The sequence below is a fragment of the Pinus tabuliformis genome, chromosome Q (genome assembly GCF_031772625.1).
Source record: "Pinus tabuliformis cultivar Carrire ecotype Pingquan chromosome Q, CPIR1, whole genome shotgun sequence".
Classification (NCBI taxonomy): Eukaryota; Viridiplantae; Streptophyta; class Pinopsida; order Pinales; family Pinaceae; genus Pinus; species Pinus tabuliformis.
This window is the reverse complement of record NC_142296.1, coordinates 1,075,598,936-1,075,671,024: the sequence shown is the minus strand read 5'-3', so window position 1 is coordinate 1,075,671,024 and position 72,089 is coordinate 1,075,598,936.

Genomic DNA, 72,089 nt, shown 5'->3' with positions numbered 1-72,089 from the left:
TTAAGAAGTATACCTAGTGATTAGCACAACTCAAGGAATAATTTTGATATAGGTCTCCCAAAATAGTGCTAATGCAACAATTTGTCTCTTAATTTTTCTGAGTGCTACTCCTATGGGATTATTTCCCTTGAATAATCATTATTGTGGTGATAAATTCTTCAAATTCCTTATGGATGAAAATATGCAAGAATTTCGTTAGTTCATTGGAGGAAGTTTTCAATGTCCCAAATATAGAGAAGTGTTAGGTGTTGTAGTTGCCTATAAACGTGTATGGTCCAATAGTAGTACTCATCCCAATATCTGAGGAAACTAATTAAGGAGGCTCAAATATCCCCTTAGTCATTTGATCAGACCATCTAAATGTTGGAAGCATGATGTTGGCATTGATGTCAACAATGAGCCAGTTATGTGTTTGCATTGATGTTTGATGAATGAGCCAACTTGTGCATTGGTAGTATCAATGTTAGGTGTTCTGGTGCTAAACATGGTCTAGAGAGGTATTTTAGATATGATGATGCATGTATGAGACTATATGGGTGATGGTATTTCCAAAATTAGCTAGTGAACATATATTGAAAGGGGATAATTTGCGGATGCAACTTGGAAACCTAGATTTCTAGTGGGAAATCCATGGATGCAATTGAGATTAGCAGTGGATAATTAGTGTTTATGTCCTACAGGATCCAAAAGGAAACCACAGGCCTTCCCAGTGTAATTTCCCATGGTATTATTTATGATCAATGTGATTTAATTTGGTATTCAACTACTTGATCTAGTCATTGAAGAGACAAAGTGGAATGATTCTAATGTATTCATTTGGTCACAATTAAACATGTTCATATGGTCATAAGTTAGTGGTTTGATTGGGTATCCAATGGTGTATTGAAATTTCATTAATATTTTTGGTTTGATCTAGTCTCTGGTGTGTAGTGTGGATCAAAGTAATGTTTGCTCCTATACAATATAATCAACAAAAGTGGTAGTCTGTGTAATTGATTTGGTTAGGTAATCATTGAATTAGTTAATGTGTTGATATGATCATTTGATTTTGGTCACAAATTTGTTTTTAGTTTGTCTATTGGTAATCAATGTGCATCTCTCAAGTATCACGTGGATCCAAATTTGTTGTGTAAGAAAACAGTGACACTATGCGTGGGTTTAAAGGTTCATCTCTCTACTGGTGCAATATTTGATCAATCAAAGTTATGGTCTACTATAGTTTGGATCAAATGTTGTATGTTATATATTACTAGTGTATTATGTGCAATATGTTGTGTGTTTTTTGTGGAATGGACAATGGAGAAATAAAGTGGTTGTGCATTGAGAATTGTATGAGTAATGATTCAACAAATAAGTTTTAAAATAACTATGTCATGGACTTATTTGGGTTAGACATTATGTGTCACGCCCCTACAGTGGCGGTACTCTTCCAACTGCACTTTCAATACTTAGTCTATTTTTCAATTTTACCAAGTACATTCATTCATTGTAACACGACGGAAACTTTCTTTAAACATTCATAACCATGAATTAGCATTAACATGAAATGCACAACAGTATAAAGGGAGGGGCAACACCCTGCAATGAGCTTGCTCAATATAATATATCAAGTTACAATCTCTAGGTAAACCCCAGAATTTACACTTAGAATATTTGTCCCCTTCAACACCTCGTTCAGCTTAGCTCATCGGGTTGGACGCGTCCACCTAGCTGCCTGAACGACCTATTGACCAGCTCATCATTTTCCTGCACGTTGACCTGAATGTGTTCAACCATTCACCAACCGGTGTTCACACGTCTCGTTCACCCGACGCCTTCGCATGCCCTCAGGCAACTCCTACATCTCCACTGAACGCTTCGTTCAATTAGGTTCCCTCACATGCCCTACAATTTCACTTGTCGCATGTTTCTGCCTGAATGCTTCATTCACCTAGACACCTTGTCATGCCCTCCATTCAACCGTCATTCACCTGGATGCCTTAACGCGCCCTCACCCGACGTTCGACCAGATGCCCTACTGCACCCTCGCCTGGAGTTTGCCACATCAGTCTCTCAGACGCCCTACCGTGCCCTTGCTGGACATTCCCTCGAACGCCCTACCATTCCCTCACCCAGTGTTTACCCGACAGTTCAGCCAGATGCCCTGCTGTGCCTTCACCCGACTCGTCGTTCGCCCCGATGCCCTACTGTACCCTCACACGATGTTTGACTAAATGCCCTGCCATGCCATCGGCTCATTCAGTAACTCGTGTCTATGTGCATCCACCCATGCCCTTGACCTACACCCTGACTCATTCAGCTGTGCCTTAAACCTACGCCTTGGCTTGCACCTCTCTACTTTGGCGTAAGTGCTTCAGCCCTCGACCACCTGCACTACGCCTTAGACTTCAAACCTCCATCGTTCTCACTTCACATTTTCTCTGTGCTTGGAAGCTTGTTTGTTGGTAGATTGAACGATGAACCTCAATCCACCATCTCCATGTTTATATGCTATCCACCGCCATGTTTTCCCATCGGCTTCGCCCAGCTCAACCACCCTTCAGTTCTTCATTTCATCTCTTCACACATCAGCTCGCCCTTTGGTCGACTTATCATGTCCATCGTTTGGTTTGTCTTCGCCTACCCATTGGCCTGCCAGGATCACACCTACACCTATAACCAAACGAACAAAACTTAGTCGCATTTCTCATCTTGACCTCGTGTTGTTGTAGAGCTATAACTAGGGTCTCTCACACCGCTAATTATTCTACATTAATAAGTCAATCCGGGAACGTTTTGTTATTGCAAGGAGTAGCTCAATCCCAGGCTATTTGTCCGAGTAATGGTTAGTAGTACAGTTTTCAGAAGATTCAAAGGAAAACAGATGCTAAGCTGTAACTAAACTAACCCAAAAGATGGAATCACACAAAACAGTTGATCAGTCAAGGGTACCGAAGCAATAACCCATCCCTCTAGAAACTGATTAAAGAAGGGAAATTAGAGCATGGACTTATAGGTCTGGGAGCTAAGCAGCGTCTTGCTGAGGCTCACTATAGCCTTAGCCCTTCTCTCACACCAAAACAACAAAGGCAGGTAAATAAATCAGCGGAAAGTAAAATGGAACAGCAAAACGGAAATGGAACAGCAGTAAATGGAACAGCAGTAAAATGGAACAACAATAATCAAATGGAACAGCAATCCTTAATGATTTATAGAACAACAACCATCACCTGTATGTACATGTTCTACACTAATATAGCAATCTGAGAATATTGGATGATATAACTATGTTTCTAAACAGAATGACGCTACTCTCAAATCCCACAAATATTGTTTCACATAAATCCAATGACAGTAACATTCATACCAGCACTCTGTTACAGAAATGGCTGAATAAAGATACAATTCGACCCTGTGTGAATCCAATTATACAGTGCAGAGTCCTTACATGGAGAAATCATTCATTCATTGATCATAACAGAGCATAGCGTATCATATAAAGAATTTATCAGATTGCTAAGTAATAAAGATAAACAAACCACACACAAATCACCGTATAATGATACAAAAGCAAGTGTCCTTCAGAGCCGGGCCCTTAGCTGCCAATGGTACACCGCCTTAGATTACTCCAGATGCAGAGACGGAATAAACACCAAGTCTTTTATATTAATCGCATCCACAAAAGTATAACAAAATCAGGTGTCAGTGAGACTCAATGATTAAAGTTTGTTCTGGAACTGTAAAATTACAAAATCAGTCGTCCTCTTGCTTAATGATGCTGTGCCATTATATAAAAGAAATGACGGAGATATCTAGATAATCATAGATAAGTAAAGCAGCGATCCCTCAGGATCGAAGATCCTGAGGGATTCGCTAATCGTTCAATCTTTCTTGCGTTTCCGAGCCGGTACCCCGCATTCTTTTCCTGGACTATTCAATTCCGATTTTTCTTGATCGTGTCTGCATCCGGTTCCCCACTGGAGGAACAACAGTTATTTTTCCTCTGCTTCTCGTTTTTGGACGGGAACTCCTTGCTCGCATGTCTTCCTGCATAGGAAACGTCAATTATTAGCACTTGAGCTTCCTTTGTCTATTTTTGCACATTTTATCAAAATCCTTTATCTTCTTTGAATTCCTAATGAAAAAAAGGTTACAATTATTATTGAAAAACCACTAGATTGCTTGTCAAAAGCATACCTTCCAAGTGCTCCACAGTTGTCTCCATCACATTTCTGCTCCCATGCCTTATTGCCTTCATGCACCCTCGCCGTGCTGCCTGTAACTCATGGGCATTAAATTCTACTCCACTTGAAGTCATTTTCGTCCTCGAAAATCACTCTCCACCCCAGTAACCCTCCGTCACTAATATGTCCATACCGATGCCGCATAATCCATCAGTATGTGCTCCATTCTTGATCCATAGCTTCAACTAGTGTATATATATTGCAAACATCACTGCAACATATATAATACGATAGTTTCCATCATGTGTCGTTCCATCATGTGAACTCCTCTACATAATACTCCAGCCAAAACAACATCCCAGTCAAAACCAAGACATCTATCTAACACAAATCCAATGCACTGCATGCCCCCATGTCATCAAACTGATTGGGTAGCTAATCCAACCATAATGCTCAACCCATGAGAATGTACCTTCTCCATGCCACTGTCAGTTGTTTCTTCAGCATCCTGTCATAATCTCAAACTCAATCAAGAATCTTCTCAAAGCCCATGCTTAGGTCTATGGTATCTCCATCCCATCTGCACCATGTTTTCCATGATGTTAATGTCAATGTGCTACCACGCAGTCACATTCATTATGGCATCTTCCACCTGTCATCATAAAGAAGCCTCCTCTAAGGCCTCTTATCAAGGTGGTGCAGCCCCTTCCAACTAAGGTCCCTGCACCAACCCATCCCAAGGTTGTCTATCAAGAAAGGAGGGCCAGGAAGTTTCCTCCCTATCTCTCATCCACCCATGTATCAGATTGGTACTACGTCCTCAAGTATATATGCATAGCCTCAACCTCCTCACATGTACAACCAAGCTTCTCAAGCTTGTCTTTCATCAACTGAAAGTCATATATGCCCATAGCATACCTGCAAAACTCCACTATTCCAGCGGGATCTCTACCTGCATAATCCTCCCCAACCACTACCACTAAAGAAGTACTCGAACTTGCTTCATCTGCAACTCCATCATGAAGATCTCTGGTAGAAGATGTCTCTGCCAAGTGCTTCAGGATTCGTGAGATTGATCTCCCACTTCCTTCCTTCTTCTTCGCTCTTGCACCAAAGTCAACTAACTTCTCTTCCTTCGTTGTTTGAGTCATACTACCAAGTCCTCTTTGCTTCACATCCTCATGCTTCACATTTGGATCTTTGGGACACAAAGTCATAGAAGCCACCCTTGGCCTATACCCTAAGAAGCTCCTCCTATTCATCGGAACCAAAATGGTTCTCTCTTCAACTGTGATCAAGAGAATGTCCCGGTCCACCATCGGTATGGCTTGTGCAAGCCTCAAAAAAATCTTGCCCTAGCACCATAGAATGATCATCCAAGTTCATGATCCTCAAGTCCAAACCACAAGCCCACTCTCACCTGAGTTTTCTCCATCACACTATTAACAGCTTTCATGGTAGAGTTGACTGCTTTGAAAGAACTCCACTCTCTTTTCATCTTAGCTTTCTTTCCAAAAGACTTTGCTGCTTTCTTACTCAAGAAACTGTGAGTAGCTCCCATGTCCACCAAAGCTACAAATCTCTTGCCATACATGGTTGCCTATACAAAAATCAACTTCAAGGAATTACGATCCTCTTTCGGCCTGAATTTGTACCTTACAAAAACAAGCTTCTTCAACAATTTGACCTCAGAAGATTCCATCGACTTATGCTTTGACCTGACTTCCTTCTTAAGTTACTTCACCTCTTTGCTTGGCTCTTCTAAGAAACTCGATCCTGGTTTGGCTTGACTTCTCTCAAGCTTGTACTCCATCGCATTCTACTCAAGTGCACCAACCAAGCTTCCATTGACCTCTTCCATCGAACTAAGCCTCCGAACATCTACTTGATTGTCTCAGTAGTAGTTCCCAAGTTTGTCAATGTAGTCAAGCTCATCTTGCTCTATTACAATGACCTTCTTACCATGAAAGTCCTTCTTCATCGGATCCTCCATTTGTGTATACTTCCATTCTGTATACTCATATTGGTCCTTGATTTCTTTAAGTTCTTTTATCTTCGCATATCCTTTCTGCATCTGCATGTTCTCAGCTTTCATTGAAGCCCATTTAGAACTCCATTTCCCCATTTGTTCCAATACCTTGTTCCGGAAAGCTTCTCCTGCATTTTAGCTAGATTCACCTGTCATAGGTCCTTCCACCATCTCTGCTATCTGCTTTCTTTGCAAACATGAATCATCTTTCAAATTTAATGATACCAACTTATCATGAAGTGTAGTGGAACTAGCTTCCCTACAAATCCCGCACCTCTGAATCATCAAAGTCCGTGGAACTTCTAAAGCCACCTGTCACCAAGTGTAGTGGGTTCAAATTCTCATCTTTGGGCTCTGATACCACTTCTCATGCCCCTACATTGGTGGTACTCTTCCAACCACACTATAGGAGGTGCGACACCACTGACCCTTTTCTTTTTAACAATACTAACAATTGTGGAATACACCTACTTTTGATACTTAGTCTATTTTCCAATTTTACCAAGTACATTCATTCATTATAACACAACAGAAACTTTCTTTAAACATTCATAACCATGAATTAGCATTAACATGAAATGAAAAATAGTATAAAGGGAGGGGAAACTCCCTGCAATGAGCTTTCCCAATATAATATATCAAGCTGCAATCTCTAGGTAGACCCCATAATTTACACCTAGAATATTTCTCCCCTTTGGAACCTCGTTTAGCTAAGCTCGTCGGGTTGGGCACATCCACCTAGCCACCAGAATGACCCATTGACTAGCTCATCGTTTTCCTGCACATTCACCCAAATGCGTTCAACCATTCACCAGCTAGCATTCACAGGTCTCGTTCACCTGATGCCTTCACATGCCCTCGGGAAACTCCTACATTTCCACTGAATGCTTCGTTCAACCGGGCACCCTTGCACGCCCTACCATTTCACCCGTTGCACGTTTCTGCCCGAACACTTCATTCACCCGGACGCCCTACCATGCCCTTCGTTCAATCGTCGTTCACCTGGATACCCTGCTGTGCCCTTGCCCGACACTCGACCAGATGCCCTACCACACCCTCACCCGATGTTTGCCTCATCGTTCACCCAAACGCCCTACCATGACCTCACTCAACGTTCACCCAGACGCCCTACTGTGCCCTTGCCCGATGTTTTCCTGAATGTTCGGCGAGATGCCCTGCAGTGCCTTCGCCTGACTTGTCATTTGCCCGAACGCCCTGTCGCGCCCTTGCCCAACATTCAACCCAATGCCCTGCAATGCCCTTGGCTTGTTTAGCAACTCGTGTATGTGTGCATCCACCCGTGCCCTCGACTTGAACCCTAACTCGTTCAGCTGCACCTTCAACCTATGCCTTGACTCACACCTTCCTGTTTTGGCGTGAGTGCTTCGACCGTTGACCTCCTACACTATGCCTTAGAATTCAAACATCCAACCTTTACACTTCACCTTTTCTTTGCACTTGGAAGCTTATTTGTTGGTTGACCGAATGATGAACCTCCATCCACCATCTCCACATTTATATGTTGTCCACAGCCATGTTTGCCTGTCGGCTTCACCCAACCGACCCACCCTTCGGTCCTTGGTTTCATCTCTTCACACATTGGCTCGCCCTTTGTTCGAACCATCGTGTCCATCGTTTGGTATGTCTTCACCCGCCCGTCGGCCCGCCGGGGCCACACCTCGACCTATAACCAAACGACCAACACTTAGTCGCATTTCTCATCTCGACCTCACGTTTTCTCCATCGTGCTACTACTCCCATGGCTTGTTGCCTTTGCACGCCCTCGCTGTGTCACCTGTAGCTCATGGGCGTTACATTATGTGAATTGAAGTTTTGTTGCAAGTATAATGTGCGTAGATCATGCGAGTGTGTTTTGCATCAACCTAGATGTGTACAAAATGATGACATGTGTATGGAGTATATGTGATAGTGTGTGTTGGTGGTTGATGGTATTCACCTATATCATAATGCAAATAATTATTAGGGATGTGGCTACCTACATATGAAGTGATGCAATGGATAATGTATGCCTACGTGTTGAACTTTATAGTAGAATGAATATAGTCAAAGATCAATGGCAGCCTGAATGGTGTTCTGTTAATGTGGTTGTTTTTGCAAGGGTTGTATCAAGTGTTCTTTATGTAGTGTATTGTTGGAGTATAATCACATTATAATTGTGTGTGATCTAAAAAATCATTGAAGTCAAAGTGATTAATTGATTGAGTTCTTTTTTCCAAGCCATTGTTGGAACATAGGTTAGACAATGGTGTAGTTAGAGGATGATGAAGACACCTATGCCTAATGAAACATTGATGTGATGAATTGAGATAAAGTGTGATTAGAGACAAAAATGTATACATATATTGTGTGTGACTAACTTGCAGTAGATGTTAATATAGAGTAACCTATTTTTGTATGAATTTCCATTGATGTAATGTTTTTATTGAATGGTGGATCGAGTAGTCTAACCAGCATAGAAGAGATATGGTGTATCTCTGTGATATGTAGTAGAGAAGCTGCAAACCAAAAGTGTAGATTGTATGATGTGTTGCAGTGACGGTTGTAGTTTGATGATGTGTAGGGCAAGTGTCTTTATACAAAATAGAAACAAAGAAGTAGAAGCTTTTCCAAGGGTTTATTATGTGGTTTAGATATTGCTAACATTTTTGTGGCTGTCAGGACAATGTTATGGAGTTGTTGCAAGAGTGTAATAGATTATTGTATGGATGAGTGAGGTTATGACAATTTTTAGATGAGGTTTCAATATTGTATATGCTTTTATTAGTGTGTTATTGTTGGTGCATGTGTTTTTAGGGTTGAGTGAGGCTGCCAACCTAATCATGTATAACTAAGTGTGAGTGATTATATTTGTGAGGTGATATGTTGTTTTTGAGTATGTTTGAGTACTAACCATGTCTACAACAACTTGATATGAGTATGTTGATGTCATATGTTATAGAGAACATATATTTTTGCCATATATCTTGTACTACTACAAATGTATTGTCATAGGGTCTAGTGTTAGGTTTTATTAGTACGATATGTTGGTGATGCACTTGATGCCATGTATAGTTGAGTTGTTGGTCTATTAGGGTTTGATCATATTGATGTAATTAGTATATTTGGTTGTGGAGAAAAGGTTTATATTGCAGAGAGGTTTTATGTTTTTCTGTTTGTATTGAATAGAGATATGTTGTGGATCTAGTATGAAAATGAAAGGAAGTCCAGAAGGGTTTGATGGTTGGGGACTTAAGGGTAAATGGTGGCATTTTGAATAGGGAGTCATGGCTTCCATCAGGTGGTGGTCTAAGAAACTAGCTGTGGGTTGGTGCCTCTAGCAAATGTGTTTCTACATATAGTTGTAGAAATGAGTGCTTCAATCAAGTAGTGGCCTTTTGCAAGTGGGTGCTCACATATTTTGGAAGTCAGTGCTTGCATACTGGTGGGTGCTAATATATGATGTAAAGGAGATTTTATATAAGAATAAGAAGAAGACAAGTGTTCGGTGCTTTTTCTCCCGGAAGGGTTTCCACCTTATATCCAAAGTCCTCATGTATTTATGTGTTTCTCTCATGTTTCATGTTCCTTAATGTTCTATATCCTACTCATGGTTTATGCATTTGTTATCTATTTTCATGTATGTTGTTGATGGTTAATTAATAGTTCATCTAACTATTGTTAATAATTGGTAAAAAATTTAAATCAATGACCCATTGAGAATTATATTGATTCACCCCTCCTTCCCAGCATAGTCAAGCTTCTAATAATTTGTTGAAAAGAGCAACAAGAAATGCTAAAAACAATAAATGCTAAAAGTGGAAATGCTAAAAATAGCATTTCAGGATATATTCCAACTCAGTTGGAAATAACAAAAAATAGAAATGGTAAAAATAACATTGCTATAAATAGAATTTTGGGATAGATTCCAATTTTGATTAGTCCCTAAATTAAAATTGAGAATTAAAATTCAAATTTAGTCTCACCAGCTATTTGAAAAATAATTAATTCATCTTGACTTAATTAGTTGGAGAAAATCAAACATGAAGTCTATGTGAAGACATGCAACAATTATCCCTTTGATTGAGGAAGTTAACCCTTAATTAAGGAGATAAGGATGAGTTGTATTTGAGTTGTAATTAGTTAGCTCAGTTAACTGAGTTAAGTCCAGTTAAATTAATTCCAAATAGTTGGAGGAACAAATTGTGAGTTCAGTAAGTTAATGCATGGGTGCATGCAACTAGTGTTCTCCAGATAACTAAATATTCTCTCATAAATAACTCATGCATGTCAGTTCAGACAGAGAACCATTTGAGATTAAAGGAAGGGACAATGTACTATCAATTGGAGGAATTTTCTTATAAACGAAACTCATCCATGCAGAAGGAATAATCTCCTTTAGGATTGTGTAGTTATTTTAGAGGTCAGTGTTGTGTGTGAGGTGAGAATTCACACAGAAACTACCTAAGGAAATAGGAGGCTTGGAGGACTGAAGGAAGGAATATGTGTTGTCTATTCTATCTATGAGCAGCAATGAGGGATTGTACTAAGATCTGGATAGCTTGAGAGCTAAAGCTTTGTGTAATCCGAAGATATTTCCACCTGTATGATAATACATATAGCGGGGTTTTTAGCTGAGGCATTCCCCAAAGTATTCTTCTGTGTTTCATGTGTGATTGATTTCTTCATATGTTATATTTGTTCTATTTGATCTTGCTCAAATTGATTAAGCTTCTGCAAGTTTGATTGTAGAAGTAGATTAAGTATTTTGCTTTAGTACATTGCATAACTAGATTAATCTATAGTGAGAATTTCTACATGGTATCAGAGCTAGCTGATCTATAAAGAAATTTTTACATGGTATCAGAGCAAAGGTGATAAACATAGAGAACAATATACAAAGAAGGGATAAGTTCAAATTTTGAAGTTCCTGATTGTAGAAATTGAATTCTTATCACATCTCGAAGTTCACCAATGGTGTTCAATGGTTTGAGACTCAAGTATGCCCTAGATGGCAGCTCAAATTATATAGCCTAGAAGGATTGCATGGAAGTAGTATTAGAGGACAATGGTTTGAAGGAATTCATTAATCCAGAAGTCCCCAAGCCAACAGCAGCTAATGCCCAAGAATTGGTGAAATGGAAGAAATGTGTGGCGAGAGCGAGGAGGATTCTTCTGGAGGGAGTTCAAGACCATATTGTCTCAAGTCTCTATGGGAAGGAGACACCATTTTCAATGTGGAAGACGTTGAAGGATCTATATCAGAATGAAAACGATCAGAGGAAGATAGCGCTGAAAGACAAGATTCAGAAAATGAAGTGTGAAAAGGGTGACACGATCTCTACATATCTGAACAAGCTCACCACCTATATGGATGAGCTTGGAAGTGTAGGAATCATGACAGCCAATGATGACATGGTGAGTCTTTCTCTCCTAAGTCTTCCTAAGAGCTGGCATAACTACCAAGACTCAGTGAATGGAAAAGAGAAACTGCCAGATTGGGAACGACTATGGTTAGATCAGATGCAGGAAGAGATCAAGAGAAGCACTAGAGATGGTTCTTCATCTAAGGAGGATGAAGAAAATTGTGCCTTAGCGAGTAAGGCAAGGAAAGGGAAGGAGAAGGATTCTCATCCCAAATCAAGTTCTTCTCATTGAGGGAAGAAGATTGACAAATCTAAAGTGAAATGCTCTAATTTTCATGAGGTGGGCCATTATGCAGCTAATTGTCCATTGAATAAATCCAAGAAGAGATCCTCGGAAGGATTTGAAGGTGAGGCATTGGCCTCTCAGTTCGAATTGGATTTACCCTCATCGCATGCATGGTTTCATCAATGATGGGTTGTGGTTGGTTTCTTGACAGTGGAGCTTCATTCTACATGACTAGCAATAAGAGTTTGTTGAATACCTTGGAGGAGAAAGAGCTCAAGATACTCATAGAGATGGGTAATGATCAAAAGTATAGTGTTTCAGGAGTGGACATTGTTTCTTTTCAGAGGGAGCATGGAGCTCGCATTACCTTGACAGATGTGAAGTATGTGCCAGGACTGAAGAAGAACTTGGTATCGATCACGATGCTGGAGGACAAATGCTATGATGTAGTCTTTAGTAAGGGAAAGGTTTTCCTTAGACACATCACCATGAGACAAGTGAAGTAGATCGGTTCACGAGTTAAGAACCTGTATGCTCTTGAGGTTCAAGATGCATGCAAAGCCTTGAGCAGAAAGGCAACTATTGGAGACTTGGTGGTTGAGAGGGAGAGTACATTACCTCTCAACATGCAGCATCAAAAACAGTCTTAGACAATTATGGAGGAGCCACAATTGGTGAAGCAACTTTAGAAGGTTGTGGAGCAGCCACGACTGGAGAAGCTGAGAGGAGATCAAGTGGAGGCATCCACTCATGCAGAGACATCCAATAGGGGAAATTTTCAAGCCAAGTGGATAGAGGGATCACATGCAGCCATACCTCGAGGTGTGAGGTGGGGTGATGTGAAGTGATAGTCCCAATAAGGCTGAAATAGGGGTAGGATCCTTGAGGTACCCAACCTCTTTGATTAGACCTTGCTATAGGAGCCCCAACAAGGAGTAGCAAGACTGGCTAAGTGGGTAGAGACAGATGTGGATGGAGTGGCAGAGGGAGCTTCAGTATCAGAGGGTGTTTCTAGCCCAATAGGGAGCTCAGTTGGGAGATCAATTACTTACTTCTCAGTAACTCAGTTGTAGTGCAGCAGTGGGCAACACGATGTAACATGATGAGAGGAGGTGCAGTGCGAATGCATGCTGGGAGATAGGACCAACAATAGCATGGATGGAGCAGTAGGAATTAGTTTCATTGGTGCAGTTAGATATCAAAGTGACAGAGGCTAGAGCAGTCAGATAATGAAGTGCACAGAGGTGCAGAGTTTTCAGTCGATAGAGGCAATAACAGTCAGAGACTTTGATGACAGATGCATCATACTAATTCAAGTTGGATATTTTTTGTTTCTGGAGTTGCTAGAGCAACAACACTTGAGAGAAGTGTTGCATGCAAAACATTCCAAAGGTTCAGGATCGGGTTCGAGTTGAATACCTTTCTTGTTGAGAGGGAGTGTTGAAAATAGCAACAAGAAATGATAAAAACAAGAAGTGCTAAAAGTAGAAATGCTAAAAATAGAATTGATATTAATAATAGTTCAAGATATATTCCAACTGAGTTGGAAATAACAAAAAATAGAAATGCTAAAAATAGAATTGCTATAAATATCATTTCGGGATAAATTCCAATTTTAATTAGTCCTTGAATTAAAATTGAGACTTAAAATTTGAATTTAGTCTCACCATCTATTTGAAAAATAATTAATTAATTCATATTCAGTTAACTAGTTGAAGAAAATCAAACATGAAGTCTATGTGAAAACATGCAATAGTTATCCCTCTGATTGAGAAAGTTATCCATTAATTAAGGAGATAAGGATGAGTTGTATTTGAGTTGTAATTAGTTAGCTTAGTTAACTGAGTTAAGTCCAGTTAAATTAGTTCCAAACAGTTGGAGGAACTAATTGTGAGTTCAATTAGTTAATTCATGAATGCATGCAACTAGTGTTCTCCAGATAACTGAATATTCTCTCATAAATAACTCATGCATCTCAGTTCAGATAGAGACCCAGTTGAGATTAAAGGAAGGGACAATATACTATTAGTTGGAGGAATTTTCTTATACAGGAAACTCATCCATGCAGAAGGTATAATCTCCTTCAGGATTGTGCAGTTATTTCAGAGGTCAGTGTTCTGTGTGAGGTGAGAATTCACATAGGTGGCAGCTAGAGGACCAAAGAGAAACTGTGCAAGGAAATACAAGGCTTGGAGGACTGAAGGAAGGCATATGTGTTGTCTAGTTTGTCTATGAATAGTAGTGAGGGATTGTGCTGAGAGTTGGATAGCTTGAGAGCTAAAGCTTTGTGTAATCCAGAGATATTTCCACTTGTATGATAATACAGATAACCGGGTTTTTAGTTGAGGCTTTCCCCATTGTATTCTTCTGTGTTTCATGTGTGATTGATTTCTTCTTCATCTGTTATATGTGTTCTGTTTGATCTTGCTCAAATCGATTAAGCTTCCACAAGTTTGATTGTAGAAGTAGATTATTTATTTTGCTTTAGTACATTGCATAATCAGACTAATCGATAGTGAGAATTTCTACATAATTAGTATCGAAGCATGTGCCTCTAGGTGTATCATGACCACTAGAAGGTAGATATGGTAATTTTTTTTCCTAATGAATTATCGTACTGTGCCTGTGCTTATTGTTGCAAGTAAGTAGGTTCCTTTGCTTCAAGGAGTTGATTATGCACTATGGAATGTGATATTGGAATGGTTTTTATTGACTCTTGATTCAAATATTTTTCTTTTATTAGAGTATGGTATGAAGGATGAATCTAATGAAGAAGCAAGGAAGTTCATTTTTAAAGGTATTTTCGAACCTAAATTTGATAATTTAAGGTATTACATGACAACAAGGAAATGTTGGAAAAGATACAATGAATCTATGTAGAATAAGACTTTCCAGTTCCAAAGATGGTTCAAGGACCCTCCTACACTCATGGTGAGATTGAGAGAATGAATAAGACTACATTTTTAGTAGTAGTAGATGTAGTTTCTTCACAAGAAGAAAGTGCAAAAAATCATGATAGCAATAATGTATCAGTCATTGACATAAAATTTAAAGCTACCAACAATAACATTATAGGAATTCATAATAGGTAGCAAGGAAAGTCAAGGAATAGAAGTGTCCATCATTAGCAATAGTAAAGACAAACAAATCGTAGTCACAAAAGGTAGCAATATTCAAGAGGAGAAAAGAGGTAGCTAAGATCATATGCTTCTCATGGTCTAAGGAACCAAAAGACAAGGTATCAAAGTTTATTTTATAGTTATTATTTTTCTTGCATGGTTTTTGACATAGAGCAATGGAATGCAAGTAGTTTGCAAGAAGATAAAGTTTGTTGGGTAGCGGAAAGACAATTTATGCAATCAAAGGAAACGTTTGTGGTCGTGTTGGATGTTTCAAGTGTCAAAAACATGGCCATAAGGATTTAGCTTGCAGAAGAGGCCCAACCATTGAGAATAAAGAAAGTGTGGAAGAGAAAAGAGGCTCCTATCATATCTTAGCCTACTAAATTTTGGAAAAGAAGAAATGAGTTGAAAAAAACCAATCTTAGTCGACCACCAAAGGATTTCAAGGAAGGGCATCTTGTCCTTAATATTTTAACTAGTGGCTTGCATGAAGACAATCTACCTAATGGGGTTAGATATCTGATCTTAATTTAGTATAAGATGGCTTAAAGAGAAGCCAAATGAGTCAGGTGCAAGCAGTAAAGAACAAAGTATTTAAACTTGTGTATTTGTTTTCTTCAGATTCTAGGAATAAGTTGAATCATCGAAAGAAAGTTCATGGTCTTAGGGCGAGCTTATGACAACATCATGAGTTGCATGAAAAGGTGTTAAACATGAGTTGCAACATTAACATGGTGTGATCAAGATCCTTAAAGTGAGATCATGTCCACAAGATGAACAAGAAGGTTAGATGATACATGAGCTCAGGAGGAGTTCTGCATGGAATTAGGGTTTCAAGGGTTGCACATTTTCTTTTTATGTTCCTTTCACTTTGGTTTTGTTCCAGCTATATATGTAGTAGTCATTAGTGAAAAGAATTTTCTTCGGCCATGTATGTTCTTGTTTTTCAGTGAACAAGTTGGTTAAGTAACCTTTGTTTTGGCTATGCATAGAATGATGTCATTTTTCAACCATGTATGCAATTTTCTATAGCCATATACTTCCTTTATTTAAGGCTTGTATTACCATTGATTAACCATGTACTATCATTACTTTTTAGTGGTATGGTTATTTTTATAGTTTCTTGCATTTTACAAGAAGGCTTGGGGAAGAGAAGAAACAAATTCATTGAAAAAAAACATGAATAATTGATTAATTCCCAAGCACATGTTCAAGGGGAGCATGTAAATCATTTCTTGATTCTATAAGAAGGTCGTTGTTGGTCGTGTTGTCATTAATGTCATATTTTATACAAGAGCTACAAGAATGTGCAACAAAGTTCATTTTAATATATTTTTGTAGGTTTATTGTAGTTTATCATGATCATTGTCAATAGGGTGTTCAAAGAGAGAGTTAAATCAGTTTTGGCCAACCTTTTCCATTGATGTCAAAGGGGGAGAATGAGACTAGCCATCCAATGGAGAGAACAAATTGATGATTTGGTTATGTTGTTTCCATCAATGCCAGAAGGGGCAATTGTTGGAAGCATGGTGTTATAATTGATGTCAAAACTAAGCTAGTTGTGTGTTGGCATTGATCTCCAATGAATGAGACAACTTATGCATTATCATGATGAATGCTAGATTTTCTGGCATTGAAGATGATTTGTAGAGGTGTTGAAGATGTGATGATGTAGACATGAGCATATCTAGGTGAAGAGAATTCAAAAATTAGCTAACAGACAAAGATTAAATGGGGAACACATGTGGACACAACTTTGGCAGCCCAAATTTCTAGTTGTAAATCCACAAATGCAACCCATATTAGCAATGCATAATCAGCTTTTGTGTCCTATAATATGTAAAAGGACAACCACAAGCTTTCACAATGTAATTTTCAAGGGTATTGGTTATAGTGATTTGATTGTTTCCTCAACTAGTTGATCTAGTCCCCAAAGAGATGAAGTGGAGTGATTTTAATGTATTGATTTGGTCATAATTAACCATGTTGATATGCTCAGAAGTTATTGGTTTGATTGGGTCTCCAAAGGCATATTGGAATGTCATTAATATGTTTTATTTGATCTATTCTCTGGTGTGTAATGTGAATTGAAGTAATGTGCACTCATGTTCAATGTAAAGCAAGGAAAGTGGTAGTCTGTGTAATGGATTTGGTCAAGTAATCATTGAATTGGTTAATGCGTTGATTTGGTCACACTTTTGTTTTGATTTGGTTAATTGGTAATCAGTATGCATAGTTTAAGTATAGTGTGGATCCAAATTTGTTGTTTAAGTGAATAATGACCCTGTGGATGTGTTTAAAGGGTGATCGGTTCTATTAGTGCAAGGTTCGAGCAATCAAAGTTATGGTCTACTGTAGTGTGGATAAAATGTTCTATATTATGTATTAGTAGTGTAGTGTATGCACAAATGATGTGATTTTTTTGTGAAGTGGATGATGGAGCAATGAAGTGGTTGTGCATTGAGTATTGTTCAAGTAATTATTAGGAAAATCAATTTTAATATGGTTATGTCATGGACTTATTTTGGTTAGACAATTTTCAACTTGAGGTTCTACTCCATGTATAGTGCCCGATGGTGTGAGTGTGTTATGGAATGATGTATTGACCTGGATGTGTACAAAAACATGACCTATGTATGAAGTATGTGTGACAATGTGTTTTGATGGTTGATGGTATTCACCTGTAGCATAATGAAAGTGGTGTCGCTAGTTCCATATGAAGTGATGCAATGGACCATGTATTCTTATGCGTTGAACTATCTAAAAAAATGAATATAGTTTGAGATTGATGGTAGCATGAATGGTGTTTTCTTGACTTGGTTGTTTTCATAAGGGTTGGATCAAGTGTTCTTTGTGTAGTGTATTGTTGGAGTGAAACCAAATTGTAATTGTGTGTGATCTGGAAAATCGTTCAAGTGAAAGTGGTCAATTGATTGAATTCTTGCTGCAAACCCAAGGTTGGAATAAAGGTTATACGAAAGGGAAATTAGAGGATGATGAAGACACTTGTGCATAATGAAACAATGATATGATGAATTGAGAGAAAATGTGATTAGAGACATAAACATATAAATCTGTTGTGTGTGTCTAACTTGTACCAAATGTTAACACAAAGAAACTTGCTTTGTTTGAACTTGCATCGAGTGAATGTTGTTATTGAATGATGGATCAAGTAATCTAGCCAGCGTGGAAGATATATGATCAACCTGTTTGGTATGTAGTAGATTATGTGTGCTACAAACTCAAAGTGCAACCTGTGTGATGTGTTGTAGTGATGACTGTAGCATGATGAGGCATTGGAGAAGTGTCTTGTTATAGAATAGAGACAAAGGAGCATAAGGTTTTCCAAGGGTTTGTTATGTGGTTTAGATATTGTTAACATTGTTGTGGTTGTAGGGATAATGTTCCAAAGCTATTGCAAGAGTGTGCTAGTATATTATATGGATGAGTGAGGTTATGACAATGTTTAGCTAAGTATGCACGGATACAATGTTTTATATATTGTGCTAGTGTTCCATTGTTGATGCAAGTGTTTGTATGGCTAAGTGAGGCTACCAACCTAATCATGTATAACTAAATGTTAAGTTAATATATTTGTAAGGTGATATGTTTTTTCTGAGTATGTTTGAGTAATGATCATGTCTGCAGGAGCTTCATATGAGTATTTTAATGTCATAAGTTAAAAAGAGAACATATTGTTGCCATGTCTATTTTACTATTGCTAATGTATTGTCATGAGGTCTAGTGCAAGGGTGTAATACCTTCTCCATATACATATATATATTCTTTTCTATAAATATTATTTCCACATTCCCTTATAATGCATGTTCCATTCCTACTTGTTGGCTTCTTTCCCATAGTAACCATGTTCCTTACCTTAGTTTATGCAACACCATGAGGTCTATTTTTTTTCTATGTATACATATAAAATTGACATATAAATTATGGTGTTAATAACCCTCGGGTCCATTTCATCTTTATGTGACATCCTAGCATATGGTTATGAAAACATATAGGTTGTCAACATTTCAATTCCTTTTGTGAATACATTAGATGAATCCATCTCCTAATGTTAAGGCCCATGATCTAGGATATACATAGTGAGGAGTGAATGTTATTATAACTCCCTAATTTTACATGGATATGCTCTATAACGTTACCCTTGGTGCTTCAACCAGTGTATTTGGAAAATAGTATGGTTACCTATCCTGCAATCATAATGTGGTTTATTGGACTTGATTTTCGCATCAAATTGTTTGGTGCCACCTAGCCCGAGCCATGTGATGTTCACATGTCCTATGGTACTCTCCAACCTTCGACTATTGGATCTGAGGTGCTCCCATCTGACGACTACGATGGATCCCTCTTTTATTACCCCAGTGATAGGGATTGTGACATGTCTCATTCATGAACCTTCTTGTCTCACTCCGGGTGTTGGCTCCTATAACTGCATTGCGATGAGGATGGAGGCAGTCACAACTGGGCTTTTCTGTCAAGGTATTGTGGAACTTCGTAGAGTTTTGATGCCTCATTATCCATTAAAAGTAGATAAATTTTCTAGCAAATCTCATTTTTATAGTTATTTAAGTGCCTTGCTCTGTTCTTGGTTTAAAAAGCTCATTGGGTTTTTGTTTTCACCAGGTCCATGCTTAGACAAGGACAGAAATGGGTATTCACTCTCATTTTGCAAAATCAACTAGGATTGGCCCAACTTTTCCTACCAATACTAACTTGATAAATTGTTCTCTTTTTTCTTTTTCCTAGTTAGTCTTATAAGGATCCCCTCCGTAACTTATTAAGTTTGCTCACGGTTACTAGTGGAATCTGTTATCTTCTTCTCCTAAATGTGACAAATATGCCGCCTAATTTTCATTATGCATGAAGAGGGAAACCTTTCTACGCACGCTTCCTGGTGCTGGCTCAATGAACTGATAGTTTGTTGCTTTGGGTAACTATATTCTTCTCAGTTTCGACAGGAATTTTTTGGTAATATTCCTCCGGTGTTTTTAGAGTTATTGTACTCAAAAGAATCTCATTTTTTCTACGATGTACATTCTAGGTAGATGGGGGCTCCTGGAGGTAGACCTTCATTCATCAGGTAAGCTATCTATTTTGAATGGTTTTGATTGTCATATTATGCATATTTATCTTATGATTTCTCTCCAACAGGGTTGACACCACTCCATCCATTCCTCTTTTTTAGGTACGTCTAGCCCTTGCATAATCAAGGGTTTTTCTCTTGCGATTATACACATAGGTTCAATTGCTAGCAATCATTGACTGACTACCCTCACTCTCATGACGTTGGTTATTTCACATCAGCTCTGCTTCTCAACTAAGTATTTCCTGCCTAATGGGAACAACGATGACTTCTCTTCTGTGTGGTGTATAGTATTTTGTGCTAGGGTCATGCATGGTTTATTTTGGTTCTATTTGGCTCGAGCATAAGATTATGTGATGAAACTCTGATTTATTATGGAATTAATTTTTTTTTTTGTTTTCATTTTCTTCCTGTATGTAAAAATTTAAGAGGAATTTACACATCTGGCTAGAACAATACTCGTACTTTCATTGGAAAGTCTTGATGATATTATTTTAAGAGATGTACTCACAAATTTCCTTTCTAGTTTGAATATATGAGTATGAATCTTGAACTATGAGTGTTGTCAATTATTTAGTTTTGTGTAGTCTTGTCATGGGGTTACGTTGTGGTTTCTTGGTTTCAAATTTTGTTTTGGATAACATTTCCAGTGATGGGTTATGGTCATAATTCTATATTTTCATAATTAAGTACGAAATAATGTTACTACTACTATGATGAAATCTATTATTCTCATAAATATGTCCATATATGCACATTTAGATAGTACATTAGACAACTCCATTTTCTATTGTGAGTAAGGAGATGTACCGTCTAGTTTCGGTAGTTGTTTCAGTAAGTAATTTCAAGGATTTATTTGACATATTTATGTTTTTCTGTTATGGGATACGACACTAGGCGATTTAGTTTTACAAATTTTAAGTTCCATAATTTATACTGTGGTTGTCATGAATTTGATTTTATATTAGTACCCTTCACCACCTCATATGGGGTTGATATCGATGCTATACAAGAATAACACCACTGCCTGACTCCATCCTTCTATCACCCCTTTCTTCCTTGGAAGAAAATAATTCAGGATTTACCCCAGAATAATTGGTGTACTCGTTTCTTCCTTTTTTCAGCTTCGTATTGTCTGCCCGAGGCTTATCGAAAGGTATTACTCTTCCAAGTTATTTCAATATATCCCACTCTTCGAAAATTCTTGATCCAGTTAGGTGTTGTCTAAGTCATGTGACATATTTTATTATTGTTTTTTCTTTTTGTTATTTCATCTCCCTCACTGTATAATATTATTTTGTTACAATATTAATTTGATATAGTTTAGGCACACCAATACTGGTTATTTAACATCGTTATCTTCAATTTTTATAGGATTTCAATCCCAACCTCGAAGTTGTCACCATGTCTTACCATGCCAATCGTAAGTCACCTCCGACAAGTTTTCTCATTTGTAATTTGGTTTCTCTTTTTGTGTAGTATATTCTCCTCTGCGTCATGAGTATATTTATGCTAAACTAAGCATCATTCTAGCCTAGGTTCTCACATAATCAATCAACCAATCCAAAACTAAAATTAGATTTATAACTGACTCTACACTTAAGTGAAACACCTTCTTCCCAACCATGAAATGATCCTCCATCCCCTGCCGAGGAGAGACTTTTTTCCAAAATAATCAACAACCTCTTGTGATTTCAAATAAAGTATTTTATCCTTGCTTCCCTAGGAAATATTTCCTTAGTACCATCATGTTTTCTAGGGTCTGCCAACCTAATAGATTAGGATTTTCTATCTTTTTCTTTTTTTTGGAAAAATGCATCTTCTCCTTTTTCTTTAAAGCTCGCCTTTTTCTCCCGTGGCGCTTTATCCACCCTCACTCCATTTGTTTTGCTACACTGAGAGATTTAATAAATTTTCTCTCCAATCGTATTAAATATTATTAGTCAACCCATAGGGATTTTTAGGAGTTATTTAAGGGAATATTGTCTTGATCTTATCCGTCAACCTTGGTTTCCAGATCTTGGCAATAATCTCTTTAACTCCAATGTTTCTTTCCCAAGTAATTTCTAGTTTTTTTCCTTTTCATTAATAAAATTAATTTATTACATCATCATACTTTATTGTTTAATTTATGTCTAATTCACCATGGATTTATAGCCATCATAACTAAAAATAGTTCAATACAAAACAAAAGATATTTAAATAGAAATAGAGGGGTATTACATCTTCCCCCTCTTTTTAAATTAACATCATCCTTGGCGTTTATTGTTTACTTACTTCATTCTTGAACCAAGCTAGATAAGCTTATTTTGTTATATCCTGCCACTCCCAAGTAGCCTCCTCATATGTAAAGTGCCTCGACAAAACTTTAACCGAAGAAACAACTCATTTCCAGAGCAAGATCTCTTTCTGGTCTAGGATGTGGAGTGGGTATCGCAAGAAATCTCCTTCGAGTTTCTCTATCAGATTCCAACCAATAACGTGATAATCACCATCAACATATTTATTTAATAAAGACACATGAAAACATGTCCAACTCTATCCAAGATTTCAAAAGTCCCACAAAACTGTGGTGCCAATTTTGCACATGTCCCAGTTCTTAAGGTGTAGTTTCTTGGTTTAACTCTTAAGTAAAAATGGTCTCCAATATTAAATTCCTTATGACTCCTTTTCTTGCCCACATAGGTTTTTTTCATGTACTGTGCATTTTTAATGTTCTATCTAATCTTTCGTACCACTTTCTCCATTCCTGCAACTCATCTGATCCTAATATCAATCGATCTTCCGGTTGACTCCTATTGAGCGGTGTATGACATTTTATACCATATAAAACTTCAAAAGGACTCATTTTTATTGATGTTTGATAGCTATTATTATATGAAAATTCTGATAAATGCAGAAAATACTCCCACTTAGTAGGCCTTTCCATTACATACATTCACAAAATATCCTCCAAGATCTAATTGGTCTTGTTTGTCTGTCCATTTGTTTGACGATGATATGCAGTGCTCAAATTTAATTGAGTTCCCATGCCCCCAAACAAACCTTTCTAAAACTTGGAGGTAAATTTAGTATCTCTGTTTGACACTACCATCTTCGGTACTCCATGAAGTCATAAAATTTGCTTCATGATATATTAGCAATATGCATGGTCCCAAAAGTAGACTGTACCAATATAAAATGTGTTTCTTTAGTCAAAGTTTCCACTACCACCATGATGGAGTCATGTTGTTGTTTTCTCCTTGGTAATCCTGTAATAAAATCCAATGAAATCACTTCCCACTTCCATTTAGGAATGGGCAGTGGGTTCAGCAATCCAACAGGGTGTTGATGTTCCACCTTTACTTGTTGGCATTCTATACATTTTTCTAAGTATTCCACCACCTCCTTCAATTTTCCTAGCCAAAATAACTTTTTCCTTAATGTTGTTATCATCTTTTGGTATCCAGGATGGCTTGCATATGGATTATTTTGATATTCATCCAGTATCATTTACTTTAGTAGACTGACATTGGGAATATACAATCTATTTTAGTAGGTTAGCAAATTTTTAGAATTTTCAGCATTACGTAGAAGTTCTATTTGATCTAATTTTTGTTCAATTTCTAGATATTTAGGGTCTTGTTGCATTAAATTTTTAATCTATTCCACAAAATCTATACTAATACTACTAACAAATATCCCTGTCAAAGCATGGGCATGCCTACTTAGAGTGTCTGTGATTTTGTTTTCTTTTCCTTTTATTTGTTTTATATCAAATTCAAACTCACTGAGGAAAGCTAGCCACCTTTCTTGTCTAGCATTTAAATCAGGTTGGCTAAAGAAATATTTCAGACTCATGTGATCTCTTACCGGAGTAAATTTTTTCCCTAATAGATAGTGTCTCCACATTTTTAGATCATCTATCACTGTTGTCAACTCTAGATCATACACAACATAATTCTTTTTGTGTGGTTTTAGCTTCCTAGACTCATAGGCTACTACTGCATTTTCCTACATCAACACTCCCCCAAGGCCTTCCAAACATGCATCAGTACAAACAATGAATTAATTAATTGGGTATGCAATTTTTAATATAGGGGTTACTATCATAATTTGTTTTAACTTGTCAAAAGTTTATTAGCATTTGGTTGTTCACTCAAACTTTGTTCCCTTTTTCTATAAGGACATAATGGGATAAGAAAAATTTGAAATTCCTCTTTAAACCATTGATAATATCCTGTGATCCCTATAAATGAGTGAATTTTTGACACATCCTTAGGTATGGGCCAATTCATAATAGCCCTAACCTTTTCAGGATCAACAGATAGTCCCTCCTTGGAAATGACGTGACCTAAATATTATATTATGTCTTTGTAAAACTCACATTTACTGAGTTTTGCATATAGTTGATGTTCTCTTAAAATTTGTAACACCAATTTCAAATGTTGTTTGTGCTCTTCTTCATTTTTAGAATACACTAAAATGTCATCTATGAATACTAGCACAAACCTATCAAGATATTTGTGGAGTACACTATTCATTAAACACATGAAGGTTGTTGGTGCGTTAGTGAGACCAAAGGGTAACACTACAAACTCATAGTGACCATATTTGGTTCTAATTTTTTTCTTATGAATACCTTCATATTTTATTCGCAGTTGTTGATAGCCAGTACTTAAATCAATTTTTGAAAATATAGTTTCTCCCCTCATTTGATCAAGAAAATCATCAATTGGGGGAAAAAGGTATTTATTGTTTACAATTAACTTATTCAATTGATGATAATTGATGCACATTCTAAATGTGCCATCCTTATTCTTGACAAATAATATTCCCCCCCCCCATGGTGAGACATTGGGTCTGATGTAACCTTTGTCCAATAGTTCTTGTAACTGCATTTTTAATTCTAGTAGCTTTAGTATGCTCATTCGGTAAGGAGATCTAGATACGGGGGTGGCACCTGGTACTAAATCGATGGAGAAATCTATGTCTCTATGAGAGCATTAACATGGAATTTCCTATAGAAAAACATCTTCGAACTCGTTGATGACTGGTAAGCCCTCTAAATTTTCCTTTTCTATTTGTTTTTTAATAGTTTCAACATGCACCATTTATACCTTACATCATTTCCTTGCACTCCTTTAGCTTTAAAGCTAAAAAAAATTGGACTGATATTGGTTTTGGTTTACCTCTAATTAACCGAGTTTTCCCATATTGACCCATTCAACTCACTATTTTATCCAAATAGTTTATAACAGATCCCTGTTTCTCTAACCAGTCCATGCCTATTAATAAATCATAGGATCCTAAAGGAAGAATATTTAAATCTGCCTCTATGGGGTAACCATTTAAGTCAATGAGATACTACTTTATTTGACTGGTCACCTTTCTTTTGGTACCAGTCGCTAACTATACCAACCATGCATTCTTGAATTTTTCATATTTTAATTTACATTTTTCCACAATTTTGGGACTAATATAACTTAAACTAGCCCCTATACCAATTAAAACATAAAAAAAATAATTTAGAATGGTAACTTCAATCTCAATCATAGTATATTGATTCTCAACCTATCTATCTTCTAGTACTGCACTAATCCTAGGAATATTTCTAGTAGCATCATTCACCCTCATTGCTTCGTGGATTTCATGAATATTATGAATAGATCGAGAATTATGCAGATAGTCCCTTAATATGTGTGGATCGCCACAACCTAAACATTTATGTGGTTCTCTTTCCTTATCCCATTTCTCTTTTTGTTGTTCAGTTCCATGGGCTTTGATCTAGTGTAAGACTATGCAGGTTGATTTACATTTCCCTTATTGAATTTCTCCCCTAGTGATACTTTCCAAAATTATTAATATAAGGAGGTTTCTGTATTTTTTCACTCATTATAGACTTGGTTTTGTCCTTATTTTTCTATGGTTTTAATCATTTTCCATTATTCTTGAAAAGTTGATAGCACAACTAGGCTTTTCTTACTGCCTTGTCCATTGACTCAGGATTCTCAGACTCAATCCTTTCTTTGTAAGATGTTGGTAAGAAGTTCAAAACTCGATGTACCTTTTCTTTCTCTTGTTTAATATAGGGAGCATACGGTAATAAGTTTGTTAATTCACTACAAACTCATCCATAGTTAGTTGTCTCAACCTTAACTCATGGAATTCCTTATCACAATATCCATAATATCACTCACTCAGGTACCGAGACTTAAAATGTTTCTGAAACTCCTCCCAAGAAACTGTATTCTCTTCCAACAAATTTACACTTTTTACCTCTTCCCACTAGAGAATAGCTTTGCCCTATAGCTGGAAAATAGCCATTTGGGCTTTCAAGTTACTCTTAGACTCTACCTGAAAGTATTTTATGACATTAATAATCCATGCTTCAACATACTCTTCCCTTTCCCCATCAAAATTAGGGGGTTTTATTTCCCTAAAATATCCTTGTAACTCCATTTTCTTCTTTTCTTTCAATGATTTTAGATATGTCCTATCCGATTCACCTCCACTTTCAAAATTCTCTAACTTTTCTTCCACATTTTTCCTCTTAAGCCCTTATGGTTCTATGCTTATATGGCTAGAATTCTTGGTCAACTATCTTATAATTCTCTCATGTTTCTCACTTGCCTTTAGCAGATGTTCATTACTGTTTCTTAGGCAAGTCAACTCTTGTTGTAGGTTTATGATGACATCCATAAACTAAGAATTTTGTGGGGTACTTCCATTACCCAATTCTACATATAGTTCTTCACATACTCTTATGGATGGAGGAGAATTCTCTCTCATTTTGTGGTGGTCTGATTCACTCATGTACCTTATAAAATAATTCAACCTACTATCAGTGTTTCATATTGATATTTCTACACATATTTTGTTTTACTATGATGGTTCCTTGGAAGTCGAGTGCTAAAACTAGGCTTTGATACCTTTCTTAATACCTATATATATATATATATATATATATATATATATATATTTCCTATAAAGAGTCCTCACATTCCCTTATAATGTATGTCCCATTCCTACTTCTTAGTTTCTTTCCCATGGTAACCTTGTTCCTTACCTTAACTTATGCAACATGTCAGTTATTTTTTTCAATATGTTAGATGACTCCTTATCCTAATGTTAAGGCGCACGATCAAGGATATACATAGTGAAAAGTGAATTTTATTATAACTCTTTAAGTTTACATGGATTCACTTTATAACGCCACCCTTGGTGGTTTTACCGATGTATTTGGAAAATATTATGGTTACTTATCCTACAATCATAATGTGGTTTATTAGACTTGATTCTAGTGTTGTATTATTTTTCACCACCTAGCCAGTGCCATGTGATGTTCACATGTCCTATGGTACTCTCCACCCTTCGACGGTTCGATATGAGACACTCCCATCCCATGGCGATGGTGGATCCCTCTTTTCTTACCCTAGCGATAGGGTTTGTGACATGTCTCATTTGCAAGCCTTCCCGTCTCTTTCGAGATGTTGGCACTTGTAACCTTGTTGCGATGATGAACGAGATACTCAAAGTTGTGCTTTTCTACCAAGGTATTGTGGCACTTCCCAGAAATCTGGTGCGCTTCCATTGTCCATTGAAAGGAGGTAAATTTTACAAGGAAGCTCGCTTTCATATTTATTGAAGTGTCGTGATTTGTTCTTGGTTTAAAAATCTCAATTCATTTTTGCTTTCCCCAAGTGCATGCCCAGACAGGGACATAAATGGGTATTCTCTCTCATTTTGTAATATCAAACAAGATAGGCCCAAGTTTTCCTACTGATATTAATTCAGTAAATTGTTCCTTTTTTTTTCTTGGTTCAACTTATAAGGATTCATAATTTATTAAGTTTTCTCTGGGTTACTTGTGCAATCTGTTATTTCTTTTTTCTAAATGTGACAAATATGCCCCCTAATTGTCATTACGTAGGAAGAGGCAAACCTTTTTGGGTGTGCTTCCTAGTGTTAGCTAAGCAGAGTATCATTGATCTCCTTTCGTTAAGTATATTCTTCTCAGTTTCGATAGGAATTTTATAGTAATGTTCCTTAGGTGGTTTTAGATTTATTGTAATCGAAATAGTCCAACATTTTAGGTAGATGTTAGCTCACAATGGTAGGAATTCATTCATCGGGTAAGAAATCTATTTTGAAGGGTTTTGTTCCTCATATTCTGCATATTTATCTTAAGATTATTCTCCAACAGGGTTGACAACACTCCCTCCATTCCTCTTTTGTAGGTACCTCCAACCCCTGCATAACTAACGGTCTTTTTCTTGCAATTCTCAACATAGGTTTGATAGTTGGCAATCATTGAATGACTACCCTCTCGCTAAGTCAGTTATTTCACATCATCTCTTCTTCTCAACAGAGTGTTTCATGCCTAACGAGAACAATGATGAAGTCTCCCTTTTGCGGTGTATAGTCTTTTTTGCTAGGGTTGTGAATGGTTTATTTTGGTTCTTTTCGGCTTGACTACAGCGTTATGAGCTAAAACATTGATTTATTATGGGGTTATTTTTTTTATTTCATCTGCTTCATGTATGTAAATATTTAAGAGGAATTCACACCTCTATCTAGAATAGGACCCATACTTTCACTCGAAAGTATCGACAACATTATCTTAAAATATGTACTCACAACTTTCCTTTCTAGTTTCAATATATGAGTATGAATCCTAAACTGAAAGTATTGTGAATTATTCATTTCTCTGTAGTCTTGTCATGGGGTTAACCTATGATTTCTCAGTTTTCAATTTTGTTTTGTATAACATTTCCAGTGATCGGTTATGGTGATAATTCTATATTTTCCAACTTAAGTATGAAATAATTTTATTACTACTATGATGAAATATATTATTTTCATAATGTCCATATATTCACGTTTGGATAGTACATTACATAGCTCCATTCGATGTAGTTATTAAGGAAAAGCATCATCATGTTTCTAGGTAGTTGTTTCTGTAAGTAATTTCAATGATTTATTTGACATATTTGTGTTTTTCTGTTACGGGATACTGCACTACGAAATTTAGTTTTACCAATTTTAAGTTCTATAATTTATACCAAGGCTATCATGAGTTTGATTTTATATTAGTACCCTTTGCCACCTCATATGGGGTTGATGTCGATGCTATACCAGAATAACTCCACCGCCTCACTCCAATCTTTTATCAACCCTTTCTTCCTCTGAAGAAAAGCATTTGACATTTACCCCAGAAAAAATGGTATACTCGTTTCTTCCTTTTTTAAGCTTTGTGTTGTCTGTCTAAAGCTTTTTGGAAGGTATTCCTCTTCTAAGTTATTTGACTATAACCTACTCTTGGAAAATTCCCGATCTAGTTAGGCTTTGTCCAAGTTAAGTGACATATTTTATTACTGGTTTTTTTTTTTTCATCTCTCTTATTGTATAATATTATTTTGTTACAATATTAGTTTGATATAGTTTAGGCACACCAATACTAGTTATCTAGTATCGTTATCTTCTGTTGTTCTGAGATTTCAAACCCAACCTCAAAGTTGTCATCGTGCCTCACCATGTGAATCCTACCTCACCTGAGCCAATCTTTCTCATCTTCAATTGGTTTCTCTTTTTTTGTACTATAGCCTCTTCTATGCCACAAGGAGATTTAAGCTAAATGAAGCATCATTCTATCCAAGGTGCTCACATATTCCATCTACCAACCCAAAACTAAAATCAGATTTATAGCTGAAACTACACTTGGGTGAAACACCTTCCTTCTACCCATGAAATGATCCTCTAGTCTCCCCCGAGCAGAGATCTGCTGCCAAAAGAGTCAACAACCTCTTGTGATTCTAGATAAATTATTTTATCCTTTCTTCGCTAGAATATTTTTCCTTAGCGACATCCTGCTTTCCAAGGTTTTCCAACCCAATAGCCTAGGATTTTCTATTTTTTTCTTTTTCGAAAAAGGAATCTTCTTATTTTTATTTAAAGCCCACCTTTTTCTCCCATGACACTTTATTCACCCTCACTCGATGTTTTTTCCTACACTGAGTGATTTAATATATTTTCTCTCTAATCATATTAAATCTCATTAGTCAACCCCTAGGGATTTTTAGGAGTGATTTAAGGGAATATTGTCTTCATCCTATCCATCAACTTTGGTTTCTAAATCTTGGAAATAATCTCTTTAACTTGAGCCTTTCTTTCCAAAGTAGTTTCCATTTTTTTTTCCTTTTCATTAATAAAATTAATTTATTACATCATCATACTTTCTTTTTTTAATTGTAATTCACCATGGGTTTCTATCCATCACAACTAAAAATAGTTCAATTCAAAACAGAATATATTTAGATAGAAACGAAGAGGTATTACAAAGGGTTTATTAGTATGATATTTTTGAATGAACTTGATTCCATGTATAGTTGAGTTGATGTGCTTCTAGGGTTTGACAATATTGATGTAGTAAGAAGATTTGGTTATTGAGTAGAAGTTTGTATAGAAAATAGGTTTTATATTTCAATGTTTGCATTGAGCAGAGAGATTTTGTGGATCCAGTATGAAAATCTATGAAAGGAGGTCCTCAAGGGTTTGAAGGTTGAGACCTTTTGAGCATGTGGTGGCTTTTTGATTAGGGAGTAGTGGCCTCAGAAACTATTTGGGGCTTAGTTCCTCTAGGAGATGGGTGTCTCCATATAGTTGCATAAGTGAGTGCATCCATCAGGTAGTGGACTAGAGCGAGTGGATGCTCAAATATCTCATATGTCAGTGTTTGCATAATGGTGGGTGTTAATATATGATGTAAAGAGGATTTTATACTAGAATAAGAAGAAGAATACAAGCATTTGGTGGTTTTTCTCCTCGAAGGATTTTCATCTAATATCGAATGTCCTCATGTGTTTATGTTTTGTTCTCATGTTTCATGTGCCTTGATGTTATATAGGCTACTTATGGTCTATGAATTTGTTATGTACTATGATGTATGTTGTTGATGGTTATTTAATGGCTCAATCGACTATGGTGAAGAATTGTTAAAAGGTTTAAATAGGTGATCCATTGAGTATTATGGTGATTCTGCCGCACCTCTCGGTATAATCAAGCTTGCAACACTAAGTACTGGACAATGACCTCATCGGGTGTTTGTTCTCAATGTAAAATAGCAACAAGATGGTTAAATCAATTGATCTATGGTTGGTTTCAGGTATACTTACGGGGCTTTCGAAAAAGATATGAAAATTATATGGAAGTACGATTCCATATACAAGTAATATTTGATTTGATACTACTCAAAGGGGTACTAATAGTGTTTATAAGGTTTTCCAATAACACGATTTTACATATATTCCCTACATGTATTCTTCCCCAACCATAGTTTTACCCATTGCATGGTAGATCATTGTTTTATTTAAAGAAACTATAACAAATCTCTAGCGGAAAAGAAACTTTTATTGAAATTCAAAGATGTGTTAACTTAGGAAAGATCTTTCATATTGTTTGTAGTATTATTTGATCCTTGAAAATTATCACATACCCATGTATACAAATAATGAAATCGAAAAGTAACTAGAACACATAGACAAAGATAAAATATGTGAAGAGGACTTTCTATGTTAGTAATATGAAGAATAATACAATGTTAACTTGACTCTTATGGTGTGAAGACTTTCCAGTAAGTGAAACTCCAAACAACAACACAAGGAAAGCATTCCATAGTTTTCCATCTCTTTAAATAGTTCTTTGTAGAAAAAGACTAACTACTTATGGTCCCATAATTAATGGGTACCAACCATATAGTGGGCCTTATAAAGTAGACCGTTTTACATTGATAGCTATCAACTACTATCTAATGGGCCTTATTCAAAGATGATGATGTTATGAAACCAGCTCAAGAAAAGATAGAAAAGATAGATCAACGCCTTAGAATTCAGCCTCTTCGAGGGGGCAACCTCCTTTACATTACATAAATGAGCAATTTTTGGATGATACAAATGACAAAACCTCCTTTCTATATATAGGAGTCTAAGGAGTCACAATATAATCCAGCCGACCTAACAATAATAATATAAAGCCACAAAAATAACAATAGAGGGATTCTATGGGCACATTAATAACAATATGGGGGCAATGGGGGCACAACAATATAAATAAGGGGTATAACTACAATAGTAATGGGGTAATCACTAGTATTATAGGGACCCAAGATGCCCCTCTCCTTCAAAAAAGTGTTGTCCTCAACGCTTGAGTAGTTCTGGATACTTCTGCATAAAATTCTCATCCTCCCATGTGGAATCTTCAGTGGATAAGTTCTTCCACTTGATAAGGTACTCTGAAATTGATCGATTTCGTAGCTGTCGAGTTCTTGTTTCTATAACTGCTTTCGGTTCCAATATAATTTTTCCTTCCTCGTCAAGTTCTGGAAATATTGTTTGAACTGGGAGCTTGTCGCCTATAACCTTCTTTAAGCATGAAACATGGAAAACTGGGTGCAATCGAGAAGCTGCAGGAAGCTCCAATTTGTATGCCATAGTACCAATCTTTTGCAACACCTTGTACAGACCATAATACTTTGGTGATAATTTATTATCCTTCTTAGCTTGCTTGAGGGACATTTGCTTATATGGTTGTAGCCGTAGGAATACCCAATCACCTACATCAAAACTTCTTTCACTGCGATGTTGATCTGCCTGTTGTTTCATTCTATTCTGTGCCAACACGAGGTTATCCTTTAAGAGTTGGAGGACTTGTTGTTGATGTTCGATGTGATGTTCCACTACCTGAACCTTAGAATTTTCTCTTAAATATGATGTGATGGATGGTGGTTGATACCCATAAAGTGCCATAAATGGGGTCATTTTTGTTGTTGTATGAAAGGAAGTGTTATACCACCATTCAGCCAGAGGCAAGCATTTGACCCATTGTGTCTGTTTATCAGATACAAAGCAACGAAGATATCCTTCCAAACATTTGTTTACTATCTCAGTTTGCCCATCAGATTGAGGATGATAAGATGAGCTATGAGCTAACTGAGTACCAAGACAAGAAAATAATTTTGTCCAAAAATTTCCAATGAAAATGGGATCTCTGTCACTTACAATAATCTTTAGGTTTCCATGTAGCTTTTGAATTGTTTCCATAAATGCAGTAGAAACTGTACTGGCTTTAATTGGATGTGATAATGCACAAAAGTGTGCATACTTGGTAAGTCTGTCAACTACCACCATGATGACACTCTTTCCCTCAGACTTGGGTAAACCTGTGATAAAATCCATTGATACCTCCTCCCAACGTTGGCTTGGAATGGATAAAGGTTGTAATAGACCCGGTGTCTTAATTGTTTCAACTTTATTTTGTTGGCAAACCAAACATTCTGCCACAAACTTTTGAATATCTGATTTAAGGCCATCCCAAAAAAATTCCTTCTTAACCCTGTGGTAAGTTTTTAAAAATCCTGAGTGCCCTCCTAAGGGAGAAGTGTGCAATTCCATAAGAATCTTTTGTTTTAGCTGGGAATTCTTACAGAGGTATAAGCGATCTTTGTACCATAACGAATCATTTTTCCAGCTAAATGTATCAGACGTACTGGAATCTTGTTGTATCTTTCGAATAAGTGCCCACACTTCTTTGTCATTCTTCCATTCCTCCCTTGCTTCATTTATCCAATCTGGTTGGATGATAGAAATAGCACACAACAATGCTTCCACATCCTCATCCTTCCTTGAGAGTGCATCTGCCACCACATTTTGCTTCCCTTTTTTGTAGATGATTTCAAAGTCATAACCCAACATCTTTGTGACCCACTTTTGTTGCTCTTCAGAGGATAATCTTTTTTCTAAAAAGTATTTAAGGCTATCATGATCCGTTTTTACCTTGAAGTGTCTTCCCATTAGGTAGGGTCGCCATTTCTTAAGTGCATGGAGTATTGCCAACATTTCCTTCTCATAAATAGCTTTGCTTAAAAACTTTCCCTTGATTGGATGACTTTCAAAAGCAATGGGTCTTTCATCTTGCATTAGAACAGCACCAATTCCATTTCCTGAAGCATCACATTCCACAATAAAGGTTTTTGTGAAGTCCGGTGTAGCTAAGACCGGTGCTTGGCACATTGCCTCTTTAAGATGTTCAAAGGCCTTTGTTGCTTCCGGAGTCCATGAAAATGCATCTTTCTTCAATAATGTTGTTAGAGGTGCTGCTATTCTCCCATAATTCTTAACAAACTTGCGATAATACCCTGTCAACCCAAGAAATCCGCGCAAATGCTTTATGGATGTGGGGATTTTCCATTCCTTAATGGCTTTAATTTTGCTAGGGTCTACCTTAACTCCTTCATGAGATACAATATGACCCAAATATTCCACCTCCTGGACTCCAAAGAAACATTTGGATCTTTTGCATATAATTGTTTCTCCTCCAATAGTTGTAGCACCCTGTCAACATGTTCAACATGATCCTTCCAAGACTTGCTGTAGATAAGTATATCATCAAAAAATACTAACAAAATTTTCTAAGGAATGGTTTGAAAATTGAATTCATCAAACCTTGAAATGTTGAAGGTGCATTGGTAAGGCCAAAAGGCATGACCAAAAATTCATAATGACCCTCATGAGTTCTAAATGCCGTTTTCGGAATGTCTTCAATCTTCATTCTGATTTGATGATATCCTGAACGAAGATCCAACTTGGTGAAGTAAATTGATCCATGCAATTCATCCAGTAATTCATCAATGACAGGAATGGGGAACTTATCTTTAATAGTGAGCTTGTTGAGCTCCCTATAATTCGGACACATGCGCCATGATCCATCCTTCTTGTGCACCAATACTACTAGAGCAGAGAAAGAACTTTGACTCGGTTGAATTATACCAGCCTCTAGCATTTCTGCAACCATACGTTCAATTTCACTTTTTTGGACATAGGGATATCTGTACGGCCTGATGTTTGGAGGAACACTTCCTGGAATCAGATGAATAGCATGATCATGATCACGCATAGGTGGGAGACCTTTGGGAGTCTCAAATACCTTGGAATGATTGTCCAGGACTTTTTGGAGATCTGGAGAAATAGATGATTCTAATGTGGAAACATCTAGCGAACATAATTGTGCAATTACACCCCTTTGCTCCTTTTTTAGAAGCTTTGTCATACCATTAGAGCTGATTATCTTTCCTGGTTTCCCTGCAATACCCCTTAATTCAACTTCCTTTCCTTCTGTAGAAAATTTGATGAAAAGTTCTTGAAAATTAAAAGCTATTGTACCCAAGGATTGTAGCCATTGGACTCCTAGTACAACATCAGCACCTCCCATTGGAATGGAAAGCATTGGGCTAGTCAATACATATTCTCCCATGGATAGCTTGATATTATGGCACTTTCCAGAGCAATTTATTGTTCCTCCATTTGCAATCATCACTTGACACTCTGGTGCTAGATATAGGAAGCAATTCAATTCTTTTGCTACCCTACAATGAATAAAATTGTGGGTGCTTCCTGAATCAATCAACACTATTACCTTTTTCTTCTTGATTTGTCCTTCTATCTTGATGGTTTGAGGAGTGGTAATTCCTACCAATGCATTACAAAATATGGTCGGATTTATTTGTTCTTCATCTAGGCTTTGTTCCTGGAGCATATCCTGTTCTTTTGACCTTTCTTGCTCCTTTTCTTCTTCCTCTTCACAATCTATGTAGAATAATTTCTTCTCAGCACACTTATAACCTTCAGTGTATTTGCTATCACAACTATAACAAAGCCCTTTTGCTCTTTTTTCTTCCAATTGTTGTGGTGTCAACCTTATAGGTTGTGGAAGACTAGGGGCAACTGCACTTCCGTCTTTATAGTTGTGAGTGGTATGCTTCCTGGTTGCCATAATTTTGCTTTCCATTTTTCTTGCTAACCTGAATGCCTTCTCTAATGAATCAGGTTCCCAAAGTCGAACATCATGTTGGATATTATCTTTTAAAGACCCTATGAACACATCAATCCTATGCTGCTCTGGAATATCTTTTACCCTTATGTTCAATTTTTGGAACTCCTCAATGTGCTCCATTATTGAACCCTTTTGTTTGAGACTTATCAATTGGCTAAAAAAAGTGTTGCCTTTTGTATCCTCATAATGTGCTATCAATTCTTCTGTAAAAATTGCCCAAGTGATAAATTGTTTACGAGAGCAAAGCCATTGATACCATACAAACCGATTTGGTTCCAAATATAAAGTTGCCATAAGTACCTTTTGTGTGTTTTGCACATTATTAAGATCGAAGAACTCCTCCATCTGTAATATCCATGTGGCGGGATCCTTGCCATCAAACTTCCTCATATCGATTTTTGGAATATGGTGGGTCTTCGATCCAACATTAGAGTCTATGGAATCATGATTAACATTTCTTTTGTTCACATCATGAGTTTCCTTTACAACCTTTTCACCATTAGTAAGTATTTCTTGTAGAAAATTTGTCAAATCTGTCTTCAAATCTGCCATGTCTGTCTTCAAATCTGTCCTCAAATATGTCTTCCGATCATCCATCTTAGCTTCCATGCCCATTATCTTAGATTCCACGCCATTTATCTTAGCATCCGTTAGCTTTTGTGAGCGTGACATTTGTTGCACTTGTTCTTGTAATTTTGATATATCATGTAGCATTTCTTCCTCTTCTTCATGAGTCATGCTAGAGCTTTCAGGTTCCTTACTAGGTGTTTGCATTTTCTTTCCTCGGGGCATCGGTTACCGATAATAATGCTTTACTATGCCCTTTGAATTCCTTCAAACCAAGCTTATGCAAAAATTTAAAAAAAAAAACTACACACCTTTTTTACTTTGTAGAAGCCTGATATTGAATCTGATGTATCTCTGTAATTTCGAATTATCTAGTTCTTAAATTGTGACCTGTAGTAGCCTTCTATTTCCTCTTTCCAATGCCACTAGTCTGATCCAAATTGGATTCTCCAAGAAATAGTTATGCACAATCTCCCGCAGTGACCTGATTATAGACTAGTTCAGTAGAGAGAACTTGTATGAAGTGCCACGTGTCACTGTTTCAACCTTTGACTCTGAAAAATATACAAAAGCAAAGTACAATCCGTCCTATTTCTGTACCTTCTTACGAAATTTCAATCCGATGCTCAGAAAGAAAGTTATGACGATTTTCCCCAGGTCACCTGTTTTGAGTGTAATTCAGGAGTCTGCAAAAAGACCAACTTCCTCAGCTCATATCTCTGAAAATATTGCGCAAAAAGCTCTGAAATTCGGACCCAAGGTTCAGCGCGATTTCTTCTCAAATGGGTTTTTTTTCGACTTCTGAAACATCACAGAAAAAAAGTTATAGCGAAAATGCCACGATGACCTGTTTGGAGTAGCGAAACCCTAGAATCCAAAGCTCTGATACCAAATGTTATGAAACCAGCTCAAGAAAAGATAGAAAAGATAGATCAACGCCTTAGAATTCAGCCTCTTCGAGGGGGCAACCTCCTTTACATTACATAAATGAACAATTCTTGGATGATACAAATGACAAAACCTCCTTTCTATATATAGGAGTCTAAGGAGTCACAATATAATCCAGCCGACCTAACAATAATAATATAAATCCACAAAAATAACAATAGAGGGATTCTATGGTCACATTAATAACAATATGGGGGCAATGGGGGCACAACAATATAAATAAGGGGTATAACTACAATAGTAATGGGGTAATCACTAGTATTATAGGGACCCAACAGATGATCGCATACAACAATTAACTAGCTCCTAAGTAGTTTAGGGCAGAGAAGAATGGTAGGACCTTAACATGGACACAACTTTACTAGGTTACAGTAGGCTAGTTCCCCCAAATTTTTTTTAATAACATTAATTTTTCTCACAATGTTATTTTCAATCTTATTTACTTTATAAACATTTGAAAAACACTTAAATATATGAAAATTTATATAAATATAGGAAAAACAATTACCGAAAAAATTACAAAGTATAAATATATTGATAGAAATAATGAGCCAAATGAACCAAAACCATAGAGACCCAAATAAGATCACTAATCAATTCCTCCCTCTACACACTAATAGCCATATAAAGCCAAAGATAAAATCTACACAAATTTTAGGAACAATGTCAAAACCTAGTAGAAGTCTTAGATTCAATGAAGACTACATATACATAAATTATTACATAAGAGCCAAACACGAAAAGAAACCCTAGAATCATTAAAGCCTCCACCATTCTATCTCAATCCTCACCGCACAAAAAGAGGAAATAATCCACCAAAATAACCCAAGAAAAGTATATCAAAATAGAATACAAATAGCCAAAAAAATCAACCAATCAACTCTCTTATCTCATTGTCAATAGTGGTGGAGCCAAAGACCAAAACTAAGTAGCGTAGCCTCTAGAAGTCACAAGAACTAGGCCAAAACCCAAATGAAATCCCAAAATCAATGAATACAAAAGCCATAGTGATAGCAAGACTAGAGCCACATAGCCAATGCCAACATCTTCATATCCAAATACGAAAGATTAAAAACAATAAAATCCTCATGACCAAAGTCAAACACCAAAAGAAACCTTAAAATCATGAAAGCCTCTATAGAAGTTTTTTTGGACCAAAAAGAACTTCCATGTAAACAAATTTCTTATCGAAAACATACTAGAAAAGAAAACCCAAAATAAAAAACAAAAAAAAAAGAAAATAACTCTATTAATTTCAACACAAATTTGATGCAATTTTCCTTAAAATTCTTAATGAAGTAGGTATTAAAACAAATATACATAAAAAATTGCACATGCCCACTCCCTACTTTATCAACTGAATCTAACACATATTTTAAATTCATACCAAATAAAAAAATTCAAAACCCTTCCCATCAATTTGAAACTACATCCAAAAGCTCGTACCTACTATAAAAGATAAATAACTTTTAAGTTAATTATAAAGACATAATCACAATACCAAAAATAAAAACTAAATGAACCAAAAGACTCAAAACAAACATATAAAAATAGCTAACCTAAAAAAAGCTTATGACCAAAATAACTTCCATGTAAAAAGCTTTCTAATAAGAAAAGTACTTAGAGAAAAACCCGAAATACGGAAGTAGAAATGACTGGTCGCAGATAAATTAATTTCCTTTGAAAACCTTAGTGAAGTGTGTAATAATGCAAATGGACATGATGCCAACTCCCTCCATTCATTTTATCATCTCATATTTGAATATCATGCGTAATAGGACACTCAAGATCCTTGACCTCACCCTTACATCATACCCAAATGCCCTTATTCCATTCGTCCATGCAAAAACTTTCTAGTAAGAAAAAGCCTAAAAGGAGACCCCAGAATAAGGAAGTAAAATGACTCTTCTCACATTAACTATTTTCCTTTGAAACCATTAGTGGAGTGGGTAATAATGTAAATGGACATGATGGCCACAACCTCCATTAATTGTTACAATCTCATGTTTGAACTTCATACCTAATAGGGAATTCAAGGCCCTTGACTTTACCCTCACATCAGATCCATTTCAAAGTGAACTAGGTAATAATACAAATGGACATGATGCCCACTCCCTCCATTCATTCTTTCAATCTCATGTTTTAACTACATACCTAACAGAGAATTCAAGGCCCTTGACTTCACCCTCACATCACAACCAAATGCCCTTATTGGTTATTAAAAAATAAAATAAATCATTTTTGTTTTAATTAAAAAAAATGGGTGCTATCCTCATCCTTGGGCTAAGATACGGCCAAGAGAATGGTCGAAGTGGAAGATCATCCTTGCAACACCATGATCAACCCCACCATGATCATCCGTACCTCCTTTCTTACCTTTTCGATGACGAGATTGATGGTGGAGCGTGGCACACATAACATACATAACATTAGATTAACACGTGTCATACTAAAAATGAGACACATACCTACAATGTGTCATCCTAAACTTATTATAGCAAGTAGCACCAACCTTCCAAGTCAAAAGAAACTTTGACTACTTGACATGAAATCTAGAGAAAGAGATTTTAGCCACAATTACAAGTTTACCGAACCATGATATATGCCTACATTAAGTAAAATAATCTATTTTGAGTGGGTTCTAACATGAACCAATTTGAGTTGCATTGCCGTCATCACACACGTGAAAAAATAAGTTTTCTATTTGGGGACGGCTCCGTTAGTGGCGTTCAAATTCCTGGTCCAGCCAAGCACCTTGAGTTGTTTTTTTACTCAATTTAGTACCATGAGTCGACGAGTTGTGTTGGCTTTATCCATATGTTTGTCTCTTTCAAACATTTTATAATTTTAATTTGGATGTGGATTTGACGGGAAAAGATATTTTGTGGATATTAGTTTAAATACATTTGCATTTACATTAACATGAAAATTACTTACCTACATTTTCTTATATTTTATAAAAAATATTATCTTCATTTTCTACTTTTAAGAGTATTTTACAAATTAACTTACATATAATAAATGTCAAATATTTTTCTTTTTATTATAATTTTATTATTGGAAAATGATGATGATCATTATTGGAAAACGATGCTGATAGTGAATGCTCATTGAAGCTAAAATTGGTCCATCTAACCTTAAAAAGTCAAGGAATATAGGTTTGATGATTTCCAAAATTAAGAATGTTCATATTGTGAGAAATATTTTGAAAGTGTGATTTAAATTGGGTATATGCAAAACATTTTATGAGAACGTGTTTTTAACTTCAAACCTGTTAGTGTCACAAAGATGATAGATTCTTTTATATGATGATGTTTTAGGCATTGTTAACCACCTCGTTTATCTATGTAGCTCAAGGGAGTTTGTTCTCATTTTATGTTGGTATTTTCTTTACCCTAGTGAAAACAAAGAGATGCTTTTGATCTCCTAGATTAGGGTTAACCACCTCCTTATATGATCTTAAGTTGCTTTTATTATTTGATTCTTTATCACAACACAAATTCTCATTAAATTTAGATGAATAACATCTTTAATATCATTGGTTTTCTACATAATGACGTCTTCCTCTCTCCTTAATCATTTAGACAAGAATTGATATCTTTATGTCATCCTCACTTGAGTCACAAATGGTTTGGGTAGAAGTTTGAAGCAATTTTGTGGAGCCTCTTGTCATCCATGTTGTTTATCTTATTCTTGTACATTGAAGACCTTATCATAGCCATGTTTTCAATAGGGGAAAGACTTGCTTCTATGACGACGAGATGATGGGAAATGCTATAGTTCTAATGGAACTTGTCACTAATATTGATTTTGGGATATTTATATGAAGGAACTTCTTCTAGGATATTGTTATCATAAATAAAAGTATTGTAGGTGATATTTTTGGATTTAATTATCATAAATTTTCTTTGTTTAGTGTTCATAGTTAGTGATCATGAGTATACTAGTGAGAGTTATGACAATTCTAGGATATTGTTACCATAAGTGAGAGTACTATAGTTGATATTTTTTTGATTTAATTATCATAAATTTTGTTTCTTTAGTATTCATAGTGAGTGATCATCACTATACTAGTGAGAGTTGGGCCAACAAAACTTGCATCTTATAAACAATATTCTAACTTATCAATGTATATCATAAAAGGGTAGCGTAGATGGAACAACCTTGCTTGACCCCTTTGTTACAATTAATTTTTTTTGAATAGCCTTTAATGTTATTAAACTTGGTAATAAAATTCTAATACAACCTTATTTCCATAATTCTCAACTCAAAAGGAAGTTTCAACTCTTCTAATATTCCAAAGGTTAGTCCCGGGCATAGTGTCAAAAGGTTTTGTAAAGTCAATGGAACAACAAAGATATCGGTTTTATTATTATGACACTCCTCCATAATGATCCTAAGAATAACAAGGTGGTTCATAGTCAAATCATAGTCTCTAAGTTAGCCTATCCTTTAAGTCTTTTACCATGGCTTTCAAGCCATGTGCTGATCTTATTTTACTAAATATTTTGATAGCTTAGCTAATATGGGGTTAATCATAATGGTCATATAGTTAGTGAGATTGCTTTTATATCTACTTTTATAAAAAAGTACAATGAGGCTTTGAGTCCAAGGTTTAGGGAATTGTAAGATCGAAGATGATGTATGCATGAGGGATGAGGATAGACCCTCCACACACACACACACACACTCACACACACACACACACACATATATATATATATATATATATTAAAAAGTGTATAAGGGATTTGTTCAAATTTCAAGGGTACATTTCATTGCTCCGTTGAAATCTCCAAAATTCCATATGAAAAATAAATAATGGAAAGTGCATTTGATAGGATGCTCAAGATCTTCTTTAATGTAAATGTAACTTTCAAATAAAACACAATTCTAGATATTATTTTATAAGTTTCTTTTATTAATAATCTCATTTCTTTTCTTTTCTTTTTAATAAGACATTATTATTATTATTATCCAGAAATAAACATTACTTTAATATTTGTCAATACTTAGATTATAAACCCCTCACACTTAATATTATTTTGTATGCATGGATTTTTGTGACCTATTCACTTATATAAATATAAATTAAAGGATAGTAAAACTATCAAAGTGTGCTGAATATTTTTTATGAATAATAATGAATGTCAAATTTCAAACACAATTGATCATCCTTATCACTTCCCCTCCTCATGTTTAATTTAACAAACGAAAAACATCATTCGCTATCTGTTACACAAAAAAATTTCACTATCCCTGTACTCCCCATTCCTTGATCCTAGAGGACCTCTACAGTGAACCCCGCATGTTTTGCCTTCATGGAGAAACTCCCATTGTGTCCCTCTTCATGAGCTGATCAATTCCTACTTGCACCATTTCCCCTGAAACTTTTGTTTTGCCCAGTTTACAAGACCGACGCTAATGACATTTGTCTCCCTCGCACCGATGTGCAGATATTAACACTACTCCTCACACCGACCGGAGTGACTGAGCTGTATTCTAGTCGCACCAGTCCTGTTATGGAAAGTTTTTTAAATTAGGAGCCAAAGCTTCTAGCTCTAGAAGCTTCGTAATGGAATTCTGGTACATGGATTGGCCGGATGGGGTCGAGGATGTCAGTTTGGGCACCTTTCCCCTATAATGATGGAACTATCTCAAGGGATAAGCCCTTCTCCCATGAGAAGAGGATGCATCTCCCATCCATTTTTCCTATATAAACCTCCCTTCTTCCCAACCACAAGATAGGGTTGATGTTGGTGTGCTTATGCTTTTGGTTTGGAGTAGACAACAAGATATTACTAGTTGTAGCTATCTAGTTGTGTGAAGGAGAAGTGTGATTTGGTTTGCATTGAAGCCTAAAGGGAAGAGCCTTAAAAATATTGTTGATTGAGGCCATCATGGAATGCTAGCAGAAGTGTGTGGGAACCTGGTCTTGTCAGAGGAGGACTGCAACGTTAAGACAAATGGTTGTAATCTCTCTTTCATATTAATATGCAACTATCGATTGATTTTCTACATGTTTTGTCATCTTACATATTCATGGCTTAATGTTTCTTGACTTGTTAAGTATGTTGAATTACAATTTGTCTATTGTCACGTTTGTTGTTTGATGTTGTTTACTTATTTCAGGTGCTTGAAGAAGGAAGTGAGAGATAGTTGGACATCATCAAATAGGACAATCAGACTAAGAGGTAGGCCCTGTTATTTGGTTCTAACTTAAGGAAATCTTCCATAGAATGTATCTATTGTGGCTAGACCCACCATCAGGCTAGAGGAATTCGTTCGTGTCCACATTTATAATTTTACTTCACTGCAAATTGGCGACTCCGCTGGGGAATCCCAATCCTTTTGTTTGTGTTGGATTTCATGATTTCGTGAGAACTTTTCTAGTTCCACTTTTTCCCTTTGGTTTGATTTCTTTTCTCCAGCAAACTGGTCTAAGTCTAAAATTCATAGTAGCAGATCTCGTCCCTCTTTCAATTTTTATTTTTTTTTCCTTAGCTCCGTCGATCAACGCATTTAATTTGTTGACAATCGCACTGACCAGCGCGAGTTGCCGAGAAAAAGTCACACCAACCAGCCTCTGGCGCTTGTTGTCAGTTAGGGAGTTGTGCCCCATAAACCTTTTGGATCGTTTTCTTCCTGATTAGATAGCTACTTTTCATTTGGTTTTGTTTGCTTATTGTCTTATCATCTTTCTGCTTGATTGATTGATTCATTGAGTGGCCAGCAACACTAGGGCATCTATTTAGTTATCCATTCAGTAGTTTGCAAACTCAGTAAGTCGAGTTGTAGGTGCACTTACTCTTTGCATTTTGTTTTTTGGTCCTTTTAAGACTTTGACCTCCTTTACACAAGTTTGAAAAGTTTTTGTTTGCTTGCCTAAACGTTTCCTTTCCGGCATAGATTACATTGTTGGTCTTGTGATTGGTAAAGTTAGTGTTTCATTAGTCTAAATGAGTTTCTCTTTTCACGTGTTCAATTGCTTGAAGAGCTTACTGTCTCGAGAAATTTTTCACTGAAAGATTAATATGAAATTTTTTTTTTCTTGGTTTCATGAAAGAGTATGAAACTCTAGCCTGTTGCATCATTATGTTACGATAACTTGCATCAATTAAAGACTAGGATTTCATTGGCATTTGAAAAAGGAAGAGAACTTGTTTTCTTTTGAAAGGAATAATAGATAAGTTATTATCAGGAAATTAGGAATTGGAATGCATTTTTCATTAGTTTATTCTTTGAAAAAGTAAGGTAGTGAAAGATCATTTCATTTTCACTTGCTTGATTGTTTGCATTTGATTGAGTAGCTTCTACCCTATCTAGTGTAGGAATTTCATCGAATTGAAAGGGTTTTGTCTCATTTAGTTACATTTATGGGTTTTCAAGTCGCATCACTAAGACCTGAAAACTGAAACATAACTCAAGATTAAATTTAAAATGAATTCAAGTAACCTAAGGCACATTTGACATTAACAATCATATCTAGAAGGTCTAGGCTAGAGACGTGTTTCGACATATTTAAACCTAGTAGCTATTGTTAGCTTCGGCATTAGACATCACTAGTACGGATTTATGCTCCCCATACCATCGAGTATATAACGGGAGACCCACTAGGCTACAATCCTTTTATCCTTAGGAAGCTGAGTCTGTTGCCTTGCAAACGTGATACACCGAACACAACATTCAGGGAGATTGCGTGCTCATACTTCTTGGTTTGCCGAGAGGTATTCTGCAGTTCATGGTTGCCTGCTAATCATGTTTACCTAGATCATCCAGAGCAGTCATTTCATATTTTTTACTCTTAAAACTTAAAAGATAATTCAAGCACTTGTCCTCTTGAGCTCGTATCCAATCAAAAGTGATAGAGTCATCTTTGTTTCTTTCTCGACTCTTAAAAAATGAAACAACACTAGTCTTTTATGTGTCTTAATAATTGATTGCCCATGATCCAAAAACACCCTGTTAGTATTTTCTAAGACCAAATCGTGTGTTTCCCTTAAAATAACATTTTAAAGCCTTCAAGTTAATTACTCTGTTGACTAAGAAAAGGTCATCATGGTTGAATCATCTGGTTCACCCAATTCCTCTTCCTCTCCTCCGTCTTAAATATTGTCTAAGGAGTTGTTTCATGAGTTACCAGAGTCACTTGAGGACCAAGATGTTGAACTCGCTATTGTACTGAGCATTCAACCCTTGTCATCTCGTCCTCCGCCTACTTTTGATACTGGGTCATCTGGTGATCTTGGCCCGAAATCTCCGAACAATCCCATTCAAACTCTAGAGAAATCGCCAACCACTAACAATCAGCTTGGACTTGTTATCTACCCTCCAAACCCTCTATTTGACCGTGTTGTGATATCACCGCAGCGTCCTTATAGTTCGTACGACCAACTAAGTGTTCCTTTGGAACTATCCCCTCGTACTCGTTCGACCATTCGTCATCGTTTATTTTAAGACATGGAACCCGAAGGCGATGCTCTAGTCACATCTCTGGATGAGTCCGAAGTTTCTACTCCACATGTTGTTGAGGGTGAAGAATTACAATTATAGTTTCCTCCCAAGGGTTTCCATTTTTCAAAAGGTATTCCTGCCAGTTTACCACCCAACTATGTGTCGTTGGAACAATTGGTTTCAGGTACACCTAGTGCCTCATCACTTTAACATAATCCTGTTTGGTTGTCAGGCGACAAGCCTACTTCAGGTATGTTTATTTCGAACATGACTTCCCAACAAGCTGTTACCTTAGTCCCGATGCAACCCACCGTTCTGAATACTCTTCTATCATCGATCCTAGTTACCTATCAGGCACAACTAGTAGTTTCAAAGATTGTCTCTGTTACTTCCTCCATCCCACTAGTCAATGGCCAGGTTGTGCCACCGCTTGGGGGGCAAAGCCTAAATGTTTCTATGGTGTCAGGTGCCACTAATGTGAGCAGCTCAAAAGCTCACATGGTTGGATAAACCAGCCTTCTTCTAGTATTATTTCTAACCCTGCTGATCCTACTAGATCAACCAATGTCTAGTACCAACAGGTTCAAAGTACCATTAGTCTGCTAGGATCGAACAATGTTCAGTATCAGTAGCCCTATGGGGCTCAGGTCCAATACCAAAATCCTTACATTCCATACGGTTCTCAAGGAATGGTTAATCAACTTTACACCCTACAATTTGGGCAGTACATCTAGCCTGGCTATGGCTAGATTCAGTTTGGTAATTTCCCGAGCACTGTTCAAGTACCCTTGCAACAATAAGGACAACCTGTATAACAATAAGGGTAGCCTTTATTTCTACAAGGGAAACCTTTATTGCAACAAGGGCTCTCTGCACAACAACAAGGGCAAATGATCCTGCAGCAATGTCAACTGCAACAACTGCAAGGTCATCCCTTGCAACACTTGCAGCAAACCACATAGCAGCAAATGCAATATTCACCGGAAACCTCTAAACCCATGTCCTCGTAGGGCCAACCTCTGCAACCCTAGGGACAAATCTTCCAGCCGCAAGGTCAAACCTTGCAACAACAAAACCAACCCGGGCAGCAATAACCCTTGTATACATATCAACAAGGTCAACCCTTGTAGGGGCATGGTCAAGGTCAAGTCCTGCAGCAATAGGCTCAAAATCCTCATGTCCTAGGTCAACAGGTTCAAAATCCTGCCGACCAAGGGCATCAGGTACAAAATCCCTATGTCCAAGGGAAACAAGTGTATCAACCTTATGCCTAAGGACTATAGGTCCAAAACCCTCTTGTTCAGGGACAACAATTTCATCAATCGTATGTTCAAGGAAAACAGGTCCCATATCCATATGTCCAAGGTCAATAGGCTCAATAGCCTTTTAAACCCTACGTTGCTTATCAACAACCTATGGCTGGATAGTTCCAAGGTATTCAAGGTCAAAATCCTCCCTATGGTCAAGGTAATCCTCAATGGGGGCAACTTCATGTGCCATATGGCCAAAATCCCCCACTGTGGGGCCAAAATTGTTACCAGCAGGTATGGGCTCATCCCTATGGGCCCACTTATCGACCTCCCATGCCTTTTAACACCCAATTACCTTTCTTGGATACACTCAAGTTGCCATATGTATCTCTCCTTACGAATGATCCGATCCTTCATTTGCCGTACTGGCCTCCGGTGCCGTCCAAGATACCAATTGATTTCGCAAAGTTCGATGGGAAAGCTAAAGAAGATCCTTAGGCCCATGTGATGACATATCACCTCTAGTGCTCGTCAAACTCATATGTGGATGATTCCATTCATCTCTTTCTTCTCCAATGAACCCTCACGAGTGCTGCAGCAAAGTCGTACATCGAGCAACCTTTAAGTACTTACCATATCTTTAACTCTTTAGCCATGGCTTTCCTCATGCATTTTCAGCTGTCAGTTCACTATGAAACTGGCACCTATTTTCTCACATCGCTTAAGAAAGATACTGTGTCACACATTTATGATCACATCCATTAATGGAGACATAGACATCACCTGGTCAAATTCGAGATTGCTGATCAATTGCTCACTAAATTTTTTACCAAATAATTCATAGCCCCAATTTCTCGCAATATAACTATGGGTGGATGTGTCACTAATGAGCATGCCATCGCTCGTGCCCAATACTTGAATCTAGTTTACTCTCAGTTTGGTGCTTTGTACAAGTTATTACCTAATGCTCCATGGCCATCATCCGATCCCATAGCATCAAAGTCACTAGTTTTCCCTTTTGTCCATGTAGTTATCAGTTCAGTATCCCAAACCCCTGCTAAAACTTCTTCCAAACAGAAGTTGGTCTCAAATGTTGTTCCTAATAGTTCATGTTAGAATCCACCTAGCCATGGTAAAACCTCAAAGGTCCATGCTCTCCAGTCTACTGTAGCAGACAAATCCTCGAAAGGAAAGAAGAAAGGAAAAGGTAAAGCTAAAGCCGATGCCCCGAAATAGGGTCCTCCCAAATTATCTGTTGGCGAATCTTCGCAATGAAATCCCAAGTATTCTTGCCTCATTTACGAGGAAGATCACTACAGTAGGAATTGTCCTCGATGATCTGAAGTTTGTCACCTGCTTAAAGGGACCCCTGTTGTCCTCAAAGAGCCGTTTCTACCTCAGCAGACCCAAATGGTAGACCAACCCCAATCTGCTTCCTCTAGATCTCAAGTGTTCATGATGAGTACACCTATTAATGTGGCTACTAGGTCGAAGGACTATCAAACTCCTGCTCTAGTAGGTGGGAAAGAGGAAGAAGCTATACCTTCTTCTTCTACCTCGAGTTCTGGCCCTCTGCATATTGAGAGCCCTAACCCTAATTCCGCTACTTGACCACCCCATCGAGTGTACTACGGAAATCCTTGTGTAATCCTAATGCCCTAACTACTCAGCACTACAATATTGTTGAGGATTTGGCTCAAGCGCCATCAGCCATGTCGACTCTCAGGGTACTCCAAAGTTGTCCATCGTAGCGAAAATCTTTGCTGTCAGATATCGGAAAAAACAATCCCATCGATTCCAATTTGATATGTTTTGATATAGAAAACCATGTTTCACAGCTTCTTCATCATATTGCCTTTCTATTCAGGTAATCATCAATGAGAAGACCATCCACCGAACTATTATTGATGAAGGTGCTTCCACCTGCATCATGTCAACCACATTTTGGAAGGCTATTGGTTCTCCTGCACTGAAGCAATCTCCAAAGACTTTGGAAGCTTTCGATGGGCACAATTCGCGACCCCTCGATGTCTTAACTAAATTTTTCATCACCTTGGAAGGTAAGACAGTGCAAGTCGAAGTAGAAATTATTGACGCCAATCTCAATTATAGTCTTCTACTCAGTCGAAGTTGGACTCATGCCATGCATGCCATGACCTCCTCTTTATTTCGCGTGATTCATTTTCCGCATCAAGGGAAGATTCTCACCATCGACTAGTTGTCTTTCTTTGCCTCTTCCTCCTCGGATCGCAATGTTCTGTACATCAAGTAAACTCGTGCTCCCTATGAGAGTGTGGGGGCAGGTCTCTTTAAAGATTTTGCCTTAATGGGAATTTTTTCACTTCCACTTTCTCATGTTGCCTCTGTCAACATGATCTCGGTCAAATTTGATCCTTCGGTCATACCTGCACTGGATCTTGTTGATACCTGGGGTGAGGTTATGCCGCATAGTCCCATCGAAGTCAATTACATGGAAATTGTTTTGGCTTCGAACTCTGCATCCTCTGATTCTTGTATGTCGAATACCTCTTTTGATACATACATTTAATCCCCATGGCTTAGCACTTTGGAATCATCTGATCCCTTAGCCGAGAACTTCCTTACTGATGAAGGTATCATGGAAGTCACATCTCTCAAGGAATCGCCTTGGGTTGATACTCATCACCGCTCCTCGTTCCTGCCTCACTCGACGGTCATGTCTACCATTTTCGAAAAGTCCCCTTATCCTTTTCTGCCACCAATTCTTACTCATGAAGTATGGTTGGGAAGAAAATATGGGTAATATTACCCAAACGATGCTGATTGACATCTCTATCGAACTTGGTATCATTGAACACGTTCATATTGAGGTATCTTGTTCTCCAGATGAGATCAAGACATATACTCATCTATTTCAGTTTCAAGAATTCCATGATTTGTTTGCGTGGTCCGATGAAGAAATAGCCAACATTGATCCTAGTATTGTGGTGTACGAAATACCAACGTATCCACATGTAAAGCCTGTTTTCCAACGGCTTTGCCCAGTGTACCATAGGAAGGCCGCCGTTATTAAGGGTGAAGTTGAAAAGATTCTCAAAGCTAGGTTCATCTATCCCATCCCCCATACAGACTGGGTGTCCAATATTATCCTAGTGACTAAAAAACAGGGCACAATCCGCATTGGTGTGGATTATCGAGATCTCAATCGTGCCTGTCCTAAAGGAAACTATCATACTCCATTCATTGATCAAATCATTGATGAATGTGCTAGGAGTGAGATATTTTCCTTTATGGACAGTTTTTCTGGTTATATCCAGATCAACATCACACCGGCCGATCAAGAAAAGACAGCCTTTATCTATCCATGGGGTACGTTCGCGTACAAGAAGCTCCCTTTTGGCCTAAAAAATGTTGGAGCCATGTTTAAGCGGGAAATGTCCTATGCATTTCATGACATTTGCAACATTTTCCAACCTTACTTGGATGACCTTCTCGCTCATTCTCGTAAATGCCAAAAACACTCAAACCATCTTTGGCAGATTTTTCTGCACTGCAGACACTATAACATTCGGTCAAACCCACACAAATGTGTTTTATGCATAGAATCAGGATGACTCCTCAACCTCATCATTTCCGAGGGATGCATTCGCCTAGATCTGCTAAAAGTTGAGGCCATTGTAAATTTACCCCCTCCATCCTCACTACACCAACTCGAGAGCCCGCAAGGAAAGGCCAACATCCTCCATCGTTTTATACCCAACTATGCCAGGCTAGCCTTTGGATTTACCCGGTTTCTCAAAGAAGGAATGCCCTTTGTATGGGATGATGTGGCCCAAAAATCCTTTGACGATCTCAAGGCCGTCCTCATAAATGCTCCTCTATTACACCCACCAGACTATTATTGAGATTACTTCCTTTACCTAGCCACGGCTCCTAGCACCATTGCTATGGTTTTGGTCGAAGATGATGATGAAGGCAATGAATATGTAGTATGCTACCTTAGTCGAAATCTCCTCGACACTGAAATGTGTTATGCACATGTTGAGAAGTTGGCTTTGGCTGTTGTTCAGGCTGTTTAACGCTTTCAACACTATATCGTTTTGCGCACGACTATAATGTTTTTTGAATGTAACCCCATGACCTATATCCTAACTTGTCAGTTTCTGGGGGGCAAGTATTCTAAATGGATCGTAATCATGCAAGAATTTGATTTGGTATTCACTACAGCCAAATCTAAGAAGTCACTTGTTTTCGCCGAATTGATTTGTTCCCTTCCCTCCAGGGCTCTCCCTGCTGGTGCAGATGAATAGCTTCCAGATGAGACCATTTTCCTTATTAGCATCGTCAATCCATGGTACAGTGATATCATCATGTATCTCAAGATATCGACGTTCTGGGTCATGTTGACCAAGGATGATCATCGAAGGATTCGACATCACTTCCAACCCTACAATATTATTGGCGATACTTTATACCATGTCGATGTCAATTCAGTTCTTTGCCGGTGCCTTACGATCGAGGAAGCTGAAATAATTCTCAATTATTGCCACTCTGAGGCATGTGGTGGTCATATGTCTGGTTACGCTATAGCTCAAAAAAACCTTTGCGTTGGTTATTTATGGCAGTCTATCTTCAAGGACTGCATTCTTATTATTCAGAAGTGCCATGAATGCCAAATTTACCAACGCAAGATGTGCACCCCACCTGCTCACCTACACCCCGTCATTACCATTGGTCCCTTTTCCAAATGGGGCATCGATTATATGACATGTAATCCTCGTTTGGTCAAGGGGCATGGATATATTATCGTCGTTGTGGATTATTTCACCAAATGGGCCGAAACAATGCCTATATATTCTACAAATGGTAAGATGAAAACTCAATTCCTTTTCAACCATGTTATTTCCAGGTTCGACGTGCCCCAAGCCATTGTCACAGACCATGGCTCCCATTTCATAGATTATATGATGGCTGAGATGAAATCTAAATTCGGCTCGTGCCACGATGGATCGACCCCATATTACCATTAGGCTAATGGCCATGTTGAAGCTATGAACAAGGCCTTCGTCACAATGCTTAAGCTCACTATTGGGATGCACAAGTCAAATTGGAATCTCATGCTTTTTTCAACTTTGTGGGCCTATCAAACCTCAACCAAAGATGCAACTAGTTTCACACCATTCCAGCTGGTCTATGGTCTGGAAGCAACATTGACGATCGAATGCGAGATTCCTTCACTCAAGTTAGTTGTTGAACTCCTCACCTAAACATCACCTCAAGAGGAATGCTTCTTATATTTAGAACGACTGGATGAGACTCATCGTCTCACTACCTTGGCCATCGAAGAATAAAAGAAATGGGTCAAAACCCATTTCGATCAGTCGGTCTCCCCTCATGTTCTCTGAAGGTGATTTGCTCTTAATATATGACCAAGCTAATGATAAGCTGGGGGCAGGCAAGTTCGAACCTATGTGGCATGGGCCCTACATCATGAAATGCGTTTTCTAGAAAGCAGCCTATGAACTTTTCGATTATGAAGGAAATCCTCTCGATAAGCCTCAAAACGGGCTTTACCTCAAGAAGTACTATGCTTAGGTCATCTTGCATGGTTACTTGTGTACATTAGTGTGTGATTCATTTTTTTACAACATGATTTTGTGTGATAAGTTTACAAATAGCTTTCCTATTTACTACACTTGTCTTGCTTTGCAGATGTCTGTGACACCTCACGTTGGTTTCACTGATGGTGCTTGCCATAGTAACCAAAACCTATCATCCATGACATGGGCTATTTATGACCCTAACAATGAGTTGATTGACCTTCAAGGTATCTACCTAGGTCTCACAACCAACAACATTATTGAATACAGTGCGGTCATCGAACTGTTGTCAGAAGCCATCACTCTGGGAATCAGAGAAGTGGTTGTCAACCTGGTTTCACAGCTTGTCGTTCTTCAACTCAATAGGCAATATTCCATCAGAAACCCTCAAATATTGAGAATGTATCTCCGTATTCATCTATTGGAAAGGCATTTTTATTACATTACATATCATCATATTCCTAGATGCATGAATACATTAACAAATGCATTAGGTAATAATGTGTTGGAAAAACATTTACAAAACATGTAAAAAACAAAACAAACCATTTGTACCATAGTAGACAGTAAAATACAACACACACACACACAGATATATATATATATATATATATATATATATATATATGGTGATAATGTTTGATACATCAAAATCCCAAAAAATAATATGTGTGTCTAAAATAACATCGACAACTCGTAGGCCTAAAAAAATATGTAAGTGGTAGACCTAGGAACTAATCAGCATGATGATCATGGTAGTATGATACAACTCATGCAACATGAGTTACCAATCAGAAAATCTGCTCTGACACTCCCACCATGTGTCTCTGGTACTAACGAGGAATGTCTCCTACCCGAGCATACTCTAGGATACCACGAGTCAACCCCTCAAGGTTCCTTTCTATTTCCACCTCATTGTCACTCCCCTCCTAATAAGGAGTGACATCATCGATAGGGCGGGGGACGCGCCTGGCTATTGGGGACATCCCAACAGACCGCTCTGGTCCAACGTCTGCATTAACAAGAAAAATGTTATAAGCACATATATACCAAAAACAATAAAAAAATCTCAAAATTAAAATTTTGGTTTTTTAGCTTCGTCATCAAAGTCATCTCCATCTGGTAAGGGCATGTCTAGATCTCCTCGGAAATGAGTGCTACTGTATGGCTAGTCCTCCACAATGATCTTCTGTCATCATAGCCATGAAAAGAATGAAGGTCGGTATGACATGTGCTGACCCCCAATGATCCTGGGCATCAAACGGCTCCAGTGGGCCATCTGCGAATCGCATGGCATAGGAGGATATACCTCAGTCAGTCGATACTGGAAGAGTGGTACTCGTTCTAGGAAGAAGGTCACAGTCACCAATCTGAAGCCAAATTGCTTCAGATTCCCCACCTTAGCTTTGGACAGCTAAAGCTTGATGTTCATATTCATGGCCTTTGCCCAGTTGAAGATCGTAGGAGTTGTGCCATCAATAGCATAAAGAAAGTTCGACTTGTTAGTCTCATGTTCCACCAGGGACCCCGCCACTCTATTGATAGTCAATAGAAGCACCCTTAGTGTAAGATCCCGCACACTAGAAATCTCTATCTTCCCACTCATGGATTTCAGGGCCTCAGGGTAGTGTTCGGAAAGCAAAGAAGATATGCTTGCCCCAATCTGATGTGACCCATACAAGTTCACTGGCTCCCCTCTACAGGATAGTCCAGTGATGAAGTATATATCTGAAGTTTCCAACTCTAGCTCCTGGTCGCCAATGACAAAGATCTCTTGATTAATGTCCCAGAGACTAATCAGGTAACGAAGCAACTCGGGCTAGGCCTGCATCCCTAATGTAAGAAATAACTTGAGGAGCTCGCAAGCCCTGAAAGCCTCCAAGAAATTTGGGTCATTCATTGCCTGGGTGTCAACATCTTCATGTTCTGATTCTTTCCAGTCCACCATTTTCAGCGATTATCTTGTGCAAAAGCCATTAATTTGAGTCAATAATCATCCTTGGCACATAAAATTTACATTTCAACAGTTAATTTTTGAGAAAATAGCGTTTTTCCCTATCCACAACGCCGACACACCTGTTTTAAAAACAGTTGCACCGGTCGGTGCAGATGGCTTTGTTAATCATGCTTTGTTAATCATGTCCTCAATAATCTAAAAAAGGGGCTAAAATAAGAAATAAAGAACATGAAAATGGAGATCAGGGCTTTGGCAATTACCTAGAACTGGCAGCTCATCGATTGACCTCCCATATCTCCCGCAATCTGCTCCAGAACAATTAGGGAAAAAGTGAGTAAAAAGCCTTCACAACAAAGGTAAAATGGTAAATGGTAAAAATATATTTACTTTCCCCCTTTTTATTCATTTTTTCATGAAAATATGAGGTTTGTAAATATTTTGACCTATTTTGCCTCAAGGACTCGATAATACACTTTACCTTACTTTTGCAGTGATGGGTGATGGATGTTCGACGATGATGTTGTGTCACATTTCAGCTCTTTTATCGACTTGTTAAAATCATACGAAATTATTGTCGAGTATTTTTTCCCTTTTTGACTCATTAAAGAGAATAAAAATGAGGGGTCCACTTTTAGCTCTTTTCTGACCCTTTAAAAGCGAAAAGATGGTAAAGCCCTTGTCATTTCGAACTCGTTAGTGGATGCAAAACATCATTCGCCTAGTATAAGTTTACCCCTTTTTCGGGCTAGCAGGCACTATTTACGAAAAAGGTACTCGTTGACTGAAATTGTCAAGTGGCTCTCTCAAGTATTTTTTTCTTCCTTTTCGGGCTCAAGAAACATAAACGTATGAATAGGGACCTTGTGGAGTTTTCTTTTACATGTCTTTTTCAAACTCTCTAAACTTGAAAAAGATATCGAGTTACACCTTTTTCGAACTCGTTAAACTATTAAACGACATCAGATTTGTCACCATGACAAACATGAGATTCTCCTTCCTAGGGCTCGTTAAACTTACTAGGTCAGATTCGTCCAAAGGATGAAATTACAGTGCAAGCATATGCTATCCCCTTCAAGCTTGTGGTTAGAAAATAGTTGGGGTACCTACCAGAAACGGTGGGGGAAAATTTGGAAATCTATCAGTTTTGTCGGTAGCTCACTTTTGAACATGACACTTTCTGCTTCGTGTTGGGTTGGGATATCCTCCTTTGTATTGTTGACCTTCCAGGGTTTGGACCATTCATTTTTGCCTTCCATTTGATCTCTACCACATCATCATGACCCCTGATCCTACGGATCCAAAAGCTGCCAAACCTCGAGTTGTGTCACCGATATGTTCAAGAGTTTTCCTTCTGCAGTTACACTTACCTTTGATTCTCTGTAACATCCAAAATAATTTTACATCATCTCGTCTCGTGTGGATTATGTGGGATTCATTATGGTCCTCCTTCGACATGGTCGCTTTCCATCGACTTCAGCTCATTATCTAGGAAGTTGACCGAGAGACCCCTTTCTGGTACCTTAGAGCTTGCATGCCCTAACGGAAATTTCTTCACACTTGACGACAAGTTCACATCATTGGATTTTGATCGAGTGATTTCACGGGTGTTTGACTTCAGTTGCTCTATTCACATTCCATGGATTGTGTTGATAGTACCTTGAGAACCATTGTAATTATTGGTGGTTTCTCTCACGCTTGTTAACAATTTACATCATCGACTGGTAATCAATCGATTTTCTAGCATGTTCGATGTCAACACATCTACTCACATGTTAGCATATATGTTTTGATCGAGTTGTGTTGGAGCGCAAGGCCCTAGACTTAGATAACAAAACTCTAAGTTGAGAAGTGGTGTGACATGGTTATGATAATATGCATGTCTCTATCAGATGGTTGGCTGCGACCAGACCATGAGTTATCATATGTGATCCTTCTCATTATTGGATGGTTGTGACCATACCATGGTTTCATTATGATCCTCTTTGAAGGATAGTTGTGCCCATATCTCGATCCATTTACATGATCATTCTCTGGATGGCTGTGTCCATGCCGTGATTCATGTATCATTTGACAGAGATCTTAGTTTATGTATATTTATCTATACTTGCTTCCAATTTTTCTAATGATAGACTGGTTCCCTGCACTTATTCATAAATCATTTCATCCCTCACACCAGCTCAACCTTCATGCTTTAGGGGGCATCTATTACATAGCATTTAGTCATTATCCCTGTACTCTCCATTCCTTGATCCCAGAGGACCTCTACAGTGAACCCCACATGCTTTTCATTCATGGAGAAACTCTCGTTGTCCCTCTTTGTGAGCAAATCAATTCCCTTTTGCACCATTTCCCCTAAAACTTCTGTTTTTCCCAATTTACAAGACCGATGCTAATGACCTTTGTCTCCCCCGCACCAATGTGCAAATATTAGCACCACTCCTTACGCCGATCGGAGCAATTGAGCTATTTTACAGTCACGTTGGTCCTGTTATAGAAAGTTTTTTAAATTAGGAGACGAAGCTTCCAGTTCTAGAAGCTTCGTAATGGAAGTTTGGTACATGGTTTGGCCAGATGGGGTCAAGGATGTCAGTTTTGGATCCTTTCCCCTATAATGATGGAACTACCTCATGGGATAAGCCCTTCTCCCATGAGAAGAGGATCCATCACCCATCCATTTTTCCTATATAAAACTCCCTTCTTCCCAAGCACAAGCTAGCGTTGATGTTGGTGTGCTTATGCTATTTTGGTTTGGAGTAGGCAACAAGCTATTACTAGTTGTAGCTATCTAGTTGTGTGAGGGGGAAGTATTATTTGGTTTGGAGTGAAGCCTAAAGGGAAAAGCCTTAAAACTATTGTTGATTGAGGCCATCATGGAATTCTAGAAGAAGTGTGTGGGAACCTGGTCTTGTCAGAGGAGGACTGCAACACCAAGACAAATGGTTGTAATCTCTCTTTGATATTAATATATGCAACTATGGATTGATTTCCTACATTTTTTTTCATCTTACATATTTATGGATTAATGTTTCTTGACTTGTTAAGAAGTTTGAATTACAATTTTTCTATTGTCACGTTTGTTGTTTGTTGTTGTTTACTTATTTTAGGTGCTTGAAGAAGGAAGTGAGAGATAGCTGGAGTGAGCAAGCAAGGACATCATCAAATAGGACAAGTGGACTAAGAGGTAGGCTTTGTTATTTGGTTATATTCTAAGTAAATCTTCCATAGAATGTATCTGTTGTGGCTAGACCCATCATCGGGCTAGAGGAATTCATTTGTGTCCGCACTTACAATTTTTCTTCACCACACTATTTTTCCCCAATCTCTCTAGCTTCCATAAAAAAAATATGTTTTCCTTTTAAAGGCAGGATGTTTGTGCTCTTTTTTTTAGATTAAAAAAAACATGTTTTATTTAATAAACCTAGAACATCACTACTTTTATTTCCCCAATCTCTCTATCTTCCGTTAAAAAAAAATTGTTCACCTTTCAAAGGCGTGAGCTCATTTTTTTTTAGATTTAAAAAAAAATATCATATAGGCGTAAAATTCCATTTTAAAAACCATTATTTATATTATAATATAAAAAGTGTGATGTTCACATTTAAATTTCTCATTAGGTTAATTATTTGTAAATTAACATATGGAAATTATATTGGAATAGTTCACAACAATAGACCTTGTAATATGTTAAAATAGTTTATTATGTAAGTTTATTTTCACATACACACATGTTATATTGTCTGTAAACTGGTGAGACTAATTTGTGGCTTGAGAAATAGTGACCTAGAGGTATGTAAGATGACAAAATTAACTAGGGATCACACTAGACATGGGTCACACCAACCGATATTTATGGCTAGATTTGCATCCATAGAGTTTAAAACTAGTTACCTTTTCACCAAGGAGTGCCTTAGAAGAGTACCTTGTCACGAACTACTTTACACCTCATGGGCATTAGATATCATAGATTTTAACACTAGTTTATTGCTCAAATTTAGGAAAATAATTGAATTACCAAAATGAAAGAATAAGAAAATGAACAAACCATCCACACAATTAAACACAAGATATATCCTAAGAATCCTAATATGGGAGAAAACTGAACTAAAAGGTGAGGCCTATTCTCTACTCTCTTTAATTTAATTATGAAATTACAAATACAAATAAAAGGACACTCACTATGGAGTTTTGTTTGATGTTATGCCCTAAATGATTGCTAGAAAAAATTTGTCCTTCTTTTATGCTCTCACATCCCATGCTTATATGCTTTACTCAACTATGGAACAAATACAATGTGAAAGGAATGGAATCTCATCTCTTGCTAGTGGCCTAATATTTAACATAATTAGATAATTGTATAAGGTTAAGGTTTTTTGCATGTCTCAACCCTCAATTAGTGTTAGGTTTTTATACCTTGTATAATCTTCTTGGAAGTCCACATGTTACTATCCCAACACATTATTAATGAGGCTTGATGTTTCTTCCACTCAATATTTTGGTGGTTAACAAGGTAGGTGAACTTGTGGGATGCATAAGTTCTATAAATAAACATTGATTAACGTGATTTTCACATTGTTTTAAAGGCCTTGGTATAGAAAACATCAGTGAGTTGGAAGCTATGACTGTGAAGTGTTCATCACAAAAACTATCATTTGATGCTTCAAAATAGATTTTGAAGGTTATACACTTCAAATATCCAATTTGGGAAGTACCATTAAAATCAGCCCTACAAGCCAATTTTGATCATTTATTCACCCATAAGGTACTAATATATATGAATATTTATATATTGATTCATTCTGGATCATAACTCTTCATTTAGGAAGGAATTTGGTCCCAAAATATTTTTCTTAAATGAGGTGAGAAAATGTTTCATCTACCTTCTCCTTACAGTACTATTTTTCCTTGCATGGAATTGTTCCTTTCGACATGATCTCTCAAAGGTCAAGATGCCCCTTTCTGATATTTCTATACTTCTCTCACAAAACTGTATCTTTTACTAGCTCCACCTGAGTTGTTTTTTTGAAGTCCCCATGGTAGCTAGGGTCTTCTCCTCAATTTCTTGATATGATATGGAACACTCATAGAGATGTATATTTTCCACATTCACTACTAAGTACATGCATATATATGGGGGTGGATTGAGCCTACATTAATTATCAACAATCTTCTCCAATGCCTTAAAGGGACCATATCATAAAAACATGATATTTTGTTATGAGTGTGTTGAGCTCCAAATAATCTGGACACATATGCCATGATCCATCCTTTTTGGGGAGCAATACCACTGGAGTAGAGAAATAACTTTGAATATGTTGAATTATAGCATCCTCTAGCATTTCTACAACCATACGTTCAATTTCACCTTTTTGGGCATAAGGATATTTGTAAGGCTTGATATTTGCAAGAACACTTCCTGGAATCAAGTGAATCGCATGATCATGATAAAAAATAGGTGGAGGGACTTTGGGAGTCTCAAACACATTGGAATGATTTTCCAAGACTTTTCGGAGATATGGAGAAATTTATGATTGCAATGTTTGAACCCCTAGCGAGCATAATTATTCAATTACACCTTGTTCTTCTTTCCCTGAAGCTTTGTCATGCCATTTGAGCTAATTATCTTTACCTATTTCCTTGCGATACCCATTAATTCAATTTTCTTTCCTTCCCAAAAAAATGAAGAAAAGTTCTTGAATATTGAAGGCTATCATCCCCAATGATTGTAACCATTGGAATCCTATACAACATCAACACCACCCATTGTAATGGAAAGAATTAGACTATTCAATTCATATTCCCCCATTGTTAGCTTGATATTATGGCACTTTCCAGAGAAATTTGTAGTTCCTCCATTTGTAACCATCACTTGACACTCTGGTGCTCGATATAGGAAGCAACTCAATTCCTTGCCTATCTTATAATGAAAAAAATTATGGGTACTTCCCAAATCAATCAACACATTGCCTTTTTCTTGTTGATATGTCCTTCTAACTTGAGAGTTTGAGGAGTGGTAATTCCTCCCAGTGCATTATAAGATATGGTCAGATTCATTTCGTCTTTCTCTCGGGTTGGTTCCTGGTGTATATCATCCTCTTTTGATGTTTATTATTTCTTTACTTCCTCCTCTTCATAGTCTATGTAGAATAATTTCTTCTCAACACACTTATGAACATCAGTGTATTTTCTATCACAACAGAAAAAAATCCCTTTTGCTCTTTTTTCCTCCAATTTTCATGGTGTCAACCCTATAGGTTGTGGAAGATTAGGAGGAACAACACTTCCATATTTATAGTTATGAGTGGTAGACTTCCTTGTTTCCATAATTTTGATTTCAACTTTTCTTCCCACCCTGAATGCCTTCTCTAATGAAAAAGGTTCCCAAAGGTGAAGCCCATGTTCAATGTTATGTTTTAAAGTCCCTATGAAGACATCAATCTTGTGCTCCTCTAAAATATCGATTACCCTAATATTCAATATTTGGAAGTCTTCAATGTGCTCCTCCATTGAACCCTTTTGTTTGATATGTATCAATTGGTTAAAGAAGGTGTTAACCTTTGTATCGTCATAATGTGCTATCATTTACCCCATAAAAATTGACCAGGTGACAAGTGCTTTACGATAACAAAGTCGTCTATACCATACAAATTGTTTGGGTTCTAAATATAAAGATGCAATATGTACCTTTTGTGAGGGTTACACATCCCGTAGATCAAAATATTGCTCCATCTGTAGTATCCATTTTATTGGATCCTTGCCTTCAAAATTCCTCATATATATATATTTGGAATGTGGTGGTTCTTAAACCCAACAATGGAGTCTCTAAAATCGTAATTCATACTCCTTTTGTCCTCATCATGATTTTCATGGATTACCTTGTCACCATCAGGAAGCCTTTCTTGCAACAATTTTGTTTGCTTTCAAACCATCCATCTTAGATTATAGGCCATGCTTGAAACCTTCCATGTCTTCTTTTAAACCATCCATGCACCTTTTCATTCATATTTAGTTTCTCTTTGTGAGAGAGAAATTTGCTGCACTTGGTCCTATAATTTTGATATATCATGCTACAATTCTTCCTCTTCATGCATCATAGTATAACTTTCTGAGGGCTTAATGGGTGTGGAATTGTTTTTCTTATGATGCATTTTAGAACCCCATACTGGTATAAATTCTTTAATATGCCCTTGGAATCACCTCAAAAATATTTTTCAAACAAACGTTATGCAATTAAAAAAACAAAATACACACCTTTTTCTTGCTTTTAGGAGCTCGATCTTGAAATAATTGTAACTCTGTAATTTCAGATCTCAAAGTTATAACATTTATTTCTATGGTATCTCTCTGAGTCTTCCTTCCAACCCTACAAGTCTAATCAAGATTGGATTCTTGAAGAAATATTTATGCCAAATCTCCACGATGACTTGATTATGGACACGTTCCGTAGATCGAAGTTGTACAGAATTCCACGTGCCACTGTTTCAACCTTCGGTTCTAAAATTGATACAAAAAAAATAAATTTCTTTCACTTTCCATGACTTTTTACAGAATGAAAATCCGATTCATGAAATGAACGTTATGAAAATTTTCCATAGGTCACCTATTTGAGATTGACTTCTGGAGCCTGCAAAATTCCTAACTTCCTTAGATCATATCTCTGTAAATATAGAAAACTAAGATCTAAAATTTTTACATAAAATTCAACAAGAGTTCTGCTCTAAGTGGTAAAAATTTCATCTTCTCAAGCTTCGTAGAAAAAACATTATAGCGAAAATTTCAATATGACCTGTTTTAAGAACTAAAACCCTAGAATCCAAAGCTCTCATACCAAATGTTATGCAACAAGCTCACAAAATAGAATAAAATATAGATCAATGGCTAAAAAATTACCCTCTTCAAGGGGGAAAACTCCTTTACATTACATAAATGAACAATTGGATGATACAAATGACAAGACCTCCTTTGCATATATAGGGGTGTAAGGGGTTACAATATAATCAGATCCTACATAAAAATAATAATGTAAGGGCACAACATAACAATAGTGGCCTTCTATGAGGCACAACAATAATAATATGGGGGCTACATGGGAACAACAATAACAATAAGGGGGATAGACTAGTATTATAGGGACCAAACATCTTTTTACTAATACCCTATAACATTTCTTTGTGATGGAGGAGAATTAACCCAAACATCTTATTTGTTTAAGACTAAGTGGGTCATGTAAATTTTGGATGGAAATATTTTTTTTCCTCATTTCTATTTTCCATAAATTAGAATTAAGAATATTTTGTAATGAGGCCAAGATCCCTGATCCTAGGAAGGATTTGGATATTAGTCTGTTAGGATATTTTGATGAGTTGGCATTTTTAGCTAAGTGGGTCTTTGTAAATATTGAAAAATGTCTAGTTTAGGTGTTGGGTAGTTTTGCACAGATGTATAATTTATCCTTTAATGTTAGGACATTTGTTTAAGCCAGTAGAATATATCTGGGTAAGCATGTACAAAGAGTGAGGGATCTTGGTGTAGAAGGAAACTGTAGTAATGGAGATCTAGAAGAATTGTGGTAGTGAGCCACATAAGGTTCTTTTCTATATGTTGTTCTTCTAATTATTGAAAAATCCATATATACCTTTTGTGCAATACTTCCTTTGTTGGTGGATGTGTTGGATCTAACATAAGAGGTGAGAGTAGTAAAGGGGTAGGAGGTAGAGGTTGTGGAATGAAGTGAAGAGAGAGACAATGAAACACTACAAAGCTCAAGCAAGAGAGAGCCCATTAAAATAATCCTTTCTACATATTAGTGTCTCGAGAAGTAATACTTGGATTAAATTCCTTTGTGATTTATTCCTCTGTTGAACATGTAATTGGTTTGGTAATGAATATTGATATATTGTGATTGTAAGAATTCCTGCAATGCGAGTTGTTTTGGGTAATATAGAGGTCACATCTTGGATTAGTATCAGATTGGGGATGAGAGATGACAGATAGAGAAGAGTACTATCGAATGCATTAGAAGATGACAAATTTCCTTAGTAAGTATAATATTTCTTCGTTTTGCTTATGAATATATAGTATTAGTTGAATGAATGATTGAGTTTAGGAGTCGAGCATGAGTTCTCTATACTATTGTGGAGTTGGATAAAATACACTTACTAAATCTTGGTTAAATTGTTAAACAATAACTTGTGGTTAAGCTGAAGGATAGGAGTAGTCCCATAAAGTTGTGATATCGATAGTCATTAAGCTATGCAGATATTTCAATGATAAGCTAAGTCCAGGTGCAGCTCGTAATCTAGCCTTAAGGTCACAATGGCAATGTGGTTATCTAAAGAGAAAGTCAATGTGTAGATAAAGCACTGAACCCAAGCATCACTGACCTTGACTATTCAAGCATTCTTGACCTTTGACCTATTACATCAACAAATGCAAGGTCAAAATACTGGGCCTTGACCCTATTTAGAGTTGTGGGACCCTAGCATATTAAGCATGCAGTCAGCCTCGAACCCATTCAATCAATTGACCATGAAGAAAGGTTTAGATTGCAAGGAGGAGCATGAAAAAAGAAAACCGACCTCGGCGAAGTACATGTGCGAATGACAATGAGGTAAGATTTCAGGATTGTATTCTGGTTAATCTTGTACATGGATGCATTTCAGGAAGAGATATGATCAAAGGGGACTAGTCAATAACTTTAATTTAGGTCTTTTGGTGTTTATATTTTAACTATCAGTTTATGTGTGGAAGTGTTTGAAGAAAATGTTTCAATTATGAAAATTAAACATAGCCGAATGGAGGGAGTGAGCATAAGGGATAAGAAATAAAAAACAAATTATTTGTATCAAGAGCTAAACTCAAAGGGAAAATATCAAATGCAACCATATAGGCTACATCACTTTGTTCAAATGTAACGTGATGGTCATTTGAAATGTCATTATTTATCTACCCATTTACCACCTTTTGATTACCCTTTTTCCCTATCTTCATATCATCCCAAGAAAAGATTTACATACAATGAAGCATTATTTTCCAAGGTATAGTAGTCTGTTGATTGGAAAAAAATTATTCCGTCAACATTAGGGGAGACGACCCATTTGAGAACTTAAAGAAGCTCCTTTTTTGTTGAAGATGGTGGTTCCAAATAGTTATAGGTCCAGTTACCCTATTATCTAATACTAACCTAAAACTAATCTAATCCGAAAACTAATATAAACTATCAGTTAATATATCCACATCATAGTATGTTACAATTCCTTTATATTGATCTTTAAAGATGTAAGTTAAAGGAATAGATCAACAAAAATGTTTGATTGAATTAAAGGTCGATCAAACCGGAATCTAATGATTTATTTTCCTCTTTAATATAGGACTTGATGCAGAGCTAAATATACAAATGAAAGACTAATCTAAAACATAAAATCCTATCTAGAACTAGAATGGGATAGCCCTCTCCTAATCCACAAGCAAGTTAACTAAAATAGGGGGAAAAACTGATATAATTCATCATATGATTTTGTATTAATTAAAGGAAGTAGTTCACATTATCTAATACAAGTGAAAGCAAAATAAGCCTACAAATCGATAATACATAGTTATTAGTCATCATAGGAACACTTCAATGAATTAAGATTGATTTTGATCTCATTTTACCTTGCAAAGGTAGCTCTAAAAAAGATTCAACAAAAAAATGTCAATGACAAAACAATAATTCATAATATCGAAGAAGCATAATATTTTTTAGAATAAACATCAGAACCAAAAACGAAACTTTAACAGTGATACAATATCTTGAGTTCCGGTAATAGTACAAAAGAACAATAATTAATTAAAACCATCTAAAAATGTTACTATCACAGATCTATGAGTAGCTCTGAACCTTAATGAAAGTGCTTGCAATAGTGTAAAGTACCTTTATAATAGATCCATAAATTCCCTACAATATCTAGAATAAAACTCTTTGGGCTCTACAATAGTGCGAAAGCACAAATCAAATTATTATAGAGCCCCTTACGTGTGATCATGACCTCCTATCATAATCACATTGAAGAGACATGTATTTATACATAATTTCAAAGTTAATAGGTCCATTCATTTTCTACACAAACAATAAATAATAAGTAAATGAATTTGGAGGCTTTGAGTTTTGTTGAATCACAAGCTGAAATTAGAATACCTCAAAAGCTTCATTTGGATCGTATTTGAACAGTCTACGAATGACTCGAAGTGTATTTTCCAACAAATTCTCTGAAATTCGTTTTTCAACAACCTATGTCTTTCTTTAGCGCTATAGTGGTTCAACTATTAAATTAAAATCAAAAGAGAAAGTTATTTCTGAATCAGCCCTGTAATCCAAATAAAACAAAGCAATCATCATTTTACAAATAATTTGAATCTAAACTAATCCCAATTAAAATCCAATGATAAAGAGTGTGAGACCATTAACAATGACTCATTCAAAACTTAATAGTAATGACCAAATCTAAGTGTGACAAGCGGCGAACCCGAATGGATATTGGAGGTTGGAATATCAAAGTTTTTACATGAAACACTCTACAAAACTTGTGATATATGGAAAGTTCCAATGAGGAGAAGATGTGATATTATATTAAATCATTATGATAAATTCCATCAAATCCATAACCAAATCGACGATTCGAAGATTAAGTCATATTGGAAATTTTAGATATGTGTCATTTCAAAAGTTCTGATATGAGAGTGGATGCGATTTTATAATTATTGCAAAAATTAAATCAAATCAGGTCCGACATATAAGAGATTAAAACATATTGGAGGTCGTAGGTTATATCGTATATCAGAGATCAAAGGTTATATGATATCAAAACATGGCATATTAGAACTTTTAAGAGGTGACACATAACAAAAAATCTAATATGATATTCTCTAATATAAGGGAGTGGAGGAGGGTTACGTGGTATGTGCGTCCTCCATAATAATTCACCCACTTTATAATATATATCACCAAAACCTATAGTCATTTGTTTGTATTAAATCCATTTGTCATATGGTTTGGAGTTTATATTTTTATGTTTATTAAAAAGGGCTAGGCCACTTACCACATTATAATATGGTTGATATATGAATCTTGGTCTTGGGGGCTATGTTATGAAACTAGCTCAAGAAAAGATAGAAAAGATAGATCAACGCCTTAGAATTCAGCCTCTTCGAGGGGGAAACCTCCTTTACATTACATAAATGAACCATTCTTGGATGATACAAATGACAAAACCTCCTTTCTATATATATGAGTCTAAGGAGTCACAATATAATCCAGCCGACCTAACAATAATAATATAAAGCCACAAAAATAACAATAGAGGGATTCTATGGGGCACAGAAATAACAATATGGGGGTCATAGGGGCACAACAATATAAATAAGGGGTATAACTACAATAGTAATGGGGTAATCACTAGTATTATAGGGACCCGACATGCCCCTCTCCTTCAAAAAAAGTGTTGTCCTCAACGCTTGAGTAGTTCTGGATACTTCTGCATAAAATTCTCATCCTCCCATGTGGAATCTTCAGTGGATAATTTCTTCCACTTGATAAGATACTCTGAAATTGATCGATTTCGTAGCTGTCGAGTTCTTGTTTCTGTGACTGCTTCCGGTTCCAATATAATTTTTCCTTCCTCGTCAAGTTCTGGCAATATTGTTTGAATTGGGAGCTTGTCACCTATAACCTTCTTTAAACATGAAACATGGAAAACTGGGTGCAATCGAGAAGCTGTAGGAAGCTCCAATTTGTATGCCATAGTACCAATCTTTTGCAACACCTTGTACGGACCATAATACTTTGGTGATAATTTATTATCCTTTTTGCTTGCTTTAGGGACATTTGCTTATATGGTTGTAGCCGTAGGAATACCCAATCACCTACATCAAAACTTCTTTCACTGCGATGTTGATCTGCCTGTTGTTTCATTCTATTTTGTGCCAACACGAGGTTATCCTTTAAGAGTTGGAGGACTTGTTGTTGATGTTTGATGTGATGTTCCACTGCCTGAACCTTAGAATTTTCTATTAAATATGATGTGATGGATGGTGGTTGATACCCATAAAGTGCCATAAATGGGGTCATTTTTGTTGCTGTATGGAAGGAAGTGTTATACCACCATTCAGCTAGAGGCAACCATTTGACCCATTGTGTCTGTTTATCAGATACAAAGCAATGAAGATATCCTTCCAAACATTTGTTTACTATCTCAGTTTCCCATCATATTGAGGATGATAAGATGAGCTATGAGCTAAATGAGTACCAAGACAAGAAAATAATTCTGTCCAAAAATTTCCAGTGAAAATGGGATCTCCGTCACTTACAATAATCTTTGGCTTTCCATGTATCTTTTGAACTGTTTCCATAAATACAGTAGAAATTGTACTGGCTTTAAATGGATGTGATAATGCACAGAAGTGTGCATACTTGGTAAGTCTGTCAACTACCACCATGATGACACTCTTTCCCTCAGACTTGGGTAAACCTATGATAAAATCCATTGAAACCTCCTCCCAACGTTGGCTTGGAATGGATAAAGGTTGTAATAGACCCGATGTCTTAATTGTTTCAACTTTATTTTGCTGGCAAACCAAACATTCTGCCACAAACTTTTGAATATCTGATTTAAGGCCATCCCAAAAAAATTCCTTCTTAACCCTGTGGTAAGTTTTTAAAAATCCTGAGTGCCCTCCTAAGGGAGAAGTGTGCAATTCCATAAGAATCTTTTGTTTTAGCTGGGAATTCTTACAGAGGTATAAGCGATCTTTGTACCATAATGAATCATTTTGCGAGCTAAATGTATCAGAAGTACTAGAATCTTGTTGTAGCTTTCGAATAAGTGCCCACACTTCTTCGTCATTCTTCCATTCCTCCCTTGCTTCATTTATCCAATCTGGTTGGATAATAGAAATGGCACACAACAATGCTTCCACATCCTCATCCTTTCTTGAGAGTGCATCTGCCACCACATTTTGCTTCCCTTTTTTGTAGATGATTTCAAAGTCATAACCCAACATCTTTGTGACCCACTTTTGTTGCTCTTCAGAGGATAATATTTGTTCTAAAAAGTATTTAAGGCTATCATGATCCATTTTTACCTTGAAGTGTCTTCCCATTAGGTAGGGTCGCCATTTCTTAAGTGCATGGAGTATTGCCAACATTTCCTTCTCATAAATAGCTTTGCTTAAAAACTTTCCCTTGATTGGATGACTTTCAAAAGCAATGGGTCTTTCATCTTGCATTAGAACAGCACCAATTCCATTTCCTGAAGCATCACATTCCACAATAAAGGTTTTTGTGAAGTCCGGTGTAGCTAAGACCGGTGCTTGGCACATTGCCTCTTTAAGATGTTCAAAGGCCTTTGTTGCTTCCGGAGTCCATGAAAATGAATCTTTCTTCAATAATGTTGTTAGAGGTGCTGCTATTCTCCCATAATTCTTAACAAACTTGCGATAATACCCTGTCAACCCAAGAAATCCTCGCAGATGCTTTATGGATGTGGGAATTTTCCATTCCTTAATGGCTTTAATTTTGCTAGGGTCTACCTTAACTCCTTCATGAGATACAATATGACCCAAATATTCCACCTCCTGGACTCCAAAGAAACATTTGGATCTTTTTGCATATAATTGTTTCTCCTCCAATAGTTGTAGCACCCTGTCAACATGTTCAACATGATCCTTCCAAGACTTGCTGTAGATTAGTATATCATCAAAAAATACTAACACAAATTTTCTAAGGAATGGTTTGAAAATTGAATTCATCAAACCTTGAAATGTTGAAGGTGCATTGGTAAGGCCAAAAGGCATGACCAAAAATTCATAATGACCCTCATGAGTTCTAAATGCCGTTTTCGGAATGTCTTCAATCTTCATTCTGATTTGATGATATCCCGAACGAAGATCCAACTTGGTGAAGTAAATTGATCCATGCAATTCATCCAGTAATTCATCAATAACAGGAATGGGGAACTTATCTTTAATAGTGAGCTTGTTGAGCTCCCTATAATCTGGACACATGCGCCATGATCCATCCTTCTTGTGCACCAATACTACTGGAGCTGAGAAAAAACTTTGACTCGGTTGAATTATACCAACCTCTAGCATTTCTGCAACCATATGTTCAATTTCACTTTTTTGGACATAGGGATATCTGTACGGCCTTATGTTTGGAGGAACACTTCCTGGAATCAGATGAATAGCATGATCATGATCACGCATAGGTGGGAGACCTTTTGGAGTCTCAAATACCTTGGAATGATTGTCCAGGACTTTTTGGAGATCTGGAGAAATAGATGATTCCAATGTGGAAACATCTAGCGAACATAATTGTGCAATTACACCTCTTTGCTCCTTTTTTAGAAGCTTTGTCATGCCATTAGAGCTGATTATCTTTCCTGGTTTCCCTGCAATACCCCTTAATTCAACTTCCTTTCCTTCCGTAGAAAATTTGATGAAAAGTTCTTGAAAATTAAAAGCTATTGTACCCAAGGATTGTAGCCATTGGACTCCTAGTACAACATCAGCACCTCCCATTGGAATGGAAAGCATTGGGCTAGTCAATACATATTCTCCCATGGATAGCTTGATATTATGGCACTTTCCAGAGCAATTTATTGTTCCCCCATTTGCAATCATCACTTGACACTCTGGTGCTGGATATAGGAAGCAATTCAATTCTTTTGCTACCCTACAATGAATAAAATTGTGGGTGCTTCCTGAATCAATCAACACTATTACCTTTTTCTTCTTGATTTGTCCTTCTATCTTGATGGTTTGAGGAGTGGTAATTCCCACCAATGCATTACAAGATATGGTCGGATTTATTTGTTCTTCATCTAGGCTTTGTTCCTGGAGTATATCTTCTTCTTTTGACCTTTCTTGCTCCTTTTCTTCTTCCTCTTCACAATCTATGTAGAATAATTTCTTCTCAGCACACTTATGACCTTTAGTGTATTTGCTTTCACAACTGTAACAAAGCCCTTTTGCTCTTTTTTCTTCCAATTGTTGTGGTGTCAACCTTATAGGTTGTGGAAGACTAGGGGAAACAACACTTCCGTCTTTATAGTTGTGAGTGGTATGCTTCCTGGTTGCCATAATTTTGCTTTCCATTTTTCTTGCTAACTTGAATGCCTTCTCTAATGAATCAGGTTCCCAAAGGCGAACATCATGTTGGATATTATCCTTTAAAGACCCTATGAACACATCAATCCTATGCTCCTCTGGAATATCTTTTAGCCTTATGTTCAATTTTTGGAACTCCTCAATGTGCTCCATTACTGAACCCGTTTGTTTGAGACTTATCAATTGGCTAAAAAAAGTGTTGCTTTTTGTATCTTCATAATGTGCTATCAATTCTTCCGTAAAAATTGCCCAAGTGATAAATTGTTTACGAGAGCAAAGCCATTGATACCATACAAACTGATTTGGTTCCAAATATACAGTTGCCATACGTACCTTTTGTGCGTTTTGCACATTATTGAGATCGAAGAATTGCTCCATCTGTAATATCCATGTGGCGGGATCCTTGCCATCAAACTTCCTCATATCAATTTTTGGAATATGGTGATTCTTTGATCCAACATTAGCATCTATGGAATCATGATTAACATTTCTTTTGTTCTCATCATGAGTTTCCTTTACTACCTTTTCACCATTAGTGACCCTTTCTTGTAGCAACTTCTTCAATTCTTCCATGTCTGTCTTCAAATCTATCTTCAAATCTGCCATGTCTCTCTTCAAATCTGTCTTAGAATCATCCATCTTAGCTTCCATGCCCTTTATCTTAGATTCCACGCCATTTATCTTAGATTCCACGCCACTTATCTTAGCTTCTGTTAGCTTTTGTGAGCGTGACATTTGTTACAGTTGTTCTTGTAATTTTGATATATCATGTAGCATTTATTCCTCTTCTTCATGAGTCATGCTAGAGCTTTCAGGTTCCTTACTAGGTGTTTGCATTTTCTTTCCTCGGGGCATCAGTTACCGATAATAATGCTTTACTATGCCCTTTGAATTCCGTTAAACCAAGCTTACACAAAAATTTAAAAAAAAACTACACACCTTTTTTCACTCTGATGTATCTCTATAATTTCGGATCATCCAGTTCTGAAATTGCTACCTGTAGTAGCCTTCTGTGTTCTCTTTCCAATGCCACAAGTCTGAGCCAAATTGGATTCTCCAAGGAAGAGTTATGTGAAATCTCCCACAGTGACTTGCTTTTAGACTGGTTCAGTAGAGCGAACTTGTACGACGTCCACGAGTCACTGTTTCAACCTTTGAATCTGAAACACACACACAAGAAGCTACAGTCCGTCCTCTTTCTATACCTTCTTATGAAATTTCAATCTGATCCCCAGAGAGAAAGTTATGATGATTTTCCCCAGGTCA